The sequence below is a fragment of the Bufo gargarizans genome, chromosome 3 (assembly GCF_014858855.1).
Source record: "Bufo gargarizans isolate SCDJY-AF-19 chromosome 3, ASM1485885v1, whole genome shotgun sequence".
NCBI lineage: Eukaryota > Metazoa > Chordata > Amphibia > Anura > Bufonidae > Bufo > Bufo gargarizans.
This window is the reverse complement of record NC_058082.1, coordinates 309,195,007-309,267,095: the sequence shown is the minus strand read 5'-3', so window position 1 is coordinate 309,267,095 and position 72,089 is coordinate 309,195,007. Positions and strand designations below refer to the sequence as shown.

General features: G+C 46.0%; 2 protein-coding genes across 2 annotated transcripts; both read left to right on the top strand.

The window, feature by feature from the left end:
* The first annotated feature begins 13,089 nt into the window (after positions 1 to 13,089).
* CNR2 (cannabinoid receptor 2) lies at positions 13,090 to 26,679 on the top strand. The gene is made up of 2 exons (XM_044286023.1): positions 13,090 to 13,295; positions 24,709 to 26,679. Exon 2 carries the CDS (start codon positions 24,761 to 24,763, stop codon positions 25,826 to 25,828), a length of 1,068 nt encoding a protein of 355 aa, XP_044141958.1. The 5' UTR covers positions 13,090 to 13,295; positions 24,709 to 24,760; the 3' UTR covers positions 25,829 to 26,679.
* An 18,578-nt stretch (positions 26,680 to 45,257) lies between these two features.
* MTFR1L (mitochondrial fission regulator 1 like) lies at positions 45,258 to 66,894 on the top strand. Its single transcript, XM_044286717.1, has 6 exons — positions 45,258 to 45,465; positions 54,170 to 54,274; positions 61,337 to 61,443; positions 63,658 to 63,866; positions 65,705 to 66,008; positions 66,120 to 66,894. The coding sequence occupies exons 1-6, from the start codon at positions 45,379 to 45,381 to the stop codon at positions 66,229 to 66,231; spliced, it is 924 nt and encodes a 307-aa protein (XP_044142652.1). The 5' UTR covers positions 45,258 to 45,378; the 3' UTR covers positions 66,232 to 66,894.
* Positions 66,895 to 72,089: the final 5,195 nt, after the last annotated feature.

Genomic DNA, 72,089 nt, shown 5'->3' with positions numbered 1-72,089 from the left:
AGCCCTGATCTCTTACAGGGGGATATGATAGTACAATTAACCCCTTCAGGTGCGGCACCTGAGGAGTTCATTGTGCTGATCACGGCCCCCTGTAAGAGATCGGGTGCTGCCAGGCAGCAGAGGGCAGTCATGTACACAGTTTTTCAATATATTCTAACCTGAAGCGTCCCCATCACCATGGGAACGCCTCTGTATTAGAATATACTGTCGGATCTGAGTTTCACGATGTAGCTCATATCCGACAGTATATTCTAACATAGAGGCGTTCCCATGGTGATGGGGACGCTTCAAGTTATGTTCGGGTGTCCGCCTGGCCGTGCGGAGGCAAGCGGATCCGTCCAGACTTACAATGTAAGTCAATGGGGACGGATCCGTTTGAAGATGACACACTGTGGCTCAATTTTCAAACGGATCCGTCCCCCATTGACTTTCAATGTAAAGTCTGGACGGATCCATCTGAGGCTACTTTCACACTTAGAAATGTTTTAACAATATAATGCAGACGGATCCGCTCTGAACGGAGCCACCGTCTGCATTATATGAACGCAAGGGTGAGAGTAAAGGGACTCCTGACTTTACATTGAAAGTCAATGGGGACGGATCCGTTTGCAATTGCACCATATTGTGTCAACGTCAAACGGATCCGTCCCCATTGACTTGCATTGTAATTCAGGACGGATCCGTTTGGCTCCGCACGGCCAGGCGGACACCAAAACGACTTTTTTTTCATGTCCGTGGATCCTCCAAAAATCAAGGAAGACCCACGGACGAAAAAACGGTCACGGATCACGGACCAACGGACCCCGTTTTTGCGGACCGTGAAAATAAACTGTTGTGTGCATGAGGCCTTAGGCTAAGTTCACATGGGCGATATTTCCGCGCGGGTGCAATCCGGGAGCAGTGGCGTACACACAATCTATGGGGCCCCGGTGCGAAACTGATCCATGGGGCCCCCTCCCCGTCGACACCCCCCCCCCAACCCGCCGCCGCCCCCTGCCGCATGCAAGTGTATGTATGTGTGTGTGTGTATATACATATATATTATATACTGTATATTACTATATACAAGAGGATGATATTTGGTATAACATCTTCTTGTATATAGCGATATAGTGGACCACGCTGATGATATAGCCTAGGTATCTCCTTATATGGGTATATATGTACAGCTGGTATAAGTTATACATCTTAATATACCAGAAGATGTATAACTTATACCAGGCCAGCTCACATATAATAATATACAGAACATACCAAGGCCAGATAGTAACTCTTACCTGACCTGGCTCAGGCTGAAAGCTGCTGAATGGACCTGCTGAAAGTCTGCGGCAACTGGCAAGGCTGAATGCTGGCTGGGCTCAGTGTGGGCTCTGGCTGGCTGAATGAGCGCTGCTCTGGGGCCTGGCTCAGGCTGGCAGAGAGAGAGAGAACAAGGTGGGGTGAGTGACTGTAGTATATAGTTAGACTACTGGGCAAGTGGGCAGTGGCAAACTAGCAGTGGCTTCCACGCTCCTCTGTTCCCAACTTCCTGCGGACCTGCAGCGCTGATAACATTGTGATGTTACGTAAGTGCGCGCAACTGCGACCCCTGTATGTACGCCCCAACTACAACTCCCAGCATCAGCAGACAGCAGCATGCCTAAATTTGTATTTCCACCAGGTCTAGAGAGCCACAGGCTGAAGACTAATGCAAGAACAAGAAGGTATACCCCAATGTGCGCAGTCTGTTCATCCCTTTATAAGCAGATGTAGCAGAGCAGAGTTAACAAATTGCCTCAACCATAACTATGTACTTTTACCCAGAACTGCAGGTGTCAGCATCAGGTACCAGCAATGCATTTCCCACGTAAAACCAGCTCTGCTACATTATGTAGCAGAGCTGGTTTTGTCATGCATTTATTTTGCCTTCATATGGTAAAATACTTCATTGGCCTATCAACGGCTTTATAACTAAGGCTACTTTCACACTGGCGTTTTGAATTCTCACAAACGGTTCAAAACGGATCAGTTTAGCCCCAATGCATTCTGAATGGATAAGGATCCGTTCAGAATGCATCAGTTTGCCTCCGTTCCACCTCCATTCTGCTCTGGATGCAGACACCAAACGGATCCGTCCTGACTTACAATGTAAGTCAATGGGGACGGGTCAGTTTTCACTGACACAATATGGTGCAATTGAAAACTGATCCGTACCCCATTGATTTTCAATGTAAGTCAGGACGGATCCGTTTTGAATTAAAAAATTTTTTAAAAGAATAATGCAAACGGATCCGTCTGACTTAGGCCTCCTGCACACGAACGTTGTGTGCATCCGTGGCCGTTGTGCCGTTTTCCGTTTTTTTTCACGGACCCATTGACTTTCAATGGGTCCGTGGAAAAATCGGAAAATGCACCGTTTGGCAGCCGCATCCGTGAGCCGTGTTTCCTGGCCGTGAAAAAAATATGACCTGTCCTATTTTTTTCACGGCCGACGGTTCACGGGCCCATTCAAGTCAATGGGTCCGTGAAAGAACACGGATGCACACAAGATTGGCATCCGTGTCCGTGATCCGTGGCCGTAGGTTTTAGTTTCATACAGACGGATCCGAAGATCCGTCTGCATAAAAGCTTTTTCTGATCTAAGTTTTCACTTCGTGAAAACTCATTTCCGACAGTATATTCTAACACAGAAGCGTTCCCATGGTGATGGGGACGCTTCTAGTTAGAATACACTGCAAACTTTGTACAAGACTGCCCCCTGCTGCCTGGCAGCACCCGATCTCTTACAGGGGGATATGATAGTACAATTAACCCCATCATATACCCCTGTAAGAGATCAGGGCTGCCAGGCAGCAGGGGGCAGACCCCCCCCCCCCCCTCCCCAGTTTGAATATCATTGTGCGGCCCCCCCCCTCCCCTGTTGTTAACTCGTTGGTGGCCAGTGTGCGCACCCCCCTCCCTCCCTCCCTCTATTGTTTTAATACATTGGGGCCAGTGTGCGCGCCCCCCCCCCCAACCCCCCCTCCCTCCCTCTATTGTTTTAATACATTGGGGCCAGTGTGCGCGCGCCCCCCCAACCCCCCCCTCCCTCCCTCTATTGTTTTAATACATTGGGGCCAGTGTGCGCACCCCCCCAACCCCCCCCCCCCCCCTCCCTCTATTGTAATCATCATCGGTGGCAGCGGAGTAGAAGATTTTCATACTTACCTGCTTCTTGCTGCTGCGATGTCTGCGTCCGGCCGGGAGCTCCTCCTACTGGTAAGTGACAGGTCTGTGCGGCGCATTGCTGTCACTTACCAGTAGGAGGAGCTCCCGGCCGGACGCAGACATCGCAGCAGCAAGAAGCAGGTAAGTATGAAAATCTTCTACTCCGCTGCCACCGATGATGATTACAATAGAGGGAGGGAGGGGGGGGGGGGGGTTGGGGGGGTGCGCACACTGGCCCCAATGTATTAAAACAATAGAGAGAGGGAGGGAGGGGGGGTTGGGGGGGCGCGCGCACACTGGCCCCAATGTATTAAAACAATAGAGGGGGGGTTGGGGGGCGCGCGCACACTGGCCCCAATGTATTAAAACAATAGAGGGGGAGTTGGGGGGGCGCGCGCACACTGGCCCCAATGTATTAAAACAATAGAGGGGGGGTTGGGGGGCGCGCGCACACTGGCCCCAATGTATTAAAACAATAGAGGGGGGGTTGGGGGGCGCGCGCACACTGGCCCCAATGTATTAAAACAATAGAGGGAGGGAGGGGGGTGCGCACACTGGCCACCAACGAGTTAACAACAGGGGAGGGGGGGCCCACTGGCCACCAATGAGTTAAAAACAGGGGGGGGGGTCTGCCCCCTGCTGCCTGGCAGCACCTGCCAGGCAGCAGGGGGCAGTCATGTACACAGTTTTTTTGTATATTCTAACCTGAAGCGTCTCCATCACCATGGGAACGCCTCTGTGTTAGAATATACTGTCGGAAATGAGTTTCACGATGTAGCTCATATCCGACAGTATATTCTAACATAGAGGCGTTCCCATGGTGATGGGGACGCTACAAGTTAAAATATACCATCGGATTGGAGAAAACTCCAATCCGATGGTATAACAGAACTCCAGACTTTACATTGAAAGTCAATGGGGACGGATCCGTTTGAAATGGCACCATATTGTGTCAACATCAAACGGATCCGTCCCCATTGACTTGCATTGTAATTCAGGACGGATCCGTTTGGCTCCGCACGGCCAGGCGGACACCAAAATGACTTTTTTTTCATGTCCGTGGATCCTCCAAAAATCAAGGAAGACCCACGGACGGAAAAACGGTCACGGATCACGGACCTACGGACCCCGTTTTTGCGGACCGTGTAAAAAAACGTTCGTGTGCAGGAGGCCTTACACTTAGACTTTTTTTTGATATAGTAATGCAGACGGATCCGCACCTAACGCAGGTATGAAAGTAGCCTATTAACTCTGCTATATTCCTGTAGCCTGCAACCTCTGACTGCCCAGTTGGGCTGAAACTACTACACCCAACATGTTCTGGCAGTAATAGTAAATGGATATTGGTGCAATTCTGAGCTACTAGTCTATATAATACATATGTATTATATAGACTAGTAGCTCAGAATTGCACCCAGGGCCGGCCTTTGGGGTGTGCGGGTTGTGCGGACGCACAGGGCGCCATAGCAACAGGGGCACCGCAAACTAAGTCTATCTACTTACTACTATTTTGTTGCGGCCGCCGCCCGCACGGAGTCACAAACTTTAGAAAAAGACTGAGTGAGGAGGGGGCGGGGTCCGCTGCCGCTCTGCGCTCTGCTGCCTGGCCTGCCTGTCTCTTTAACCCTGGGTTCACACCTGAGCGTTTTACAGCGCGTTCAAACGCTCTGTAAAACGCTTAAGACATGAAAACCAATGCTTCCCTATGGGAAGGGTTCACACCTGGGCGTTTTACAGCGCGTACGAACGCGCTGTAAAACGCCCGACGCTCAAACAAGTACTTGAGCTTCTTTGGGGCGTTTTGACGCGCGTTTGTGGCCATAGGACACTGCAGTCAATGACACAAACGCGCGTCAAACGCGCGTTTACTATTACAAAAAACGCGCATAAAAACGCGCGACAAAAACGCGCGTAAAACGCGCGTTTGAGGAACGCTCAGGTGTGAACCCAGGGTAACAGAGCAGACAAGTGGCTTCTGGAGCGTGACGCAGCTGCTGCTTTTGACGTTGCCACTGAGCTCCGCCCCCAGGGCCCCAGTCACAGTCAGAGAGAAGAAGGAGGCGGAGTGAGCCCAAGCGCCAGCCACAACAAACACAGCTCAAGCAACTAAGCAAGTTCCACCATAAGTCAGAACTTACAGGTATTTGGTAGTACAATTTTGCACAAAAATAACAACTGGATGGATCCCATCTGCCACTGGCCCATGATGGAGTGGGAGAAATGTGCCATGGGGGGGGGGGGGGCTCTTAGGGGACAGGGGGACAGTGTGTGCTTTTCTGCTACTACATCAACCCCCCCAGGGATTTTGGGGGGCCATTAAGAATTGGACTTTAACTCCTTGCTGCTGATGTTGAGTGTGCCAGTGCCACCAATCATATTCCCCCTCCCCCCAGCACATCAGTTACCTTTAGGAGGGTGGGGGAATATGATTGGTGGCTATGTGCACACTCCGCATCAGCCAACCCCTAATGCCCCCCAAAATGCCCGGTGGGGGGGTGGTATGACAGGCAGGAGGGGCGATGTGTATGCGGGCCCTTGTCCTGCACTCGCTCAGCTGTGCTCGCATACATATCGTGCCCTGTGTCCACTGTCCTGTGCCCACTCTGCTAAAGCCTGGCATAGCCCAGCTATGCCGTGCTTTGCCAAAGCAGACAGGCAGGAGCCGTGTGGTGATCATATTTATTGTATGCATGTGTGTGTGTCCGTCCCTGTGTGTGTGTCCGTCCCAAGGTTAGCTCGCACAGGGCGCCTGAACACCTAAGGCCGGCCCTGATTGCACCAATATCCATTTACTATTACTGCCAGAACATGTTGGGTGTAGTAGTTTCAGCCCAACTGGGCAGTCAGAGGTTCCAGGCACCAGGCTACAGAAATATAGCAGAGATAGAGCCAGCCCCCATCAGACCCTACTCTGAGTCTACTCTGAAGTTCTGAACTTACTCACCAATTATGGTGAGCAATTATGAAGACCTTTTTTTTTTTTTTACAAATCTTATCTTACACTTCCGGCACCGGCTTCTTCGCGCAGCGCTCTTCCAAATCTTTTCCGGCGCCTTCTCCCTGCTGCGTCTCGGCGTCGTTGTGCGCCTGCGCAGCCTAGGGAAACCTCATGTTCGGTGCGGCCGCCCGGGGAGGAGACTCAGGGGGAGGAGACTCAATGGAGGGTAGGGCTGGCCTGGCACTGAAGCGCAGCGCAGAAACGCAACACTGGGCGGCGGGCCTCGGGTTATACAGGCAGGCGCAGCACCCACAGAACTTCTGCAGGGCGGGGCCAGGGGTCCATAGGCGGCCGGGCCCCCTGGAGTGCCGGGCCCGGTCGCAACTGCGACCCCTATATGTACGCCCCTGTGCGGGAGGTGAACGTATTGCACCCGCACTGAATCTGGACCCATTCATTTCTATGGGGCTGTGCACATGAGCTGTGATTTTCACGCATCACTTATGCGTTGCGTGAAAATCGCAGCATGCTCTATATTGTGCGTTTATCATGCAACGCAGGCTCCATAGAAGTGAAGCAAGCAAGTGCAGATGCGGTGCGATTTTCACGCATGGTTGCTAGGTGACAGTCTATTCACTGTATTATTTTCCCTTATAACATGGTTATAAGGGAAAATAATAGCATTCTGAATACAGAATGCTAAGTAGGTGATCAATCGAGGGTTAAAAAAAATTAAATAAGTAACTCACCTTCTCTTGATCGCGTAGTTGCCGGTCTCTTCTTTACTTCTTTAATGCTGAGCTGCCGGCTAAAGGACCTGTGGTGACGTCAGATCACATGCTCCAATCACATGGTCCATCACGTGGTATAGCACCCGCATTGAATCCTGACCCATTCATGTCAATGGGTCTGTGTACATGAGCGTTTTTTTTCATGCATCAGCAGGGGCGTAGCTAGAAATGACTGGGCCCCATACCAACATTTTTTATGGGCCCCCCATCTCCCACCCCCACATACCTCTCAGACCCCCATCCCTTCCAGAGCGCCCACCCAAACACCCTTCCAGGACCTCCCACCCCAACATCCCCACACCCCTCCTAGACCTCCCACCCTAAATCTTCCACCGCCAGTCCCCAGATATAATGGTCCAGACATCAAGTGTCCTGCTCCCCCTACTCCCCATATAATGGTCCAGACCTACAGGATCCTGCTTCCCCCTACTCCCCATATATAATGGTCTAGACCCCCAGGATCCTGCTTCCCCCTACTCCAAATATATAATGGTCCATACCTCCAGGGTCTTGCTCCTCCCTATATAATGGTCCAGACCTCCAGGGTCTTGCTTCCCCCTCCTCCCTAAATATAATGGTCCAGACCTCCAGGGTCCTGCTCCCCCCTATATAATGGTCCAGACCTCCAGGATCCTGCTCCCTCCTTCTCTTTAAATATAATGGTCTAGACCTCCAGGGTCCTGCTCCCCCCTTCTTAAATATAATGGTCCAGACCTCCAAGGTCCTGATCCCCCCCTTCTCCTTAAATATAATGGTCCAGACCTCCAGAATCCTGCTTCCCCCTACTCCCAATATATAATGGTCCAGACCGCCAGGGTCCTGCTCCCCCCTCCTCCCTATATAATGGTCCAGACCTCCAGGGTCCTGCTCCCCCCTAAATAGAATGGTCCAGATCTCCAGTGTCCTGTTCCCCCCTATATAATGGTCCAGACCTCCAGGATCCTGCTCCCCTCTTCTCCTTAAATATAATGGTCCAGACCTCCAGGGTCCTGCTCCCCCCTCCTCCCCAGATATAATGGTCCAGACTTTGGGGATCCCACTCCCCCCTCCTCCCCAGATATAATGGTCCAGACCTCCAGTGTCCTTTCCCACCTATATAATGGTCCAGACCAGACCTCCAGGGTCCTGCTTCCCCCTTCTCCTTAAATGTACTGGTCCACACCACCAGGGTGCTGCTCCCCCCTCCTCCCCAGATATAATGGTCCAGGACTCCAGAGTAAGTTTTACCAGTCCCAGAGTCAGCCAGCCCTCATCTCACAGCCACTTGAACGTCTGCGGCTGCGCGCCCACACTCCAGCAGCACTGCCAGGCCCAGCAGCACGCAGCTTCGCTGTACGCTCTGCCTCCTCCACTTCCGGCCAGTTGGACTGCCTGCCCAGACTGGGAGCGGGACCACTCCATCTCCTCATTGCAGGTATGTCTCTCTGCCTCTGGCTGCGCCCTATCGCACTGCCCACAGCCTGCAGGCCCTGCAGATAGCACTTTCTCTGTCTGTCCTGGAGGGCCCTGTAGCTACGCCACATGAATAAAAAAAATAATAATAATCCTTACCCATGGCCCGGGCCCCCAGTGGCTTTGGGCCCCATAGCCATTGCTATGGCTGCTATGGTGATCCCTATGCCCATGTACATCAGTTCTGCATTGCGTGAAAAACGCAGCATGTTCTATATTCACGCAGCCCTGGCCCCATAGAAGTCAATGGGGCTTCAGTGAAAAACGCATTGCATCTGCAAGTAAGTGCGGATGCAATGCGTTTTCCACTGATGGTGCCAATCCGTCATGCTCGTGTGAAAGGGGCCTATAGAACATGCTGCATTTTTCACGCAATGCAGAACTGATGCGTGAAAAAAAACCGCTCATGTACACAGACCCATAGGCCCCTTTCACACAGGCCTTGCGTATTGGGGCCAGATGCGTTCAGGGAAAATGGTGCGATTTTGACACTAAAACAAGTCTGTTTTCACTGCGATTGCGTTCCATGTTTGCGTTTTTTCCGCGCGGGTGCACAAAACATTGTAATGCGTTTTGCACGCGCGTAAGACAAATCGACCCTATTGTACTATGCATTCTGCATTAAGAATGCTATTATTTTCCCTTATAACCAAATTATAAGGGAAAATAATAATGATCGGGTCCCCATCCCGATCGTCTCCTAGCAACCATGAGTAAAAATCGCACTGCATCCGCACTTGCGGATATAGAACATGCTGCGATTTTCACGCAACGCACAAGTGATGCGTGAAAATCACCGCTCGTGTGCACAGCCCCATTGAAGGGAATGGGTCTGGATTCAGTGCGTGTGCAATGCGTTCACGTCACGCATTGCACCAGCGCGGAAAACTCGCTCGTGTGAAAGGGGCCATAGAGGCATACTTAGGTGCAAATGGCCCTGAGGAGATTTCAGAAGATGAGACTGATGGATCTAGATCGAGACATGTCTATTCCCAAACTGGAAGAAAGAGGCTTTATAACACCCCAATCACTTACATTGTAAATTCATGTAACTTGACCAAAAATAACATGCCAATAACCCCTAATTATCTCCATGTCCTGGGATTGAAGACATGGATCTTGGAATCTGTGGCGTTTATACCACATATCTGATGGATCACTGGGGAAACAACAAACTAAGGCCTCTTGCACACGAACGTTGTGTGCCCGTGGCCGTATTGCAGCCCATATACGCGGGTCTGCAATACACGGCACCAGCCCGTGTGCACTCCGCATAACTGATGCGGACCCATTCACTTGAATGGGTCCGCGATCACGGAGATGCAGAACAGGAGCACGGATCTGAACCCCGCGGAAGTACTACGGAGTGCTTCCGTGGTGTTTCTGTCCGTGCCTCTGAATGGGTCTCGATCCGTCCCGGCTGCCACACAGACGTTGCCCGTGCATTGAGGACCGCAAATTGCGGTCCTCAATGCACGGAACAGACCCAAAATGGTCGTGTGCAAGAGGCCTGACTGAGGATTGTGCAGTTTCAATTGGGGCACACTATTGCTTATTACATAGGGCCTGTCCATTTAGTATAAGCTAAATTGTGTGTGCCATACTTGCTAACAGTTCAAATGTCTATGACATGAACTCCAAGGCCTCTGCTACAAAACCGTATGGCTTTTTCTGTATTTTGTGGTCTGCAAAAAACGGATCTGCAAAAAATACAGATGACGTCCGTGTGCATTTTGTTTTTTGAAGAACGGAACAGCTGGCCCCTGATAGAACAGTACTATCCTTGCCGTTATGCAGACAATAATAGGACATGTTCAATCTTTGAACGGAAATGCGGAAACGGAAAGCATACTGAGTACCTTCGGTTTTTGGGCGGATCCATTGAAATGAATGGTTCCGTATACGGTCCGTATACGTCACGCAAAAAACAGAACGTGTGCAAGAGGCCCAAAAGAAATTGACTTTTTGCTGAGTGTTCCAGGCTAGAGTGTTAAGTGAAAAAACACTGCAAAAAATGCACCAAAATGATACGCAACTGACAATACTAGCTAATTCCTCAGGCCGATGTTAAAAGCTGAGAACTTTGCCAATATCTTCCAGTCAGGAACATATCAGAGCCCCTCATGCACCACGTCACAGTGTCTCAGCACGCATGGGGTCCTACCACTAACCTGCCCGTGGTGTGTGAACAGGGTCTGAACAGTGCAATTAACTCACAGCCAGGCTCTCACATGCCTCCATAGTGATATCACCAATGCACTGTGAGGTAGGATAAAGCTGTGAGCTGCACCCACAACAGACCATGTGACACAGAAGCTACCAGGTGCAAAAGAATGTTACCAACAAAATAAAGTGGCACATTACATACACATAAGTGGATCCAAAAGTGTTCACACGGTTTTTCCAAGTGTATAAAAATACAAGAAAACTCTGTAAAGGTGGCGTTTAGATGGTATAGAACCCCCGAGTACCTTTATAAAATAAAGCTGCTCCCCACAGATCTCTGTTGGAGATGTAATGCCGCCACTGGGTCCATCTCTCACATCTGGTGGCCCTGTCCGGCCATTCGCCAATTCTGGGAAGGTGTAGAGCACACTATAAACAAGATCTGTGCCACAACCCTGAGACTCACAGCCCAGTTAGTTCTACTTTGGCTGCCCACTCCAGGGAAAAACAATATAATCACACACTTACTTATGGCCGCCTCTGTGGTCTCCTCATGCTGCTGCCGCCTCACTATGTCAATAAACCACTCTCTGGTCTCCTCATGCTGCTGCCATCTCAACCCTATGTTACTGGGCCACTCTGGTCTCCTCATGCTGCTGCCACCTCACCACTCTGTGGTCTCCTCATGCTGTGTCACGGACGTTCCCGCAACAGGTGGAATAAATCAGTAAGACTGGCAACATGTGGTTTAATCTGACATGTTTTCCGTTTGGATCACATTATGTCTGTGTTGTTTCTGGTGCTTGACACACCTTCTTTCGCCAGGTGTGGCTATTATGGTCATTTAGCCATGTCTATTTATTGTTGATTCTCCCACTATGCTATGCATTTTATAGCTTCAGTTTTAGTTGTGGATAGCTGGTGTGTGGATCTCAGCTGAGTTCCTGGTGCTGCCATAGCCACTTGAAGTTAAGTGTTTTCTTTCCCTTTTGTATTTTGTTTGGGTTATTTTGTGTTTTGCATTTCCCTGTCATTTGTATTAAGGCCCGAGGGAGACTCCTGTTCCTCCTTCCTTTTGGAGGAAAAGGTTGTCTCAGTCCTGACATTAGTTACCAGGGTCCTTTAGGGTGAGTTAGGACATTAGGTATTCTTGTGTATGAACTCACCTACCGCTGGGGTCTGTTCATACTGGTAGTTAGGACTTTGATTAGGGTTTTACTAGGAGGTGTCCATCTCCTTTCCCTAGTTTCCAGGCCGTATACCCTCACCCCTTTCCCTCCTATGTTCGGTGTGGTGTTTCCCTCCCACACCCGAAAGTGACATGCTGCTGCCACATCACCACTCTGTGGTCTCCTCATGCTGCTGCCACCTCAACACTGCCACCAGGCCACTCTGTGGTCTCCTCATGCTGCTGCCACCTCCTCACTCTGTCACTAGGCCACTCTGTAGTTTCCTCATGCTGCTACCTCACCACTCTGTCATTGGGCCACTCTGTGGACTTGTCATGCTGTTCCCACCCTCCCCACTTCATGACCGGGCCACTATTTTGCCTTTTTGGCCTGGTTGATATCATCATTTATTTGACCATTTTTCTGATCTGTCAGAAGGAAAGAAAAATGAGACACACAACGGATCCTGTCTATGTAACAGCTGTAAGGCCTGTATTACCTGGTCCCTATTTTGCATCAGAATTGGCTTTAGCAATACTGATGGCTTACTGACCAAATGCTGACCGAGTGTAGGCGGATGCTCAACAGACAAATCAGTTTTTTGTGGGTTATTGTTTTGACGGATCAGAGGAAGGTCAAAATAATCAGTGACGTCAACACAAACTTACTGCTGACACCCTCTCCACTCTGTCAGGGGGCTCTACTTGTATAAGCGTTTAATAGAACAGGTTCTGTAGACATCTATGTGTAATCAGCTGATGACGATGTAAAAGGAGTGCGCTCTTTCACACTATATTAGGATCTTGGGCCTCTGCACAGTTCTTTATACCTGGCGCTAACATTGACTTGTAAGGCTGAGTTCACACTTGAGTTATTTTGGTCAGTTTTGGCCCCATAATTAACCAAATAAGTGAAGTGTGCAGTGATTCTAAGAGCGACGCCTGTCATCTGCATGTCATACTGACTCACATTATTGTTTGACTATCACAGCAGACTTCCTATGCGTGTTACTGCAAGGCACACTGTTCTACACCACTACACCCAGGCTCTCTGCAGCCCGGAAATAGCTGGTTTTTTTTTTACGTGATTCGCCACAAATAAATTCCAATCAAATCTTTTTGGAAAATTCAGCAAACCGATCAAATTTATTTTTTATTCGCTCTCTACTGAGTATGTGTCAGTCAGTATTTTCTTACAGGAACTGATTTCATGGCACAAACATCTTTTCGGTTAACTGGGGTGAACTATTAATTTCTTTTGCCCTATTCATGTGATTTGTACTGTGCCAATTATACATATGATGAGTCCATGAATGATGTTATTCATGTATTTTATAACAATGTTGATAGTTCCTTCTATGTTTGGTGGTATTATATTTTTCAGTGAAGGAAATTAGCATACTTCCTGTTGGGTCATCTACTGCTTGGCAACACGCAAGGCTCCTGTCTAGATTCAACAATTTTTGTCTCATAATGAAAAAACACAGAGACCAAATAAAGGAGGAAGAGCTCAAAACAAGAAAGTGGTAAAGAATCATGATCATCTTAAGGAGGCAAAAGACTGAGAGAGCAAGCACCAGTCCTGCACAATGAGGTAATGCTTTTATTGAAGCTAATAATTTGTCAATTAGTGTATATACTATGGGAAACTTAGAAAACTAGGTGTGTAAAGATTACCAGTAGCAGGAGTAGACTATCTAGGATATAGTGATCGTTTGTATTATGCTTAGAAATTGGTGGGTTACAGTAAATCACCAAATATTATACAAATTATGAGTAGTAAAAGTTACTGTACTCATGAATGTCTGGGTGAACCATACTCAGAATCTTATCAAAGTTTAATACGCGTAACAAATTGAGCACATTGTACCACAAGTAACTCTGACAAATAGAATTACATACCTTTTATACACAGTAACCTAGGCAAGTGCAACTGAGTAGAAACAGCTACTGTAAGTCCATTCCAGATCTTGGCAGAGAGTGAATAGAAAAATGTGAACGTACAATTACACAACAGATTTATGTTTTATGCACTTTTATAAGGCATGATTAATTTTTTCAGAGTGACAGCAAGTGGTGTTTATTCACCCACAGATCTCAATGACAAAAATACATTTCATGCCTTATGCTGCTTTTTTTTCCAAATAACTTTTCCTAATGAACTTTTAAGGATAGATTCAATACTAAATGTGTAATGTTTTTTTCTTTGCCAAAACAAGAAGTAAAAATACAAGAAACATTACTTTTATTTGATTTATGACCTTTTCCTTTTTTAGGATCGATCCACTATTTGGTTTTGCTAAATAAAAAATGCATCAAGGGCACTTTATGCACTATTTTTCTGCATTTATTTGTTCCTTTTTTGTGTGCAATTTATTAGATTTGTAAAAAAAAAAAAATCTGGCATTTTTTAAAACCCATAGAGAAGCCTATGGAAAAAAACACCCCATGAAAACCATACCTAGAGCATTTTGTAGAGAAACGGGGTTATATAGATGCTCACCTGTCTATTGTCATGTAAGGTGCTCAAGAATTGGCTGACTCACCCAGTCAGAAGAGGGGTATAGGTAAAGTATTGATGGTAGACTGGCACACTGTATCTGGTAAACATGTAGAGGATAGACTGTGGTATTTAATACTTTATTTTCCTATTTACTCTATATCTAGGAAAATATAAAAAGTAGGGATGGTAAAATAGTAAAGTAAAACTTTAGAAGTCTTCACTAGTGATGGTTGGAGGTATAAATTCAATGTGGCCGCAAGGGGATGGCCAGCAAAAGTAATAACAGTCAGCAGTTGGTAGTTAATAGTGGTAAATGCTCCTATTTGGCCAAGGAGTAGATGAGATTCACTTACATTTTCAGTAGTCACTGTGGGTCACAAAAGGGTTAACACATTCCAGAAGGTTATTAAAATCCAATGGCATGCAGTGTGTATTGCATCGCTACTGTGGCGTCCCACAGGAGAGTATTACACTGCCTGCTATTACCTTACTGGCGTCTTCATTCAAGGCAGGCCAAGATCGGCGTCCCACGTGGTGCGGTATGAATTCAGCGCGCTTAGAGCGCTCAGCGTCCAACGTGGTGTTATGTAAATTCGATGTACCACGTGGTCCTATGTGGAGTCAGCGTGTCACGTGGTAATCCTCCTTTACTCTGCCGGGGAGGTTATGATGGATTTGAGGGCTGATAATAGATGGAAGCGCTTCCTAAAGTGTTGTCCTCTCAGTTTCTAGGACAGACGGGCATTTGCAGAGGTACCAGACGCGTTTCGGGGTCCAACCTGACCCCTTCCTCAGTGGTGCCCACCATTGATTGTGGCGCCCTTTTTAACCACCCCCTCCAATTGGATTGGATTGTTCAGATAATTGACAATCAGTCTTTCAAGGCTGGTTTTAATTATGTAATCATTATGAGAGTTTCATCTGTGATTAAGACTTTTCCTTTAATTGACAATGGCTTTAAGCTGGGTCCTAAAGTTCAGTATAGGTCCGTATGAAAATTGTAGAAAAAAATAATAATTATATATATATATATCTATATACATACACACAGTCAGGTCCATAAATATTGGGAAATCGACAATAACTTTAGCTTTTTCGGGACCCGGACCCAAACCCGAACATTTACATTTCTTGGCGCTTTTTGAAAGGCTGCACAGCAGCCAATCAACAAGCGTTTAACTGTGTGCCCTTAGAAGCCATCACAGCCATCAACCTACTATTGGCATGGCTGTGATTGGCCAACTGCAGCATGTGACCCAGCCTCTATTTAAGCTGGAGTCACGTAGCGCTGCACGTCACTCTGCTCTGATTAGTGTAGGGAGAGGATGCTGCTCCTGTCAGGGAGAGATTCAGGGAGAAATATTAAGAAGAACTGCCTTTTTACTCAGCGATCTAAATCCAATGTGTTTTGTGGGTGCAGTGCACAATTCTTTTAAGCCTGCACTGAGCCAACTTCTGTTAAAAAACTAACTTTTTTTTACTTCAGTTTGTCACTATCATTACCTAATCGGCAGCCATTTTATGCAACGATAGTGCACCAGCACTATCTATCTGCATGTCTGCTAGTCCAGAAATACAGCTTTTTTGCTGACTGTGCTTAAAAAAACTTTTTGTTCATATACTGGTCATCTTTGATTACACGTGCATAGGTGACAGTCACATTTAGGCCACAAATACGGCCATTAGGTTACTGCGGTTAAAAAAAATCGTTTGTTTATATACTGGTCATCTTTGATTAAACATGCATTGATTACAGTCACATTTAGGCCACAAATATGGCCATTAGGTAACTGCGGTAAAAAAAAACAACTTTTTTTCATATACTGGTCATCTTTGATTACACGTAGCAGGAGTGGAATAAGGCGTGACACCCGCTATTTCTGTCCTGATTGCCCTGACCACCCTGCCCTATGCTTAGGGGAGTGTTTCCGGAAGTACCACACACAGGTACACTTAACATAGGGATTGCATCTCACAGGACAGGCACACAGGGCTATTAGGGCCCATTCACACAGAGCTGCTGCAAGCCTCTCCTTTCACCTGGGACAAAGTGCATAATGTACTTCGCCACATCTCTGGGCGCTTTGCGCTTTGCACATTGTCCCATGGGGAAGGAGAGGTTTGTCCTATAAAGGTAAAAAAGAAAAAAAAAAGAAAAATCACCGGTAAGCAAAAAAGTTAATGTTCTGTTTCCAAAGTTCATAAAAGTTAATGTTCTGTTCAAATGTTATTATAAAGTTCATGTTCATAAATTTATTGTGTTGCGGCCTGGTTTTTTCTTTTTTTTTTTTTTACCTTCTAGGTGGACCAACCGATCGACCAGCTGCAGCACTGATGTGCATTCTGACAGAAGCATTGCGCTGCTGTCAGATTACACAAACGTCGGTGTAAGACGAGATTTCTCCTCTGCAGTAAAAAAGATATGTTTGTCGAGGCTTATGAGCTGAGGGAGCGGTGGTGTTCATATGCTTTGGCAAACACTTTGTATATAAAAAAAACCAAAAGAAATCCCGGCAATGATTTATTCATCCACATCGATTGATGTCAATGGAGAAATCGGGTTTGCCAGGGCATACGAGCTAAGTGGGCATGGATGTTGGGCGGAGCTCCTATATCCTGGCAGACTCCTTTCCCCTCCTTTTTTTTTGGCAGAGATTTTTTCATCCACATGGATCGATGCGAATGAAGAAATCTGTGCCGTTTAGTTTTTCTTTCAGCCCAGAGGCTGAACGGAAAAAAAAATATCTCATTACCTGTATGCTCAATATAAGGAGAATAGCAGAAACTCCTAATGCTGGCCATACATGTAATGATTGCGGAGACCCTCAAATGCCAGGGCAGTACAAACACCCCACAAATGACCCCATTTTGGAAAGAAGACACCCTAAGGTCTTCGCTGATGGGCATAGTGAGTTCATAGAAGTTTTTATTTCTTGTCACAAGTTAGCGGAAAATGTTTTTTTTTTTTTGTTTTGTTTTCTTACAAAGTCTCATATTCTACTAACTTGTGACAAAAAATAAAAACTTCCATGAACTCCCTTTCCAAAATAGGGTCACATGTGGGGTATTTACGCATTAGGGCCCCTAAAATGCCAGGACAGTATAACTACCCCACAAGTGACCCCATTTTGGAAAGAAGACACCCCATGGTATTTCGTGATGGGCATAGTGAGTTCATGGAAGTTTTTATTTTATGTCACAAGTTCGTGAAATATGAGACTTTGTAAGAAAAAAATAAAAATCATCATTTTACGCTAACTTGTGACAAAAATAAAAACTTCCATGAACTCACTATGCCCATCAGCGAATACCTTAGGGTGTCTACTTTCCGAAGTGGGGTTTTCTACTGTCTGGGCATTGTAGAACCTCAGGAAACATGACAGGTGCTCAGAAAGTCAGAGCTGCTTCAAAATGCGGAAATTCACATTTTTGTACCATAGTTTGTAAACGCTATCTAACTTTTACCCAAACATTTGTTTTTATCAAAGACATGTAGAACAATACATTTAGAGAAAAATGTATATATAAATGTAATTTTTTTTTAAAATTTTACAACTGAAAGTGAAAAATGTCATTTTTTGGTAAAAATTTTGGTAAATTTCGATTAATAACAAAAAAAGTAAAAATGTCAGCAGCAATGAAATACCACCAAATGAAAGCTCTATTAGTGAGAAGAAAAGGAGGTAAAATTAATTTGGGTGGTAAGTTGTATGACCGAGCAATAAACCGTGAAAGTAGTGTAGTGCAGAATTGTAAAAAGTGGTCTGGTCATTAAGGGTGTTTAAGCTAGGGAAGCTGGGGTGGTTAAACTGGCTGACATTAGCAATGTGCTAATGTCAGCTGAACATAACTATATTAGTGCCAGCTCACTGCCTAAAGCCTTTATTGAGAAAAACTAACTTTTATAATATGCTAATTAGCCTCTAAGAGCGGGGGGGGGGGGGGGGGGGGGCATTGCACCTGCTCCTAGAGGCTCCGTTTGCCCACCTCTTTTCACGCCCTTCTTCTCTTGACAGGGCCAGGACAATAGGAAGACCACAGCACTCCAAAAAGAATGTTGCATAAATATCTTATGTATTTTCTTATATTTTTTTGTGCATATATATATACAGTACAGACCAAAAGTTTGGACACACCTTCTCATTCAAAGAGTTTTCTTTATTTTCATGACTATAAAAATTGTAGATTCGCACTGAAGGCATCAAAACTATGAATTAACACATGTGGAATTATATACGTAACAAAAAAGTGTGAAACAACAGAAAATATGTCATATTCTAGGTTCTTCAAAGTAGCCACCTTTTGCTTTGATTACTGCTTTGAACACTCTTGGCATTCTCTTGTTGAGCTTCAAGAGGTAGTCATCTGAAATGGTTTTCACTTCACAGGTGTGCCCTGTCAGGTTTAGGAAATGAAGGTCAGTCAGTCCGAAAAATTGGGAAAACTTTGAAAGTGTCCCCAAGTGCAGTCACAAAAACCATCAAGCGCTACAAAGAAACTGGCTCACGTGCGGACCGCCCCAGGAAAGGAAGACCAAGAGTCACCTCTGCTGCGGAGGATAAGTTCATCCGAGTCACCAGCCTCAGAAATCGCAGGTTAACAGCAGCTCAGATTAGAGACCAGGTCAATGCCACACAGAGTTCTAGCAGTAGACACATCTCTAGAACAACTGTTAAGAGGAGACTGTGTGAATCAGGCCTTCATGGTAGAATATCTGCTAGGAAACCACTGCTAAGGACAGGCAACAAGCAGAAGAGACTTGTTTGGGCTAAAGAACACAAGGAATGGACATTAGACCAGTGTAAATCTGTGCTTTGGTCTGATAAATCCAAATTTGAGATCTTTGGTTCCAACCACCGTGTCTTTGTGCGACGCAGGAAAGGTGAACGGATGGACTCTACATGCTTGGTTCCCACCGTGAAGCATGGAGGAGGAGGTGTGATGGTGTGGGGGTGCTTTGCTGGTGACACTGTTGGGGATTTATTCAAAATTGAAGGCATACTGAACCAGCATGGCTACCACAGCATCTTGCAGCGGCATGCTATTCCATCCGGTTTGCGTTTAGTTGAACCATCATTTATTTTTCAACAGGACAATGACCCCAAACACACCTCCAGGCTGTGTAAGGGCTATTTGACCATGAAGGAGAGTGATGGGGTGCTGCGCCAGATGACCTGGCCTCCACAGTCACCGGACCTGAACCCAATCGAGATGGTTTGGGGTGAGCTGGACCGCAGAGTGAAGGCAAAAGGACCAACAAGTGCTAAGCATCTCTGGGAACTCCTTCAAGACTGTTGGAAGACCATTTCAGGTGACTACCTCTTGAGGCTCATCAAGAGAATGCCAAGAGTGTGCAAAGCAGTAATCAAAGCAAAAGGTGGCTACTTTGAAGAACCTAGAATATGACATATTTTCAGTTGTTTCACACTTTTTTGTTATGTTTATAATTCCACATGTGTTAATTCATTGTTTTGATGCCTTCAGTGTGAATCTACAATTTTCATAGTCATGAAAATAAAGAAAACTCTTTGAATGAGAAGGTGTGTCCAAACTTTTGGTCTGTACTGTATATATATATATATATGTCTATCCCCAAAAATGTATTCATAGTTGTATACTGGCCAACGTTTCGGTCTTATTCAAGACCTTGTTCATGGCCTGAGTTCTGTCTGTAGCAGAGCTATCGGATGGCAGCCACCGAGCGTCCTTCCCTCACTGCGCCTGCGCCGAATACTGAACGGTGCGAGATTTACACTACAGACACGGCTGGCGGGGGGAGAGCAGCGCTGCCCTGGCCCAGTCAATCAAGAGAAGAAGGGCGTGAAAAGAGGTGGGCAAAAGGAGCCTCTAGAAGTAGGTGCAACGCCCCCCCCCCCTGCTCCTAGAGGCTAATTAGCATATTATAAAAGTTAGTTTTTCTCAATAAAGGCTTCAGGCAGTAAGATGGCACTAATATAGTTATGTTCAGCTGACATTAGCACATCGCTAATGTCAGCCAGCTTAACCCTTTAAGGATCTCCGCCATACATGTACGGGGGAAGTCCGATCCCCAAACATTGCGCCCCACTTGCACGTGCAGTGGACGCCATAGCCGCCGGGTTTCTGCTATTTTAAATAGCATAGACCCGCAGCACATGTATGCGATCAGCCATAAGTCTGATCGCATACATTTTCCCTTTCAGATGCCGTGGTCAAATGTGACCACGGCATCTGTGCAGTCCGGAAGCAGAAGTCGCGCACTTCTGCTCTGGTAACAGCAATCCCCGTCTAAGATCAAGGAACCTGTTACATTGATCTAATAGGCTGAAGCCTCAAGCAGGCTTCAGTGGCTATTAGATGACTATACCAATACAGGGCACTAGGTGGCAGCATTGTATTGGTATAGTGCTAATGAAGTGGTCGACCTAGTGGAGCGCTATGAGGCCACCAGAAATCTGAAGGGGGTTTCTTTTGGGAGGGGGCCAGCTAAAACCCAGAAATTTCCTATCCAAACCCGGCAGCTGGTGCCAGCCAAACCCACCCGGGACGTACCCCCTGCAGACCCAGCCCCGGTATCACGAACCTGGACATATAAGAGCTGACTGCCCCCTTCGGGGTGAACCCATTGACACCAACTATGGCTACCGCCACTCACTGTATGCCAGGAAGCTATGTGCCACAGGTACCTTCGAGACTGTAGACAATAGTCACCTGTGCCAGGTGGAAGTGGGGGACACTCTAGTGGTGGCACTGCTGGATTCAGGGAGCCTAGTGTCCCTGGTAAGAGCTACCCTGGTGCGGCCCGCTGAGTATACTGGCGTTGTCTGCATTCATGGGGACCTAAAGGAGTATCCCAGCGCCCTGGTCTCTCTGTCAACGGTGGCCGGCAGGTGGATGCCACAAAGTTACCATATGAGTTGATAATTGGGAGAGACTTCCCCAGTTTCCCGGCACTCTGGCCGGATAAAAAAGTTACCGATACCCGGGAGACAGATGTAACCCTAGCAGAGTGGCCTGGCTCAGGGGGAGGCCAGAACCTTGGGAACCTGAGTCAGAAGGGCCAGCAGTAGGAATGACCACCACTTCGTTGGAAGAGGGGGAGACAACACTGCTAAGTGTGATGGTGGGAGACGTGGAGGACTTGCCACCGGGTCCTGAGCTGGCAGACCTCAATGTCTCTGGGGATAATTTTGATACAGCACAGCACCAGGACCCGACTTTATCCCGATCCTGGGAGAATGTGGTAGTAGTTGAGGGTGAGCCGCAACAACTGGGGGCCGAGTCTATGTTCCCCTGTTTTGTGGTTCAACAGGAGATACTGTACCGGGTAAATAAACTACGGGGTGAGCATATTGAACAGCTGGTGGTGCCCAAGGCGTATCGCAAGCTCGTGTTGGAGTTAGCCCAACATGTTCTTGGGGGACACTTGGTCCAGCAGAAAACGCACTGGCCCATTGTATTCAGAGAGGTGGAAGAGTATTGGAAGTCTTCTTGCCCAACCTGCCAGATAACCAGCCCCCAGCCACATTTCCGTAGTCCTCTGGTCCCTCTCCCGATTATTGAGGTTCCATTTGAGCGGATCGCTATGGATCCCGTAGGCCCAATACCGAAGTCCACTAGAGGGCACCAACACATCTTGGTCATCCTCGACTACGCCACTCGGTACCGGGAGGTGGTGTCACTGCGTCATACATCAGCCAAACTCATAGCTAAGGAGTTAATGGAGATGTTAACCCGGGTGATCGGGTATTGGTGCTGGTACCAACTGTAGACAGTAGGTTCCTAGCTAGGTGGCAGGGACCCTACTAGGTACTTGAAAAAAATTGGAGAGGTAGATTACAAGGTACATCAGCCGGGGAGGCGAAAGCCGGAGCAGGTGTACCATGTGAATCTGCTCAAATCCTGGAAAGATCAGGAAACCTGTACGGAAGACAGCCCACAGCCAGGGTTTCTAGGGGAAGCGGATTCGGTCCCTCTGTCGGAAGCAAGGGAAGCGGCTGCTACAGTGAAAATTGCTGACAGACTCTCCTCTAAACAGGCTCAGGAGGCCAGGGAGTTCGTTAGTCAGAACACGGATGTATTCTCGGCCCTTCCTGGACGCACTTCCATAATCCAACATGAATGGGCCAGTGAATGGGCCAGTCTTAATACCCAAGCCGGACGGGACATTGCGCTTCTGTAACGACTTCTGCAAATTTAATGAGGAGTCCAAATTTGACACATATCCCATGCCCCGAGTAGATGAGCTTATTAAGAAATTAGGCCAAGCCCGGTATTTTTCTGTGTTGGACCTTACCAAAGGGTACTGGCAGGTACCCTTGACAGAGGCTGCCAAGGAAAAAACAGCTTTCATCACGCTAGAGGGGTTGTATCAGTACAAGGTATTACCCTTTGGTCTACATGGCGCTCCCGGCACGTTTCAAAGGCTAATGGACATTGTACTCCGTCCACATCGTCAGTACGCTTCGGATATCGTTATCCACAGCACCGACTGGGAAAGTCACCTACCGGCTGTAGTGGACTCCTTTAGGAAGGCTGGCTTAACCACTAACCCGAAAAAGTGAGCGATAGGGTTAGAAGAAACCATGTACCTGGGGTATGTAATTGGGCGTGGAATTATTAAACCTCAGGTAAGCAAAATTGAGGCAATTCGGAATTGGCCACGACCGGTCACTACTCGGCAAGTAAAGTCGTTCCTGGGAATGGTGGGATACTATATGATTTTTGTCCCCCACTTTTCTACAGTCGCTGCTCCATTGACAGGCCTTTTGAAGGGACACAAGTCAGTGACGGTTCAGTGGAATGAGCAGGCGGAAAAGGCTTTCTCCGCTCTGAAGTCGGCCCTGTGTGGATCCCCGGTGTTGGTTACGCCCGACTTCACGAGGGAGTTTGTGGTACAGTAGGCCTCGGAGCTGTACTCTCTCAGGACATCAATGGGGAGGAGCATCCCGTTGTTTTCCTGAGCCACAAACTTACTCCAGCCGAGACTAGGTACAGTATAGTAGAGAGAGAGTGCCAGGCCATCAAGTGGGCACTCGAGTTTCTCCGCTATTACCTGTTGGGAAGAAAGTTCCGTCTGGTAACCGACCACTCCCCTCTCAAGTGGATGAGCCAGGCCAAAGAGAGGAATGTTCGGGTCACCAGGTGGTTTTTGTCTCTACAGAACTTTAAGTTTTCCGTGGAATATAGGGCAGGCAGGTTACACGGTAATGCAGATGCCCTGTCCCGGGTACACTCTCTGGTGGATGTTTACTCCCTCAGGGTTGAACAAAATGGGGAGGTATGTAGGAAAGCGCAAGGGGCCATCATTGACTGAAGATATGTGTCACCGAGGTTCCTGGCTTCGGTGAGGTAAGAGCCGGTAATTTTAAATGTCAGCGGCAGGCAGTGCTGACTGACACTATTGATTATTTAGTGTGGCTGTAAAGCTGATTCGGGCCGGCTCTTACTGGGAGCAGCCAAAGTGCGGGGTGGGTGGCTGTTCCCCACGTTCCAGGCCGGGTTTTGGTTTGGGATAAAAACCCAGTCTTACCTGGGTTGATTATCCTGCATCTGATACTGGAGCTTTGTCAGTCTGGGTGTTGGAGCCTGAGAGTTTGGGCAAGGACTAAGGCCTGCTATATTGTTTAGGGAAAAAGCACGTGGCCTTCTGCTTCACCCAAGGACTTATGTGCTGCAGCCTGGTGTGAACAAACACCAGACTCAAGGTGACTCTTTTTCCTTGAAACTGCCTTTTTGTTTTCGCTTTACTTATGTCTGAATAAAACACTGCACTGTTTAAGTTAAAGACATTGTCGTTGCCTCTGTACTGTATCCACAAGCCTGTATACCAGAGCAAATCCCCACAACGCTCAATAGAAATAGCCGAGCCAGCGCTCAGCTATTTTTGCCGGCCCCATACAAAATGAACAGAGGGCAGCTGCTTGTACGCAGTGTGCCCTCCTTCACTTTCGGGGCTCCGTTCTCAATACAGGTGAGGGTCCCAGCATATCCTGGTTATATGCACCCATTGTCTGTCATGAGACAACTCCTTTAATATTAAGACAGGCATGCCTCTAGCAGGGCCTAATAGGCTTCCATAGATGACTGTCCTGAAGGCCATTTTTAGGCCTCCAGCAGCCATAGGAACTCAGCAGCAGAACGCAATAGCATTTTAGGGAGCCTATGTAGATTTTAAACCCCTTTGATGCTGCAGTTGCTATTGATTGTGGTATTTAAGGGATTATTGGAGTCGCTGCATGTCTCCATCAGTTGCAGCAAGGCTTCCATAGTGATCCTGGAGCCATGGCTCCTGTGCCTAGGTGATCACCATACATACAAATACATGGGGAACAGACCTTATTCCCTGACAGGGGCTAAAAGCAATATATCCAAGGTTGAATCATGACATTTTGTTACCAAAATTGTTTCTATCATGAAAATGCCGTAAATATACTGTAGATGATGACTGCATAATCATCAATTATTGTGTGTTCAATGGCATGTGCAACTAAATAGCTAACAATGTTTTTTTTTTCTTCCATAGTGTTTATAGCAAATTCCTCCAATAACAATTTGGAAAAGTCAGAAACTTTACAATGAACCAATGTGCCACTGACTCCAATAGTTCTACAAGATGTTCCACGCAAGGCATAGACATCCAGTGCTACTTGATCCTGGACAGCAGCACACAGAAAATCCTTATTTCATGTATCTGCATTGTAATGGGAGTACTATGTATCCTGGAGAACACATTGGTCCTTTCCATGATTCTTACCTCTTCCCATCTGAGAAAAAAAACATCCTACCTATTTATCAGCAGCCTGGCTACAGCAGACCTACTAGCAAGTCTTATTTTCTCATACAGCTTCATTGACTTCCACGTTTTTCATAGTGCTGGTACTCCCGCAGTTTTTTTATTCAAACTTGGTGGCGTCACCTTGTCCTTCACAGCCTCACTTGGAAGTTTACTTCTGACAGCTTTTGACCGTTACATTTGTATCCATAAGCCATGGGCATATAAAGCAATGGTGACCAGAAAAAGAGCTCTTCTGGCATTGACAGTAATGTGGATCAGTACAACCATTATCTCATATCTACCTCTCATGGGTGTTAATTGCTGTAGTCTTGAAGTTGTCTGCTCAGAACTATTCCCACTGATTGGCAACAAATATTTGTTCTTTTGGATTGTGTTAGTTGTAATACTTCTCAGCTCTATAATATTCTCCTACAGCCATATTCTATGGAAGGCACACAAGCATACAAGCTATATGAAGAAGCATAATATACAAGCAGAAAAAGGACAAGCCCGAGTGAGATTGGACATCATGTTGGCCAAAACTCTAGCACTTGTATTAATTGTGTTGATAGTTTGCTGGAGCCCAGTTCTCATTCTTATGATTTTCAGCCTCATAAACTCATTAAATGCAAGAATCAAGGCTGTGTTTGCATTTTGTAGCACTCTTTGTTTAGTCAACTCCATGATCAACCCAATAGTCTACGCTCTCCGGAGCAGAGAGTTACGACGCAGGCTAATCAGAGTCTTACAAAAGCTGAAATGTCTGAAGAATCTGTCTGGTCAGCGAAAAGTGGATGGAACTGAAAAGAACATGGCTTTTGAGGCCACCTGTGATGACACAGTTTGTGATACTGAAGTCAGCATGTAAGGACCATTTGCTAGATCACTGCTGTAAACGACTGTCTCTTCACTGCTCCTCGTGCTGAATTTCCATGTTTTTATTGCACAGTGAACATATCAGAACTTTACTGTGTACTAAACGAATCCTATTGCACTGCTTTCCTCACATTAATGGGTACAGGAGACATTTGTATCATACAGAAGCTCTAAAGAATCTTAATATATTTTACATTTTGTTTGCAAAGCTATGCTGCCCATGTCAAATGACTAGAGGCGGAAACAGCTAATTGCCTTTTCACATGGTCCAAGGATCGGGACAATTATCAAGGATGAGCTTTTGTAGACCCATGTAGAAAGCCCTTTGTGACACAAACTTACTATATATAGTTCATGCTGGATGATATATCCGCAAGCCTTTAGACTCTTAAGAGCCCTTTAAACTGCCTGATGTTCAGGGAGATTATCGCCAACAAGTGTTCATAATCGTTAGCAATTATCTGCCTGTGTAAAGATAACGCCTGGTTGTTATGTACCCAGCTGTTGGAAGTGAGGAGGCCTCAGGTAGCCCCCCTGGATATCGGCCCCCCCAGGAATTTTCCTGTATGGTATATGACCAGTCCATCCCTGATTCACATATATAAACCACATTATTTCACACTGAAAAATCTGATATATACAGTTCTGTTGCTGGATCTTACAGTTCTCAAGTAAGCAATGCACTTGCACATTTGCCAAACCTTGTTTTCATAGGAGACATCCTATCAGTGTATATGAACCAGTAGGCACTGGCTATGATGCTGTGGTAACAACCAAGGTATTTGGTTAGTGTGCGGTCAGTTAGCTCTGTTTTCTAGTATGAGTTGTATATGATGACATAAAACTGTACTATAAAAAATAAATGTAATTACATAGTGTTATATATTGATGATTTATTGTGTAAATTGCTTTATAAGGCCTCATACACACAACCGTGTGCCGGCCATGCCCATGTGTGGACAAATTTCAATCCGCAATGCAAGGGCACCAACAGTATGCCCGCCATCTGCGGATGCGACCCATTCACTTGAATGGGGTTCGCAATCCGCATATATATACAGTACAAACCAAAAGTTTGGACACACCTTCTCATTCAAAGAGTTTTCTTTATTTTCATGACTATGAAAATTGTAAATTCACACTGAAGGCATCAAAACTATGAATTAACACATGTGGAATTTTATACATAACAAAAAAGTGTGAAACAACTGAAAATATGTCATATTCAAGGTTCTTCAAAGTAGCCACCTTTTGCTTTGATTACTGCTTTGCACACTCTTGGCATTCTCTTCATAAGCTTCAAGAGGTAGTCACCTGAAATGGTCTTCCAACAGTCTTGAAGGAGTTCCCAGAGATGCTTAGCACTTGTTGGTCCTTTTGCCTTCACTCTGCGGTCCAGCTCACCTCAAATCATCTTGATTGGGTTCAGGTCCGGTGACTGTGGAGGCCAGGTCATCTGGCGCAGCACCCCATCACTCTCCTTCATGGTCAAATAGCCCTTACACAGCCTGGAGGTGTGTTTGGGGTCATTGTCCTGTTGAAAAATAAATGATGGTCCAACTAAACGCAAACTGGATGGAATAGCATGCCGTTGCAAGATGCTGTGGTAGCCATGCTAGTTCAGTATGCCTTCAATTTTGAATAAATCCCCAACAGTGTCACCAGCAAAGCACCATCACACCTCCTCCTCCATGCTTCACGGTGGGAACCTGTCACAACCAGACATCTGAGAAGCTCTGACAGATGCCTTTCAGAACCTCCTCCTTGAGCTTTCTTTGTTTTGGTTTTCAGTTCCTCATCTCGTTAGCCTCTCTCAGCTGTCTTGTAGTTGGACTGATTGCATCCCTTTAAATTCCTCCCCATAATGCATTAGTGTGCGGTTTATACAACTTTCTGGAGAGTGTGTGCATGCTGATCCTATTTCCCAGTCTTCTACAAGATAAGTGCTGTACATTCATTTGTGATTTTCTGTTTGCTGGATCCCAGGTGACCCTGATTCCCTCCGTGTCTAGTGTAGGGAGCCGGTGGTCGTGTCCCCTCACTATTGTAGGGTGTTCAGGTGTCATACAGTCGAGGTACGAGGATATGCGATCATCCACCATTGGGGTGTTCGCATAGGCTGAGCAGTCAGGGAGAGTGCCAGGTCTTATGCAGGGGTCTCCCTTTTGTTCCTTAGCTTTGGATCCAGTGAGTCATATATTCATTTTGCATTGTCTTGTTTCCTGTACACCTTTCCGTGACATTATAAACCGCCAAAACCGTCTCAAGCATGGATCCGGTATCACTTTTGACTGAACGCTTCCAGGGTCTTTCATTGGAGGTAGATGATCTCCGTAAGACTCTTTCTCAGTTTCTAGTGACCGGTTCAGCTTGCGTTCATGGAGTTTGTTCTGAGCCTAAGATCTCGCTCCCGGATACGTTCTCCGGGGGTAGTGAGAATTTTGTGTGTTTCAGAGAGGCTTGCAAACTCCATTTTCGCCTTCTTCCCCATTCCTCTGGTGATGAGGAACAGAGGGTGGGGATCATTACATCGCTGCTCAGGGGTAACGCTCAGTCGTGGGCCTTTTCGCTGCCGGTGGGGGCACGGCCCCTCTGTTCAGTGGATGAATTCTTTTTAGCCCTGGGTCAGATATATGATCCGGATAGTGTTGCTTTGGCTGAGTCTAGACTATGTCTGTTATGCCAGGGTAAACAATCCGCAGAGATATACTGCTCAGAATTTCGGAGATGGGCAGCTGATACTGGTTGGAATGATGCTGCACTCCGAAGTCAATTTTGCCATGGTCTTCCAGAGGGATTGAAAGATGCATTTGCTTTTCATGAGAGGCCTATCTCCTTGGACTCTGCTATGTCTCAGGCTGTTCGTATTGACAGGCGTCTTAGAGAGAGGGGAGAGATCTCTCCTTCCTGTCATACTCAGTCCCAGGACAGTGCAGCGGTCTCATTCTGTGCGCAGGGGCCTCAGTCGCTGTCAGCCCCTTCTGAGCAGGAGCCCATGCAGCTGGGGTTGATTGCCTCTGACAATAGAAGATTCAGCCTGCATGGGAAGGTTTGTTTTTGTTGTGGAGGTATAAATCATTTGGCAAATGTTTGTCCCTCTAGGAGATTCAGGCAGTTTTCTGGGAGTAATAAAGAAACAAAAAGGAAAAAATCTTTTAAAAATGTTCCATCTGTTACTATTGCAGGGTTGAGGCGGAAATTGAAGGTTTTCCGTTTGCTTGTAGTTCCTGTTTTGTCCTTCCTGCCAGGGTGGCGCTAGAGAGCAAGAACATTTTTTGTGAGATTTTTGTAGATAGTGGAGCAGCTGTCAATCTCATTGATAATCATTTTGCGATAACTCATGGTTTCCAGGTATGCACTTTGGGAAAGGATATTCCAGTTTTTGCTATTGATTCCGCTCCACTTTCTCAGAAATCATTAAAGGGCATAGTTCACAATATTTGTTTAATTGTGAGTGATGCTCATGTTGAGGATGTGTCATGTTTCGTCCTTAGTGGATTACCTACTCCTCTTGTGTTGGGGCTACCCTGGCTCACTAAACATAACCCCACCATTGATTGGCAAGCAAGGCAAATAAATGGTTGGAGTGACTTTTGCAGAGAGAATTGCCTCACGACATCTGTTTCTGAGGTTTCTACTAAGTCCGTACCACCTTTTCTCTCTGAATTTTCGGATGTCTTCTCTGAGAGTGGAGTTCAGGATTTGCCCCCGCACAGGGAGTACGATTGCCCTATTAATCTCATCCCAGGCGCCAAGCTGCCTAAATCTCGTTTATACAATCTTTCCCAACCTGAAAGGGTCGCTATGCGTGCTTATATCTCTGAGAGTCTGAGAAAAGGACACATACGACCTTCGAAGTCACCTGTTGCCGCTGTTTTTTTCTTTGTTAAGAAAAAAGATGGTTCTTTAAGACCTTGTCTGGATTTCAGGGAGCTGAACAGTATCACTATTCGTGACCCTTATCCGCTTCCTCTGATCCCGGACCTGTTTAACCAGATTGTTGGGGCTAAAGTCTTTTCCAAATTAGATCTAAGAGGGGCATACAACCTGGTCAGGGTCAGAGAAGGAGATGAATGGAAGACGGCCTTCAATACCCCTGAGGGCCATTTTGAGAATTTGCTTATGCCTTTTGATTTGATGAATGCCCCAGCCGTTTTTCAGCATTTCGTGAACAGCATTTTTTATCATTTAATGGGAAAATTTGTATTAGTGTATTTGGATGACATTTTGATTTTTTCTCCTGATTTCAAAACTCATAAGGAACACTTACGTCAGGTCTTGCCCATCCTGCGGGAGAATAAATTATACGCGAAACTGGAAAAATGTGTGTTTGCGGTTCCAGAAATTCAATTTCTGGGGTTTCTTCTCTCCGCTTCTGGTTTTCGCATGGACCCCGAGAAGGTCCGTGCTGTGCTTGAGTGGGAGCTTCCTGAGAATCAGAAGGCGCTGATGCGTTTTTTGGGCTTTGCCAATTATTACAGGAAGTTTATTTTGAATTATTCCTCTATTGTTAAACCACTCACTGATATGACCAGAAAGGGGGTAGATTTTTCTTCCTAGTCGGTAGAGGCGCGTAAGGCCTTTTCTAATATCAAGGAGAGTTTTGCTTCCGCTCCCATCTTGGTACAACCTGATATTTCTCTACCCTTCATAGTTGAGGTTGATGCTTCTGAGGTGGGTGTGGGTGCGGTCTTGTCTCAGGGTTCCTCTCCTGCCAAATGGCGACCGCGTGCCGTTTTCTCGAAGAAACTCTCCTCCGCAGAGAGAAATTACGATGTGGGAGATAGGGAATTGTTGGCCATCAAGTTGGATTTTGAGGAATGGCGCCATCGGCTAGAGGGAGCCAGACACCCTATTACCGTGTTTACTGACCATAAAAATCTGGCCTACTTGGAGTCAGCCAAGCGTCTGAACCCAAGACAGGCCAGATGGTCTTTGTTCTTTTCAAGGTTTAATTTTGTTGTCACGTTCCGCCCTGGGGTTAAGAATGTGAAGGCAGATGCCCTGTCATGTTGTTTTCCGAGAGGTGGGAATTTTGAAGACCCGGGTCCCATCTTGGCTGAAGGTGTGGTGGTCTCTGCTCTTTTTCCTGAATTGGAGGCAGAGGTGCAGGCAGCCCAGTCAGAGGCTCCTGATCTTTGTCCTCCTGGGAGGTTGTTTGTGCCTCTCGCTTTAAGACACAAGATTTTTAAGGAACACCATGATACGGTCCTTGCTGGGCACCCGGGGGCAAGAGCCACAGTGGATCTCATCGCTCGGAGATTCTGGTGGCCTGCGCTTCGTAAGTCGGTTGAGGGTTTTGTGGCAGCCTGCGAGACTTGCGCTCGTGCCAAAGTCCCTCATTCACGGCCATCAGGTCCTCTCCTTCCCTTACCCATTCCTTCCCGTCCTTGGACACATCTGTCCATGGACTTCATAACGGACCTGCCTCGTTCCTCGGGGAAGACTGTGATTCTGGTGGTGGTGGACCGTTTTAGCAAGATGGTGCACTTCTTCCCTTTTCCTGGTTTGCCCAATGCTAAGACGCTGGTGCAGGCATTTATTGATCACATTGTCAAATTGCATGGTATTCCTTCAGACATAGTCTCTGATAGGGGCACGCAGTTTGTTTCCAGATTCTGAAAGGCTTTCTGTTCTCGCTTGGGGGTTCGGTTGTCATTCTCTTCTGCTTTCCACCCGCAGTCGAATGGCCAGACAGAGCGCGTCAATCAGAATCTGGAGACATATCTGCGCTGTTTTGTGGCAGAGAATCAGGAGGATTGGTGTTCTTTTTTGTCCCTTGCTGAGTTTGCTTTAAATAATCGTCGTCAGGAGTCCTCTGATAAGTCACCATTTTTTGTTGCATATGGGTTTCATCCGCAGTTTGGGACTTTCTCGGGAGAGGGGTCTTCTGGTTTACCTGATGAGGACAGATTCTCCTTGTCTTTGTCATCTATTTGGCAAAAGATTCAGGATAATCTAAAAAGCATGAGTGAGAGATATAAGCGTGTGGCAGATAAGAGACGTGTGCCTGGTCCGGACCTGAATGTTGGTGATCTGGTGTGGTTGTCTACCAAGAATATCAAATTGAAGGTTCCCTCCTGGAAGTTGGGTCCTAAGTTTATTGGGCCTTACAAAATCCTGTCTGTCATCAATCCTGTTGCCTACCGTCTTGATCTTCCTCAGACTTGGAAGATCCATAATGTTTTTCATAAGTCCTTATTAAAACCTTATGTTCAACCCATTGTACCCTCGCCTTTGCCTCCTCCTCCGATTATGGTTGATGGGAATCTTGAATTTCAGGTCTCTAGGATTGTGGATTCTCGTGTTGTCCGCGGTTCTCTCCAGTACCTCGTTCATTGGGAGGGTTATGGTCCTGAGGAGAGGATGTGGGTCCCAGTGACGGACATTAAGGCCACTCGTCTCATCAGAGCTTTCCATAGGTCCCATCCTGAGAAGGTGGGCTCTGAGTGTCCGGAGTCCACTCGTAGAGGGAGGGGTACTGTCACAACCAGACATCTGAGAAGCTCTGACAGATGCCTTTCAGAACCTCCTCCTTGAGCTTTCTTTGTTTTGGTTTTCAGTTCCTCATCACGTTAGCCTCTCTCAGCTGTCTTGTAGTTGGACTGATTGCATCCCTTTAAATTCCTCCCCATAATGCATTAGTGTGCGGTTTATACAACTTCCTGGAGTGTGTGTGCATGCTGATCCTATTTCCTAGTCTTCTACAAGATAAGTGCTGTACATTCATTTGTGATTTTCTGTTTGCTGGATCCCAGGTGACCCTGACTCCCTCCGTGTCTAGTGTAGGGAGCCGGTGGTCGTGTCCCCTCACTATTGTAGGGTGTTCAGGTGTCATACAGTCGAGGTACGAGGATATGCGATCATCCACCATTGGGGTGTTCGCATAGGCTGCGCAGTCAGGGAGAGTGCCAGGTCTTATGCAGGGGTCTCCCTTTTGTTCCTTAGCTTTGGATCCAGTGAGTCATATATTCATTTTGCATTGTCTTGTTTCCTGTACACCTTTCCGTGACAGAACCAGGCATGTAGAGTCCATCCGTTCACCTTTTCTGCGTCGCACAAAGACACAGTGGTTAAAACCAAAGATCTCAAATTTGGACTCATCAGACCAAAGCACAGATTTCCACTGGTCTAATGTCCATTCCTTGTGTTCTTTAGCCCAAACAAGTCTCTTCTGCTTGTTGCCTGTCCTTAGCAGTGGTTTCCTAGAAGATATTCTACCATGAAGGCCTGATTCACACAGTCTCCTCCTAACCGTTGTTCTAGAGATGTGTCTGCTGCTAGAACTCTGTGTGGCATTGACCTGGTCTCTAATCTGAGCTGCTGTTAACCTGCGATTTCTGAGGCTGGTGACTCGGATGAACTTATCCTCCGCAGCAGAGGTGACTCTTGGTCTTCCCTTCCTGGGACGGTCCGCATGTGAGCCAGTTTCTTTGTAGCGCTTGATGGTTTTTGTGACTGCACTTGGGGACACTTTCAAAGTTTTCCCAATTTTTCGGACTGACTGACCTTCATTTCTTAAAGTAATGATGGCCACTCGTTTTTCTTTACTTAGCTGCTTTTTTCTTGCCATAATACAAATTCTAACAGTCTATTCAGTAGGACTATCAGCTGTGTATCCACCTGACTTCTCCACAACGCAACTGATGGTCCCAACCCCATTTATAAGGCTGTAAGCTGATCTCCTACAAACTCCTCCTTTCTGACCAGAAAGACATCCCTATGCTTTCTGCATCTGTATGTCCATTCTACAAAAGACAGAACATGTCCTATGCTTGGCCGCACATGTGGACCATGGACCCATTGAAGTCAGTGAGTCTGCAAAAAAGTGCAAGCAAGTTCGGATGCAGTGCGTTTTTCACTGATGGTTACAAGAGATGTTTGCAAACCTTCAGTGTTTTATCACGCGTCTAAAAAACGCATCAAAGCGCATTGCACCCACGTGGAAAAAACTTTACAACTGAATGCAATCGCAGACAAAACTGACTTAGGCCGAATGCACACGGCCGTGTTCCGTGGCCGAGAGCGGTCCATGGTAACACGGCTTGGCATCCTGTTGAGAGCAGGAGCGCACTGCGTCATTGGTTGCTATGACGCCGTGCGCTTCATGCCGCCGCTGGACTACAGTAATACGCTCTCAACAGGATGCCAGGCCGTGTTACCACGGACTTCTCTCGGCCGCGGAACACGGCCGTGTGCATCCGGCCTTAATGGTGTGAGTTTCCCTGAACGCATCCAGACCTAATCCATCACACTCGTGTGAAAAAGGCCTAAGGGTCACAACGTTTTAAAATTTCCGTTCAAATGGCTATATAAGGGCTTAACTTGTACTGGGTCACAGGACAAAAACTGTTTGTGAGGTGAAATTGAACACCCCCCCCACCCCAATATGCACACACATTTCCGCCTTTTTTTGTTTTGTTTTTATAATGTTTAATATGTGCTAAAAAAGACACAGCAATCTTATTCTGCGGGTCAGTATGATTATGGCGATACCAAATCTATGTAGTTTTTATTATATTTTACTACTAAAATACTTTGCATCACCATATTCTGATATCTATAACTCTTTTATGGTATATTGCCATCTAATATTTTTTTTGTGGGACAAGGTAATATTTTATTAGCTTAGAGATTTTTTTTATATGTAAAATTGGGAAAGAGGGTGATTTGTGAGGGTTTTATTTTCTAAAAAACTTTTCAAATTTCTTTCACTGTCTTTTTTTTTTAGTCCTCTTGACTTGAATATGCAATCCTCAGATCACTTGTACTATAGACTGCAACAGAGCAGCAGTAGAGTATGGCTTAGCAGGCAGCTTACTTTGAAAAGCCTGGGGACCTCACAAGGCTCCACGCTGTCATAGTAACAGAACGGATGCCCCCCTCCAATCGGAGGACAGAGGGAGCCTTTTCCTCTGTCTAACCACTCAGATGCCGGTGTCATTACTGACCATGGCATCTGAGGGGTTAAATTACTCCGATCCCAGTTATTATGACTCGTGTCTGCTGTATTATACAGCCAGCACCCACTGTGTATGGCGGAGGCTCTGCTTGTAAGCCCACTCCATACATTCCCTGCACGCAAATGCCATACATATACATTTCTTTTTATCCTACTATGTTTTCTTAACTCCATTTTTCATCCTTAAGTAGGATTGGACATCTACAAACTCTGATCTCCTGGTACCTCACTATGATGTTTCCTTGCTGATGATCATGCATGCTATTCATTTGGCACTCCGCTGCCATCTAGATCTTCTTTCTGGTGTCCCCTGTTTTGTACACGCACCTTTTAAGAGCAAATGAGTCCTTTCTTGTCACATTTGTTTTGTTACTTTTGCATGTGGAGTTAAAGGGCTTCTGTCACCCCATTAAACCGTTTTTTTTTTTTTCTTTACTAATAATCCCTACACTGCGATCTCATCATACATAAGCTAATTAATGATTTTCGTTCAGTAGAATTTGTTAAAAATCGATTTTTGAAATATGTAAATTACCTTGCTACCAGCAAGTAGGGCGGCTACTTGCTGGTAGCAGCCGCATCCTCCGATGGTAATGACGCCCCCTCTACTTGTTGATTGACAGATCCCGTCCGTTGGCCCTTTCTCTGCTGGCCCTGCCTGTTTTGATTCAATATCTGGCGCCTGCGCCGTGGCCGTACCTCTCTTCAATCTGCGCAGGCGCACTGAGAGGCGGCCACTCGCTTGGCCGCTCGCTCCTCAATGCGCCTGCGCCGATGACGTCACATCTACACCCGGCGCAGGCGCATTGAGGAGCGAGCGGCCAAGCGAGTGGCCGCCTCTCAGTGCGCCTGCGCAGATTGAAGAGAGGTACGGCCGCGGCGCAGGCGCCAGATATTGAATCAAAACAGGCAGGGCCAGCAGAGAAAGGGCCAGCGGACGGGATCTGTCAATCAACAAGCAGAGGGGGCATCATTACCATCGGAGGATGCGGCTGCTACCAGCAAGTAGCCGCCCTACTTGCTGGTAGCAAGGTAATTTACATATTTCAAAAATCGATTTTTAACAAATTCTACTGAACGAAAATCATTAATTAGCTTATGTATGATGAGATCGCAGTGTAGGGATTATTAGTAAAGAAAAAAAAAACGGTTTAATGGGGTGACAGAAGCCCTTTAATTCTATATAAACCCTGATCATTGCTTCTGTAAGGATTATTTTCCTTATTATGGTTATATTCAGATGAGCTATATAAAACCTGTCTGTTTTCTGGCCTCTAAATACAGAGGATTTTTTTATGACCCACACGAGTATGGTGTTCATGTGCTATGCATTTCTTGTAAACCCATTCAACTGAAAGAATGGACGGGAAAATCACAGCAAAACTGTGCATGTTGTTGGACATGTGAATTGGCCCACTGACTATAAAGTGGCACAGTTCAGTACATTTGCTGTACATTTGACACTCTTAGGGCTCATCCGCAATACACTTGAATGGGTCTGCAAATCCGGAGATGCGGTGCGGAACGAAACCCTACGGAAGCACACGCAAAAAGATAGAACTTGCTCTATCTTTTTGCGGAACGGACGAATCGCGTACCTCATTCCAATGAATGGGGTCGCGATCTGCATGCGGCAGCACCACGGCCGATGCCCGTGCATTGCGGACCGCAATTTGCGGTCCACAGCACGGGCACGGAGGGGCAACGGTCGTGTGAACAGCATCCAGTCTTGAAAATCACTCATCTGAATGAGTCCATCCTAGAAAGTGCTTTATAGAATATCTGTGATCTTGCTGCCCTCTTGTGGTTGCCTGTGTTTACTGCACAGTATCCTGTGTTGTCTATTGTCCTGGGCGTTGTTTAATTCAAATTACTTTTTCTAGTTCCAGTTTTGATTCTGCACTTAAAAAGAGAACTGTGAAAATATGTCACTTAGCATGTTAAGAATATAACATGCCACTTCCTTCAGTCAATTCAAAAATGGTCCAATGCATATATGCCTAGACTCACTGTGTATATCCCCAGTTGTAGTTAATAAAAGAAGCAATGTTGCTGTCACAATAGACTCCACATGTCCAGATCCGTGCAGGTTAATGGTTAATTGCTGGTGTACAAGCGATATAGTATCCAATTGTAGTGCTGTCACAGACAATAGTGTCTATTTTGAATTAACACTCTATGGTTGGAGCAAATGGGGCACGTTGTCATCTGTGTGCTGATATAAATGTAGGGAAGTGGGCTGTAGCGTCCGCACCGTATTCCCCAAAACATAAGCCAATCCCCAATGCCTCACCACTAGAGCAACAACCACCACGTGCTGTTTCTGTATCTTAGCATATTATTATCTCTCCCTGACCCCCAGGCTACATAGAGTAGTTCAGAGCTGAACCCGGACATCCCTCCATTTTCACCCCGGTAGCCCCCCTGACATGAGCATCGGAGCAGTTCATGCTCCGATGCTCTCCTTTGCCCTGCTCTAGATTGCGCAGGGCAAAGGCATTTTTTGGTGATCCAGTGACGTACTGGGGCTCTCCATGGGGCTGCCAGAAAGCCCGGTGATGTCACCGGCACTGATGGGCGGGATTTAGCTCTGCCCTAGTCAGTAAAACGGCTAGGGCAGAGCTACAACCCGCCCCTCAGAGCACACTGCCGGGCGGAAGTTTACACCCGGCAGTGTGTTATTCAAACTAAAAAAGGGCCCATGCCCTGCGCTATTTAGCGCAGGGCAAGGGAGCGCATCGGAGCATAAGATACTCCGATGCTATCCTCAGGGGGGCTGCCTGGGTGAAAATAAGGGTATGTCCGGGTTCAGCTCTGAACCCGGACAACCCCTTTAATACAGTTAAAAAAGAAAGTCCATCAAGTTCAATGAGTCGATAGGTGGGGATGTAAATTATGGAAATTGGGGAGTCAGCCACAGATTTCTACACGTTTTCATAAGCATTGATGTGATTTACGTTTAATAATTCATCTAAGCTTTTTTTTTTTAAACTGTCCACTGTTTCTTCTGTGACCACGTCCTGAGGAAGTCTATTCCACAGCTTTACAGTTCTTACAGTAAAGAAGCTTTGACACTTCCGAGACTGAACTTTTTCCTCTCCAATCGGAGGCAGTGCCCCCTTGTCTTTTGAGCGCATTTTACATGGAACAACTTTTTGCTGTATTTTTTGTATGGCTCATTTATATATTTGTATAGGTTAATCATGTCCCCCCTTAGAAGTCTCTTCTCAAGACTAAATAAATGTAATTCTTTTAATCTTTCCTCATAACTAAGACCCTCCATTCCCCTTATCAGTTTAGTCGCTCTCCTCTGTACTTTTTCCAGCTGCAGAGCATCCTTTCTTTGTACTGGTGCCCAGAACTGGACTGCGTATTCCAGATGAGGCCGCACCAGCGCTTAGTAAAGTGGTAATATTACAGCCCGGCTCCGGGAGTCCATGCCTCGTTTAATGCATGACAATATCCTGGTGGCCTTAGAAGCAGCTGATTGACATTGTATGCTGTAATTTAATCTACCATCCACAAGGACACCCAAATCCTTCTCTATAAGTGACTCTCCCAGTGTTACTCCCCCTAGGACATATCATGCACAGAGATTATTACTACCCAGATGCATAACTTTACAGTTATCCACATTGAACCTCAATGGATGCTCAAGCACTCAGAGTGTCCAAGACAGCTTGTAGTTTATGAACATCTTCCATAGACTGTACAGTTCTACGCAGCTTAGTGAAATCAGCAAAAATCAAAACGGTGCCATTAATCCAATCCTCAATATCATTAAAGGGGTTGTCTCACCTCAGACATTGAGGGTATATTGCATACCACATGCGGGCCACCCTCCATTTATTCCTATGCGAGCAAGGAAAATAGCAGAGCGCTGGCTCGGCTATTCCCATCAGCCCCACAGAAGTAAATGGAGCGTGGGATGTGCTTGCACAGTGCGCTTATCATTCATTTCAATGGGACTGCCAAAAGTAGCCGAGCACGCCAATCGACTGTTTTCAGCGCTCCCAAGGAATAAATGGAGGTAGGCCGCACATGTACGGTGCGCCCTCCTTCACTTTGTGGGCTCCATTCTAAAGATAGGTGTGGGTGCCAGAGGTGGGACCTGCACCTATCAGACATTGGGGGTTATATCCTAGCGATATCCCTCCAATGTCAGAGGTGAGACAACCCCTTTAATAAATAAATTAAATAATAGGGGACCCAGCATTGAACCTTGGGGGTATACCACTTATAACACGGGACCATTTAGAATAGTAATCAACTCTCTGGACACGGTCCTTCATCCAGTTTTCAATCCAATTACAAACTATACTTTCCAAGCCTATAGACCTTACTTTACTTATTAAACGTCTATGAGGGACAGTATCAAAAGCTTTTGCAGAATTCAAGATCATTACATTCCCTGCCACCCCTCTGTCCAGGCTACTACTCACCTTCTCATAAAAACAAATCAGGTTAGTCTGACAACTTCTGTCCTTGGTAAACCCATGCTGGTTATCACTTATAATATTATTAATAGTCACATACTCCTGTATGTAGTCCCTTAAGAGTCCTTCAAACATTTTTCAGATGTTAAACTAACTGGTCTATAATTACCTGTGGAGGACCTTGATCCTTTTTCAACATGGGCACCACATTTACCTTGCACCAGTCACTTGGCACTGTACCAGTCCCTAGAGAATCTCTACAAATTATGAACAGGGGCACAGCAAAGACTGAACTGAGTTCTTTAGGAACTCTTGGGTGTAATCCATCTGAACCCGGAGCCTTGTTCACATTTACCTTATTTAACTTAGCTTGGATCATAAGGTACAGTTAACCAGCTGAGTATATTACTGGATGTACTAACAGCCCTGGCACCACCAATGTCTGCCCCTTTCTCTTCCTTTGTATATACAGAGCTAAAATACCTATTCAGTAACTCTGCCTTTGCCTTATGTTCAGTGACCCCCCCCCCCTTTACTGTTATCTAGGAGACCTACCTGCTCTGTTACCTACAGAAATACATTTTACAGTGTAATTACCCCAAGTGGATTTAAAGCAGCTCTGTCATCCAGATCAACCCTACCCTACCAGGCATATAGCCTGGTAGGGTTGATGACGCTGATTAAAACAATACCTGTCTTATGTCTGTCGGTGGAATTGATGCAGAGAAACATGAACTTGTAAAAATATGCAAATTAACTATTCAAGCACCAGAAGGCAGGCTTATGTGGTTTTAAATTATGCAAACTAACTATTCGAGCACCAGAACGTTGCTTGCACACATTTTCGGCTTCATCCCGAAGAGGAAAGTTGTGCGTACGCGCCATTCTGGACACAAGTATGGTCTAGTGCTGTCAATCTAAAAGCAGAGGGGTGTCATTATGGAGCACCAGGGGCGTCGCTGGAGTGGTGCTTGAACTGCATAAGCCTGCCTCCTGGTGCTCGAATAGTTCATTTGCATAATTTTAAAAGTTCATATTCTTCTAACGATACCGACAGACATAAGACAGGTATCATTTTAATCAGCATCATCAACCCTACAAGGCTATATGCTTGGTAGGGTAGGGTTGATCTGGGTGACAGAGCCGCTTTAAAGGTCTACCATTTATCCTTAGTGCTGCTATGTGACAATAAATATTCACAGTCTATGCCCTGAAATGCTGTCCTCAATCCTGTGTTTTTGCGCTCACTGACAGAGTTTGCTTCTTATAGTTCAGGGGGAATATAATTATATTGTGGTCACTATTACCTAGTGTTTCTCGAACAGTAACATTTCCAGCAAGCTCTGTATCATTAGAAATAACCAGATCAAACAGAGCATCGCTCCTAGTGGGAGCTTCTACAAACTGGCCCATACAGTTGTCCTGCATCAAGTTGAGGAATCTTCTCGACCTTTGCAGTTGAGTTAGAACCATGACCCCAGTCAATGTCCGGGAAGTTGATATGACCACTGTACCAGCCTGTGCAGCCTGCTCTATTTGGTTATACAGTTTGATGAGATGCAAAATAGCCACTATGAAATAGAGAGCACTGTGATTGGTAAGCTGCAAGGAGGCTATGGCACTCACTGGAGCACTGTTGCCACTTCAAACCGCTGATCAGCAGTGGTGCCGGCCGTCAGAACCTACCGATCAGATATTGATGACCTATCCTGAGGATAGCTCATCAATATTAAACACCTAGAAAACCCCTTTAACCCTTTCGCTACATATATAACTGGAGTGATGGGTAAACATGAAGCCTGCTGGCACATGCAGGGGGCGCCCTGGCTGGCGGGTGTTCGCTGTTTCAAACAGCAGAGTCCCGCAACTAATGACCGTGACCAGCAATAGAGCCAGTGGCTGTCATTTAACCTCTTCAGGACATAGGGCGCACAGGTACGCCCTTATGTCCTGGTACTTAAGGACACAGGGCGTACCTGTACGCCCTGTGTATTTCCGGTCACTGCCGCGCAGCAGGCGGTGATCAGAAGCCGGTGCCTGCTCAAATCATTGAGCAGGCACTTCGGCTAAATGCCCGGGGGGTCCCGTCAATTCAGACCTGCGGTTTGCAGCAATTCAATGTTGCGGTGGTGGCGTGTGGCGGTGCCATCGGGTCTCCATGCGGCTGTGGGGGGGACCCGATGACAGGGAAGGCAGCACAATGTCTAAGGAAGGCATCACGCTACCTTCCGGTGACGAGCCTGTGAGATCCAGCCCCCTGGATCTCACAGGCCCCGGAATCTGTATGATTAATACACAGTATTACTCATACAGCCAATGCATTCCAATACAGAAGTATTGGAATGCATTGTAAAGGATTAGACCCCCAAAAGTTCAAGTCCCAAAGTGGGACAAAAGATAAAGTGAAAAAAAAAGTTGAAAAAATAAAGTTTTCCCCCCAAAAAATTAAGTTTCAAGTAAAAATAAACAAAAACATCATTTTCCCCAAATAAAGTTAAAAAAATTGGTAAAAAATTGGTAAAAAATAGGGGGGGGGGGGGAGTATACATATTAGGTATCGCCGCGTCCATATCGACCGGCTCTATAAATATATCACATGATCTAACCCCTCAGATGAACACCGTAAAAAAATGTTAAATAAAAACTGTGCTAAATAAACCATTTTTTGTCACCTTACATCACAAAAAGTGTAATAGCAAGCGATCAAAAAGTCACACGCACCCCAAAATAGTGCAAATAAAACCGTCATCTCATCCCGCAAAAATCATACCTTACCCAAGGTAATAGCCCAAAAACTGAAAAAATTATGGCTCTCAGACTGTGGAAACACTAAAACATGATTTTTTTTTGCTTCAAAAAATAAATCATTGTGTAAAACTTACATAAATAAAAAAAAGTATACATATTAGGTATCGCCGCGTCCGTGACAACCTGGTCTATAAAAATACCACATGATCTAACCTGTCAGATGAATGTTGTAAATAACAAAAAATAAAAATGGTGCCAAAACAGCTATTTCTTGTTATCTTGCCTCACAAAAAGTGTAATATAGAGCAACCAAAAATCATTGTACCCTAAACTAGTACCAGCAAAACCTGCCTTCTAGAAACCGTATGGCATTGCTTTCCTTCTGCGCCCTGCCGTGTGCCCGTACAGCGGTTTACCACCACATATGGGGTGTTTTTGTAAACTACAGAATCAGGGCCATAAATATTGAGCCTGGTTTGGCTGTTAACCCTTGCTTTGTAACTGAAAAAAAATTATTAAAATGGAAAATCTGCCCAAAAAGTGAAATTTTGAAATTATATCTCTATTTTCCATTAATTCTTGTGGAACACCTAAAGGATTAACAAAGTTTGTAAAATCAGTTTTGAATACCTTGAGGGGTGTAGTTTCTAGAATGGGGTCATTTTTGGGTGGTTTCTATTATATAAGCCTCACAAAGTGACTTCATACCTGAACTGGTCCCTAAAAATTGTGTTTTTGAAAATTTCTGAAAAATTTCAGGATTTGCTTCCAAATTTCTAAGCCTTGTAACATCCCCAAAATATAAAATATCATTCCCAAAATGATGCAAACATGAAGTAGACATATGGGGAATGTAAAGTAATAACTATGTTTGGAGGTATTACTATGTATTATAGAAGTAGAGAAATTGAAACTTGGAAATTAGCAATTTATTTCAAATTTTTGGTAAAATTGGTATTTTTTTATAAATAAAAAAGATATTTTTTTTTTACTTCATTTTACCAGTGTCATGAAGTACAATATGTGACGAAAAAACAGTATCAGAACGGCCTGGATAAGTCAAAGCATTTTAAAGTTATCAGCACTTAAAGTGACACTGGTCAGATTTGCAGAAAATGGCCTGGTCCTTAAGGTGAAATAAGGCTGTGTCCCTAAGGGGTTAAAGGAGTTATTCCATGACCATATGAAAATCAGACATCATACAGTACATGACAACCTCTTTCTAACAAAGCTAGAACCAGCCCTGTACCTGACATGGGTCCAGAGATCTCTGCATTCATTGCTCTGCTAGATTTATATCCGGCTGGCAGCTCAAGGGGAGTGTCTTTTCTGCTGCAGCTAAGGGGGCGTGTCTCAGCTCTCCCTATCACAGCTCAGGAGGCAGTCAAAGGATGAAACTGAGCATGTGCGGCCTTCTTAGTGAGCAGGTCAAAGAAATACGAAAAAAAACAGCAGGTGGCGCTCTACAGATACATTTTATTGAATAACTCTGTAGCAAAATTTTTGATTACATGCAATTACAAAAGTATTCAGATCCTGATGCTGGTTTGAAAACTGTAGAATATTTTTCGTGGGACAGCCCCTTTAAGCATTTAAATGCAGTGATCAAGTGTCATCATGGCATCTAAAAGCTTAAAAACACGGAAGTGTTTTCATCCGGGCTTCGTACCAGCATCCTCTGTGGCCAGTGAGGATGCCAGTAATTGAATTCAATACGCTGGGTCTCTCTGAATAAAAACCATAAACATCATGGGTATGACCGCATCTGAACACGCCCGTACTATTAAAATATAAAAATATTTTTCCAATACAGTGAATGGTGTAACAGAAAAAAGGGTCAAAATGGCCAATTCACCATTTTTTCATTGCTTCTCTTACCCAAAAAAGTAATAAAATGTGATCAAAAAGTTATACACACTCCCAAATGGTATCAATAAAAACTACAGATTGCCCTGCAAAAAAAAAAAAATGAGCCTCCACACAGCTCAGTAGATATAACTATAAAAAAAAACTGTTATGGGGCTCAGAATATGGTGATGTAACAAAAAATATTTTTTATTGTTTTAATTTATTTTGACACTATTTAGACATAAAAAAACTTTACATATGTGGTATCGCTGTAATCTTACTGACCCATTTCCCACTACATTGTATGCCATATTAAATGGTGGCATTAGAAAGTACAACTTGTCCCGCAAAAAAACAAGCCCTCATATGGATATGTGAACGGAAAAATAAAAAGGTTATGGCTGAAGGAAGATAGGGAAGAAAAATGAAAATGCAAAAACCTCCGGTATCCAAGGGCTTAAAGGTGTTGTCCTGTCTTGGAGCCAACAACCCCTGTTTCCACTAAACATGAAATCTCACCTGTCCAGTCTCACCGCTGCTCTGTTTCTGTCAGCTTTTGGTCCTCACAGGACCAGGAAGTGGCTTCTGTGACTACTGTGGACGATCACAGCGGCTTGAATGGTATATCAATGCCGTTGTGACCTACGATTGGCGTGTGGAAACACCGGAAGCTCCCAGGAACAGAGTGTTTTTTTTTTTATGTTCACACTGGGGTTGTCAGCTCCAAGCTCGGAAAACTCATTTAGGGATCATTCACACGGCCGTAGCCATTTTTGCAGACCGCAAACGACGGATACTGGCTGTGTGCGTTCCGCATTTTGCAGAACGGAACAACCAGCCCATAACAGAACAGTCCTATCCTTGTCTGTAATACCGACAAGACTAGGACATGTTCTATTTTTTGTGTGGCCGAGGAGCGGAAGTACGGATGTGTCTGCATTAGTGATGAGCGAACTTCTGTTTTAAGTTCGGCGTCTAAAGTTCGGCTTCCGGTTAGCGGAGAATCCCGATATCGATTCAGAATTCCGTTGTGGTCCGTGGTAGCGGAATCAATAATCGGCCATTATTGATTCCGCTACCACGGACCACAACGGTATTCGGAATCCATATCGGGATTCTCCGCTAACCGGAAGCCGAACTTTAGACGCCGAACTTAAAACAGAAGTTCGCTCATCACTAGTCCGCATCTATCTAGAAAACATGCGGCTCGGATACGGACAAAAACTAGTAAAAACTGGTTCATTTTGAGGTTCTTGTACTTATCTCAGGTATTTACGCACCAGTGACATGTACAGAGCTGCCATATATTTGTTCCCTTCCATTATCGCCCCAGAAGTCAGGGGAGCCCGCTCTACACAATGCGTCGAGCACAGTCACCGGGGGCGCGCGGGAAGCTCCTGCACATGCGCAGATACGGCAAGGTAGCGCAGGAGCGCGCACGCAGAGGGAGCACCGTTGTGTTTTGGAGGCTGTATAACAGTTGGGGAGCGGTGCTCTATCATACAGCTCGGGACCAGAAGGACGCAGCGTCCTTTGTACTGTCTCAGCATGGCCTCCCTGGACGTATTAGGAGATGGAGACGAAGCCTGCGACACCGCCGAGGGGCGGAGAAGTGGTCGCAGGAAGCGATCCAAGGTGAGGGGGGTGGACAGGGCCCGGGTTGTGTCACTGCCTGGAGTTATGGCAGGAGATGCCCTTGTGGGGGCATCATGGGCTTCATCAGGACCCTTCCAATGAGTGAAGTCCTGGATGAGGATGATGGAGTAATGCTACACAACAGGAGTGCCATACAGCATGGTGTTACAGCTGGGCACAGTGGGTACAATAAGGTGAACCATATGCCTATGGAGGACTGTCAGTGCCCCCATTGTGCCCTGCTCCATGGGTACTTACCAGAAAAAGGCACCTAATGTCAGACGTTGTTACCAGCCGCCACTACACCAGTCATACCATCTGCCGTACCTTCTTAAGGCTATGTACACACATCACTTTGGATCTGCTTGTGTTTTTATTTTTTTTTGTGTGTGCAAAAAACACCAGCAAAAACCTATGTGTGTAAACCTCTTAAAGGGAATGTGTCAGTACACACCTTGACATAAATCCGGCTGAATGCAACCCAGTTAGTTTCATGTAGATCCGTGGTGCCAGACCAGAGATGAGAGCTGTTTCATATTATGCTAATTACATCAGCCCTCTGGTGCAACAAGGCCGTTGCTATTGCACACGAAGCTCCAGTCAGTGTATACGCCGGCCAGGTCCCCTCCGCTGTGAGTGACAGGATCAAGCACTGTAAGGGTAATCTCGCCTGGCCCAGAAATCACGCCGCAGTGCATGTGCCTCTTTGGTTTTGTGCATGCCCTGTACAACAATGAAGCTCACCAAGTGGATGGAACCTGTACTGCGCATGCAGCCCTCTACCCGGCAAGCGGCATTATTGTACAGCGCGTGCGCCACAAGATTACCATTAAACTGTCTGGCCCTGTCACTCACAGCAGAGGGGGAGTGGCTGGCACATACACTGACTGGAGCTTCAGGTGCAAGAGCAACGCCCTTGTTGCACCAAGGGGCTAATTAGCATAATATATCTCTGAATTGGCACCATGGGATGAATGGGGTTACATTCAGCTTCTCAGCGCACATCTCCCAAAGTATGTGCTGACAGATTCCCAGTAACTATTTTTCACTCTGATACTGGATGGCACGCAGAGGTCTGTGCTGGGTCTAGTTTTCCTATGGATGGAAGCAACCCCAAAAATTCTGAGACTGGTGGCAGTTTTCTCAGGGATTAGGGGTCCTTCAGTGTATGTCAAAGCTTCATCAGAATCGTGACGGTCATTTGTTGCAGTGCTTTAGGCCTCATGCACATGACCGTTGTGTGTTTTGCGGTCCTCAAATTGTGGATCAGCAAAATGCGGATTTGCGGAACGGCACGGACAACCATTGCTATAACTGCTTATTCTTGTCCGCAAAACGGACAAGAATAGGACAGGTTATATATTTTTTTTTTGCGGGGCCACAGAACGGAGCAACGGATGCGGACAGAACACGGAGTGCTGTCTGCATCTTTTGCGACCCTATTTAAAGGGAACCTGTCACCGGGATTTTGCGCATAGAGCTGAGGACATGGGTTGTTAGATGGCCACTAGCACATCCGCAATACCCAGTCCCCATAGCTCTGTGTGCTTTTATTGTGTAAAAAAAAGATTTTATACATATGCTAATTAACCTGAGAAGAGTCCTGTCCCTGACTTATCTCACATACAGGACTCATCTCAGGTTAATTTGCATATGTATAAAATAGGTTTTTTTACACAATAAAAGCTCACAGAGCTATGGGTACTGAATATTGTGGATGTGCTAGCGGCCATCTAGCAACCCATGTCCTCAGCTCTGTACACAAAATCCTGGTGACAGGTTCCCTTTAAGTGAATGGATCCGCATCCGAGCTGCAAGAACTGCGGCTCGGATGCGGACCATAACTACGGTAGTGTGTATGAGCCCTTAGGGTATATTCATACAACAGGATTTGATGCAGTTATTGAAGCCAATATTAGGAGTGCATCATAAAAGGAGAGAAAGTATAAAGAACAGATACAACGTCTCTTTTTTGTTTTTTATTTTTTTATCTACTGATTTATTTTGGCTTTAAAAACTGCTGTAGGCCTCTTTCACACTTGCGTTGTCCGGATCCAGCGTGTACTCCACTTGCCGGAATTACACGCCGGATCCGGAAAAACGCAAGTGAACTGAAAGCATTTGAAGACGGACGTCTTCAAAATGCGTTCAGTGTTACTATGGCAGCCAGGACGCTATTAAAGTCCTGGTTGCCATAGTAGTAGTGGGGAGCGGGGGGGGCGGTATACTTACAGTCCGTGCGGCTCCCGGGGCGCTCCAGAATGACGTCAGAGCGCCCCATGCGCATGGATGACGTGCCATGCGATCACGTCATCCATGCGCGTGGGGCGCCCTGACGTCACTCTGGAGCGCCCCGGGAGCCGCACGGACGGTAAGTATACTGCTCCCCCGCTCCCCACTACACTTTACCATGGCTGCCAGGACTTTAGCGTCCCGGTAGCCATGGTAACCATTCAGAAAAAGCTAAACGTCAGATCCGGCAATGCGCCGAAACGACGTTTAGCTTAAGGCCGGATCCAGATTAATGCCTTTCAATGGGCATTTATTCCGGATCCGGCCTTGCGGCAAGTCTTCAGGATTTTTGGCCGGAGCAAAAAGCGCAGCATGCTGCAGTATTTTCTCCGGCCAAAAAACGCTCCGTTCCGGAACTGAAGACATCCTGATGCATCCTGAACGGATTTCTCTCCATTCAGAATGCATTAGGATAAAACTGATCAGGGTTCTTCCGGCATAGAGCCCCGACGACGGAACTCTATGCCGGAAGAAAAGAACGCAAGTGTGAAAGAGCCCTTAGAAATGTGATCAAAACCTGCATGTGTGAATGCAATCACTTGTGACCGGCTCATCGCAAAAATGAAGCTGGATATATAGAATATACATGTAAATGTTTGACCGCTCTTACCTAGTACACACAGAGACAGGAAGTTAGAATTTATGTAAAGTGGGATGGTAAGGCTGCGTTCACATCTCCATTTTGGAGATCCAGCGCATATGCTGGCTGTCTGCCGGACAAAAAAAACCCTGTTGCATTCAGTGTTTTTTGTCCTGCCGACATCTAGTATTTATGCTGGGAACCGACCAGATCCCATTGCATTGAGTGGAGATCCGGCGGTGAAATAGAGGATCGAGCAGGCTGCTCCCTACCGGAACAGCCTTCCAGATTCTCCAGATGAAGATGTGAACGAGGCCTTAAAGGAGTTATCCAACCCTATAATGTCCCCCCTACGGCCCGCGATGCTAGGGAGACTCGTCACTGTCGCGGCCTATCCGCAGGATAGGTGATGACGATTAGATTGGTGGGGGTCCTACAGCTGGGACCCAACCAATCACAAAAGCGGGGCCCGTACCCTGTGGAGCTCCCCAAAATGAATGGAGCAGGCGGCCGGGCATGCATGCGGCTCTGTGAGAGTTCTGCAGATGGCTTAGAGTTGTATTTAGCTATCTTTCCCAGTCCCATAGGTTTCCAATTGAGCAGCATGGAACGAGGGACTCAGAATACCCATTCTCATAACCAAACACTTGTTACCTACCTAGTAGATAGGAGGTAAGTGTTTATCGTAGGACAGCGGCTTTAAAGTGGTTCTCTGCTAATAATGGCGTTTTACCAAAGCCAGCAGCCTGCCCCTCTGAGCTAAGGATTCAAACATGCTTGCTCCCCACCGCTACGGAATGTCCTTCCCTTCTGGATAATATCAGAAACATTATCAAAGTGGAAGTGAGCAGCGCTGTGGACTGTAAAATGTCATCCATATCTCAAAAACCTCCCACCTCCATGTCAGCAATGTCTGCCCCTTCTGAAATAGATCTGCAGGAGGAAGATTTTGATGAAGGGGAGTTACTTTCCGGTTCCGACTCTGATTCCTCTGAAGACGAGTCCGGTCGTTCCCTTTGCTCCATTAAAGAGATCGATTCTCTCTTAAAAACAATAAAGGTGACCTTAAATCTGGAAGACTAAACAACAAAAATCCATCCAGGATGTTATGTTTAGAGGCTGGGGGGGGGGGAGGGAGAGGAAGAGGGTTTTCCCCCTGCATTCTAATATTACCAGACTTAATAAAGAATTGACTGACCCAGAGAAAAAGCCTGGGGTCTCCAGAATGTTTTAAAAGAAGTATCCATTTACTGAGGAGGATACTATCCTTTGGGATAAATGTCCAAAAGTTGATGCTGCGGTAGCAAAAAATAAAATAAAATCTGCTCTCCCATTTGAGGATGTAGGTCTTCTAAAAGACCCCATGGACAAAAAAAAGCCCTTATTTAAAAAGATCCTGGGAAGCCTCTGGCCATTTTAAGACCAAGTGTAGCAGCTACTTATACTGCCAGGTCCATAGCCATTTGGATTTACCGGATGGAGGAGAATTTAGTGGCAGGAACCCCAAAGGAGGATATTATTGCTTCCTTGCCTGTGTTAAAACGGGCATCAAACTTTCTGGCGGCTGTCTCTGTAGATACTGTAAAATTGGCAGCCAGATCTGCAGCCCTCTCTAATGCCACTAGATGAACGGTATGACTGAGGTCATGGTCAGGGGATTCAGCCTCAAAAAATAAATGATGCGGAATCCCCTGCGAGGGAGACAGAGTGTTCAGGTCCGTACTCGATGATATCCTTGAAAAAGCCACAGATAGGAAAACCTTTTTTCCATCAGAACCCAAAGATTTTCATCAGACGAAATTTCGACTCTTTCAGGACAGGCAGGACCAGAAAAAAGTTTTTTTTTCAGGAAGATGGCAGACAGGTAGGGGTAGAGGATTTCTCTTTAACCCAGCTAATTCCTCTCAAAAACATAACAATCAATGATGCCAGAAGTACTGTTAGAGGATGGCTAAAAAAAAATCTTCCTGCCTGGGAAAAAATCTCCAGGTCCCCCTGGGTATTAGATGTAATATCGTCACGTCTAAAAATATAATTTTCCTCCCTCCTCAAGATGTGTTTTGCATTACTAAGGAGCTAAAAAATCAGTCAGTACTCTTCTGCTTCAGAAAAAAGCCATCGTTCCTGTTCCACCAGGTTTTTAGTCCCCAATTTGAAAACCAAACTGCTCTCACAGAGCAATGATCAACTTAAAAGGCCTAAATCGTCAGTTCCAGTACAAGCGTTTTTAAAATGTAAACAATAAAGTCTACAATAAATCTTCTCCAGGACGTTTATACGGCAACCTTGGATCTGACCGATGCATATTATCATATCCCTATATGCAGCTGTCATCACAAATATCTAAAGTTTGCGGTTCAGTGGGGGAAAAAAGGTGTCCCATTTTCAATTCCAGGTCCTTCGACCTAGCGTCAGCCCCCAGAGTCTTCTCAAAAGTTATGTCAGAGGTAGTAGCAAGATTACATCAGAAAGGGATACTTGTTATCCCTTATCTGGACGATTTCCTCATTGGTGCAGATTCAAATGAAAAAATTGAGAATCACTTCAACATAGTACAGCAGGATCTGATAAATCTAAAAAACTCTTATCTTCATCACGAAAAGAAGATTTTTCTTGGCATGTTGTTGGACTCACATCTTATGAAGACTTTTCTCCCAGTAGAAAAGCTGTCAGAAATCAACCAGGAAATTTCTGTTTTTCAGACCAAAAGAAAAGTAGCTATTCGGGTAGTGATCAAGGTACTGGGCCTTATGTCATCTTCAATTCCTGCAGTAAAATGGGCACAAACGCACTCTCGGGTCCTACAAGCGTTCGTGTTAAAAAAAACTGGAACAAAAGCATATTCTCGTTAGAAAAGAAAGTGAGCGTCCCTCAACAGGTGAAAGATTCTTTAATATGGTGGCTAGACAAAAGAAACCTGTTGCGGAGCTTCAAGGTATACCCTCAATATCTTCACTTTAAATCCCCTTGTAGCTGAAGAAACAGGTCAATATTCAAGAGACAATTTCCCCAGTGACTGGACGACACACAGTTTGGGAGTCAACTGACTTTACTAGGCATGCGCACCTGGTTTCAAACCTCCAACAGCCTCATTTACATACAATATATAGATTACTATGGTACAAGGAAAAGTGGGGTCAGACAATAGCAAGGGCTAATGGGAGGTTGAGGAGGGAGGGGAAGAGGTACAGACAAGAAAGACATTCGATAAGTGGCGATGGTTGCCACAAAACCTATGCGACAGAGTGTCATGGCGACAAATTAGTCCCTATACCAATATCAACAGACGCCAGCAGATCCGGTTGGGGGAATTCATTCAGACCTGTCTGTAGTACAAAGGACGTGGTGCAAAAATCCAAGCCTATCTTCCTCAAATCTAAGGGAGTTAGCAGTGTGGGAAGCCCTAAAAGCTCTTCATTTGGAAGTAAAAGGAAGGGATGTAAAAATCCTATCAGACAACATCACTGCGGTCACCTATCTGAACAAACGAGGAGGTACAAAAAGTGCATCCTTGGCAAAGGTATCATCATGAAAAATCTTTCAATGGGCAGAAAATAATATACAGTCAATTACGGCAGTCAATATAAGGGGAAAAAACAGCAGGATCGCAGAGACACTTTGAAAGAAGGGGAGTTTAAATCGACAGGTTTTCCTTCAGATAACAAAGAGGTGGTCGATGCCACACCTAGACCTGTTTGCAACGCGGCAGAACAAACAAACAGAGAAATTTTGTTCCCTACAGAGACCGCCCTTTGTTCATGGATGCACTCTCCCAGCCTTGGCCGAACGAGATCCTGTACGCATTTCCCCTGTTTGCTCCAATTCTAAAAATTCTGTCAAGTGTTACAAGAGAAGTCAAAACTAATCCTAGTTGCTCCATACTGGCCAAGAAGATCTTGGTTCCCCCTACTATTGAACATGTCAGCAGGGGATTACTGGATCCTGCCACCTCTCCCAGACCTTCTTCATCAGAGTCCAGTCTTGCACCTGAGGTTGGCACAATTACGTCTGGCAGCTTGGAAACTTAGCGGGAATTGTTAAGGAAAAAAGGTATTTCGGAGGCTATTTTATGTAGTATAAAATCTATCGCATCAAAGATTTACAATAGTCTGGAATTTTTATTTTTTTTATTTTCCAAAAATAGATTAAAAACTGCCAATGCCCTAGATGTATCTGTCATTCTAGATTTCCTGCAGGAGGGCTTAAATAAGGGTTTAAAAGTCAGTACAATTAAAGTCCATATCTCGGCCCTAAGTGCCTTTCTAGATACAAAATTGGCAGACTTAATCTTGTTAAAAGATTTGTAAAAGGGGCACGGAGGAATGAACCTATAGTCAGATCCACAGTCCTTCCCCTGGGATCTAAATTTAGTATGGTCCGTTTTAATCGATTTCCCCGTTTGAGCCATTATCTGAAATTCCTTCAAGATTGTTGTCCTTTAAATCAATGTTCCTTGTTGCAATTACTACAGCTAGAAGAGTGGTCGAAATACAAGCGTTTTCATGTAGACCTCCCTATCTAACTGTAAGCGATGACAGGATAGTGCTGAAACACTCTCCCTCTCTTTTTTTTTTTTTACTCAAGGTTGTCTCAAAATTTCACTGTCTGCAAGAAGTTTTATTGCCATCATTTAGTTCTCCATCAGGTTGTCTGGAAGAAAGGCGTGTTCATAATCTGGATGTTCGCAGATGTGTTAGCTTACCTTAAGGAAACAGAAATTTTCAGAAAGACTCTTCATTCAGTTTTCTGGGCCAAATAGAGGACAGGCGGCAAGCAAGACAACCATCGGAAGGCGGATCAGATTGGCAATCATTTTTTGCTACAACTTCAAAGATATCTTTCTTCTGAAGGAACTAAAAGCTCATTCAACTCGATGAGTCGCAGCTTCCTGGTCAGAGTCAGTCGATGTCTCTCTGGAACAAATATGCCAGGCAGCCATCTGGTCTTTGCCTTCTACTTTTTTTTGTCATTATCAATTAGATGTGTTTAAAAAATAGGGACTTATCTTTTGCTTGCAGAGTGTTATCTGCAGTTGTCCCACCCAAGTTATTAATTTCTCTTATTCCTCCTGTGAATCCATTCCACTGTGGAGGCATTTGGAAAGATTATAATTACTTACCGGTAACTGGTTTTTCCTCTAGCCTCCACAGCGGTACGGGAAATTTCCCCCCCCCCCCCCACATACACACATTTATGTATTAATTTGATGCCGTACGCTGGTATTTTGTTTTGTTATTTGAAAAATGGATAAATAACATTATGATGCATCCATATCAGAGTTTCTTGGTTATTTACTGGAGCAGGTAAAGGGAGGGGGCTATTTAAAGATCTCCACATTGTTTCCTGTCCCTAGGGGAGGTGGGGGTAACCTCCTGTTAAACTGTGCCATTGTGGAGGCTAGAGGAAAAACCAAATTACCGGTAAGTATAATCTTTAGTAGGTCCAGCCATTTCATCATGTACATTTCTCTGATGTTGTGATGTGAAGGTATGAGGAACTACACTTTAGCTGTAGGCTATATTACCTTACAAAACAGGCTGGACTAGTACTAAAGTATACAGGATGTAAGAGGAATGATCTGTCTGAAGGTGTGATAGTCACTAAGCCCCGAACTGCCCCTGGGAGTAACTCAAACAAAGGAATGTTCACTGGGAGCATCATGTTGCGTGGGTCACCTGGGGTCTGTCCATGAAGTAGTCCCAGGTATGCTCATTAAGAGCATATGGCCCATGAGGGAAGTTGGGGATGACCTAATTGGCAATGTGTATTAGTATCTGGGAGGAATAAATACATTTTTGTTCTGGTATTAAGAGGTTTTGCTCTTCATTTCAGATGATTCCTGTGTGGGAGAACAAGCCATGTGGTTCTTCTCGTAGCCTTGTCAGGAAAATCGCATCTCACCTCCCTCTGAAGCCATGTACAAGAGCTCACTTTGAGGTACTGCTCTAATCTCTATGCTTTTTAACACTAAGATTTGGTCTTGGTTTATTTTCTAGTAAATTGGACAATTCTATGTCATATAGGTTTTTACTTCAAAAAGCTGATAGTTCTAGCAAACATCGTCCCTCCCCGTTCTATTAGCCCAAACTTCATTTTAAAGGGAATTTGTCACAGGTTTATGTTGCCCTATGTGAGGCCCTGATTACAGCGCTGGGTCTTGTAGTAGTTTTCTTAATCTGTAACCAGGAAATTCACTGTTAAACCAGGGAGTCAGCTGAATGTAATGATGCCTTTCACTTAGTGATACCTAACTTCATTCTCCAGAAAAAGTACTTTTAACCCATATGCAAATTAGTAGTTAAGTGCACCAAGGGTGGGCCTAAACCGTGTGCACCTGTCCTCCCCTGCCAGCCCCTCCCTCTCCTTGATTGGGCCAGGTGAGATGGCTGCAGGAAGCTGGCCCTGTCAATCATTGAGAGGGAGGGGCTGGCAGAGGAAGGAGAAGCTAGGGTGCACAGAATGGCTTGAGTCTACCCTCAGTGCACCAAACTGCTTATTTTCATATTGTTTTAAAATAACTTTTTCTCCAGAATAAAGCAATGGATGACTATTAAAGGTTAACTTTCTATTCAGCTGTGCTAACCCTGGTTTATCAGTGAAGTTCCTGGTGACACACTCCCTCTAAATCAATGTTTGGCAGCTGCAGTGGGATCCGAGAGCAGGATCGGTGTAAGGGTCCATTCACACGTCCGAGTGTGTTTTGTGGATCCGCAAAACACAGAAATTGGCGTTGTGCGTTCTGCATTTTGCGGAGCGCACATCGCCGGCACTTAATTGAAAATGCCTATTCTTGTCCGCAATTGCGGACAAGAATAGGACATGTTCTATTTTCTCGCCCATTTTCCTTGGGGGACACAGACCTTGGGTATAGCTCAGCTCCCTAGGAGGCGTGACACTAAGTAAAACTGTTAAGCCCCTCCTCCATCAGCTATACCCTCAGCCTGGAGATAGAGGCTACCAGTTTTAGCTTAGTGTCCAAGGAGGCAAGACACTCCCTGCTACTGCAGGGCTGTTTTCTCCTTGTTATTTTTACTTTTTCTTCTAATTTTGTTATTTTATTTTTTCCTAGGGATACCAGAGACGCATTTGACCTCTCTGCTCTCCCGGGGTTGAGCTGCGCCAGTGCCAACTTATCTGCACTGCTGCCTCCCCCACAGAAGCAATAGGAGGATCTGGGCAGCAATGGCTCCCCTACATCCCGCCAGCTAGGGGGTCGCCCGCACGCCAAGCCCCTCTTCCAGCTTCCTGCCACTGCGGTGCCAGTGGCTGAAGGGGCGACCCTGCTGGAAAGGACTGAGGGTGAAGACGTCGCACGGTGAGATGGCTATTCCAGCCCATACCCCGTCCCTATCTGCAGCATCTACCCCTCTGGGTAAGGGGGGCACCCGTGGTCGCTCATTCTGAGCGCTCATCTGCAGGACAATGCAGCACAGCAGCATCCTCAGCACCCCCACGCTTTTCCCCCCCACGCTGCTATCTTTCTTCCTTCCCCCCCTCCCCCTCATCGGGGCTGACTCCATTTTTCTCTTCTCTCTCTCCCCCTTCCCGCCGAGAACGGGGGGCGGGGCTTAGCGGTCCCGGCAGGGGGCGGGGCTTCCGCGCGTCATTTTGGGGGCGGAGCTACGTTCTCCTTCACAGGAGACATTTCAAGCGCTGGAGGGGGCGGAGCTTGTTCCCCGCGCTTTCTGCTGAGGTTTCCCGCGCTTCCTCACTCCTGACAGGAAGCTGGGACACGGTGGGGGACTCTAACCTCCTGTGTACATCGCTCGGCTTCTGTGGGCGCTCTCTGCTGCTCTCTGCTGCTCACTGCTGTTCACTGCTTCTCTGCTGCTGCTGATCTGGGCCATCTCCTGACGTTCTTCTGAGGCACTGGTAGGACAGTTAACCCTCTCCTAACCCTCCTGGTCATAGCTGCTATAACCCTTTGTGGTCTCTATATTAGAGTACAACCACACTTCAGCATGTCAGATCCCACAGGTGCCCCCAAACCCTGGTACCATGCCTGTACCGCCTGTAAGGAACTTTTTCCGCGTGGGCAATCTGAGCCGCATTGCCTTGCATGTCAGGCCCCGGTGCAGGGCCCGCTTCCCGCTGCGCCCCCCGGTGCCTCTGAACCCCCTGACTGGGCTAGGTCTCTGTCTCAGGCGGTGGAAAGCCTTACACACGTAGTGGGCCGTCTCGTGGATAGACCGCCTCTCCCGCAGGCTGCCACAATCCCTGTCGCACCCGCTGGGACTACCGTTTCTGCCGCCCCCACTGGTTCCCTGCCTCCCAGCGAATCTTCCAGGGCCCGGCATACTCAGAAACGTTCAAGGGTTGAGCGCACATCTTCTCCAGATGCTTCGCTCTCTCCGCCATGCGTGCAAGCTCAGTCAAGTCTATCCTCTCAAAGGGATACGCTTTCTGAGGGAGAACTGGCGGATTCGGACGTGGACATGGACTCAGAGCTTCCGTCCAAATTGGCGTCCGCGGTGGGGCATCTTGTCACTAGCATCCGTGATACCTTTCAGCTACACGATGACCCCCCCAGCTCTGAACAGGCCGGCGTGTCCTTTCTCCGCCCCAAACAGGCCTCCAAGGTTTTTCCCATACACGCTGATTTTTCTTCTGTGGTATCCAAGGCTTGGACTCGGCCTAACGTCCGCTTTATTACACCCAAAAAGCTGGACATTTGTTATCCCTTTCCAGCGGATTCTGTGACCACGTGGACATCCCCGCCTAAGGTTGATCCTCCCGTGGCTCGCCTGTCCAAAAGCACTACTATTCCTGTACAGGACGGATCTTCCCTCCAGTCTGTTGTGGACCGTCGTACGGAATCCCTCTCCAAGGCCATATTTACTGCCTCTGGTTCGGCCCTTAGACCGGTCTTTGCCTCCGCCTGGGTTGGCAAAGCGGTCTCTGAATGGGGTTTGCAACTGGAACGGGAGTTAGGGTCGGACGTCCCTGTTCAGGACCTCCGTTCCTTAGCCCAACTAATTGTTCAGGCCGGAAAATTCGTCTGTGAGGCCTCCCTTGATGCGGGTGCCCTCATTGCCCGTTCCTCTGCCCTGGCAGTTTCTGTCAGGAGGGAACTCTGGCTGAAGGTTTGGGCGGCGGACGCCGCTTCCAAACGCTCTTTGGCCGGCCTACCATTCACGGGTTCCCGCCTGTTCGGAACCCGTCTGGACGAACTTATATCAGAGGCCACGGGTGGGAAGAGTACTCGCCTCCCCCAGTCCAGGCCAATGGGCGCCCCCCGTGGTCGCGCTGGTTCGTCCCGTTTTCGGTCCTTTCGCAAGCCCACCGGGTCTAGACCCGCGGCCAGTTCTTCTTCCTCTGGCCCAGCCCAGGATAGACGCAAGAAGCCGTTTTTTCGGACGCAACCTACCTGGCGCAAGTCCCAGCCTGCACGGGCTCCCACAGGCCAGCAGCCCTCTGCCTGAAGGTGCGCCCCCACCCACCCGGGTGGGGGGGCCTCCTTCTCCTATTCAGGAACGTATGGCGGGCCCACATCTCAGACGCATGGGCGCTCGAGATTGTATCTTGCGGATACAAAATCGAATTTGCGTCCATTCCGCCAGACCGTTTCTTCCGATCCCGTCCTCCGCGAGATCCCGTACGAGTGGCCGCCTTCTTCGCGGCCATTCACTCTCTAATGGACAAGGGTGTCGTCGCCCCCGTGCCTCCGACGGAAAGGTTCAGGGGGTTCTACTCGAACCTCTTTGTGGTTCCCAAGAAGGAAGGCTCAGTGCGTCCGATCTTGGACCTAAAACGCCTGAACCGTTTTCTCCGACTGCAGAGATTCCGGATGGAGTCTCTCAGGTCCGCAGTGGCCTCCCTGGAAAGAGGGGATTTCATGGCCTCAATCGACATTCAGGATGCATACCTCCACGTTCCGGTTGCTCCATGTCATCACCGCTTCCTGCGCTTTGCGGTGGGGGACGATCACTTCCAATTCGTCGCCCTTCCCTTTGGTCTGGCGACTGCTCCTCGAGTGTTCACCAAGGTCCTGGCCCCTGTCTTGGCCCTTCTACTTTCAAGAAGTGTTTTTCTTCTCCCATACTTGGACGACATCCTGGTCAAGGCACCCTCCTTCTCTCAGACATCCCGCAGTGTGGAACTCACTCTGGAGACCCTGACGCGGTTCGGTTGGATTATCAACCACCCCAAATCTTCCCTTACCCCCTCCAGACGGCTGATCTTCCTGGGGATGCTCCTGGACAGAGTTGGCGGAGGTCCGCCTTCCGTCGGACAAGCGTCTGGCCCTTCGCGGGTCGGTTCGCAGTCTCCTCCGTCATCACCGCCCTTCCCTCAGATCCAGCATGCGGTTGTTGGGAAAGATGGTTGCCTGTTTCGAAGCGGTGCCGTTCGCACAATTCCGATCCCGCACCTTTCAGAGGGCCTGTCTCTGTCGGCCTGGGACAAATCACTGAGGAGTCTGGACAGGACCTTTCTTCTGCCTCCCCTGGCTCGAGCTTCCCTCGGCTGGTGGTTGCATATCCCTCTAAGGGGGAAGTCCTTCCTTCCACTGAACTGGCTGGTGATTACCACAGATGCCAGCTTACGGGGGTGGGGGGGGGGGTTTCCCTCCCCGGTCCGTCCAGGGCGTTTGGTCTCTATCGGAGTCCAGACTTCCAATCAATATTCTGGAACTGAGGGCGATTCTTCTGTCCCTCAGACACTGGACCCATCTGCTGAGGGCCACCCTGTTCGGATCCAATCGGACAATGCCACGGCTGTGGCATACATAAACCATCAGGGAGGCACTCGCAGCGCTGCAGCGATGCAAGAGGTGACCCTCATTCTCCTCTGGGCGGAGACGCACGTGCCGGCCTTATCTGCGATTTACATCCCGGGGGTGGACAACTGGGCGGCGGATTTCCTCAGCCGGTCCACCATCGACCCGGGAGAATGGTCCCTGCACCCAGAGGTGTTCGAAGCCCTTTGTCTTCGCTGGGGTCGCCCCGACGTGGACCTCATGGCCTCCAAATTCAACCACAAGGTCCCCCTATACCTGGCCAGGGCACGGGACCCGAAGGCATACGGCGCTGACGCGCTCGTCCTTCCGTGGCGCGAATTCTCCCTTCTGTACGTCTTTCCTCCTTTTCCCCTCCTGCCACGGGTTCTTCGGAGGATCGCGGCAGAGGGCGTCCCCGCGATTCTAATCGCCCCGGATTGGCCCCGCCGGTCTTGGTACGCCGACCTAATGTTGCTGTTGGCAGACGCACCGTGGCCACTGCCCTCCAGGGAAGACCTTCTCTCTCAGGGACCGATCTTCCACGAGCATTTAGGCTCGCTACGTTTGACGGCGTGGCTATTGAGACCGCCGTCTTAACGCGACGGGGTTTCTCCGCGGACGTAGTCCGCACCATGATCCGGGCTCGTAAGCCCGTATCCTCTAGGATCTACTATCGGGTTTGGAGGTCCTATCTGGGGTTCTGTGAGTCCCGGAGCATCCCACCTCTCCGGTTTTCTCTTCCCACAATCCTGTCCTTCCTCCAGTCGGGTCTGGACCTGGGGCTGTGCCTCAGTTCTCTGAAGGGTCAGATTTCGGCGCTGTCTATTCTTCTCCAGCGTCCCCTGGCCCCTCTAGGGCCAATTAAGACCTTTTTACAAGGGGTGGCTCACTCTGTTCCGCCGTACCGCCCTCCAGTTCCTTCCTGGGACCTGAATGTGGTGCTCTCGGCGCTCCAATCAGCCCCCTTCGAGCCTTTACGGGAGGTCTCCCTTCGCCTTCTGTCCTGCAAGGTCATCTTTCTTGTGGCCGTCACGTCTCTCCGACGGGTGTCGGAGTTAGCGGCTCTTTCTTGCTCCGAACCTTTCCTGATCTTCCACCAGGATAAGGTTGTGCTTCGGCCTGTCCCGACTTTCCTGCCAAAGGTGGTCTCCGCCTTTCACATCAATGAGGACATCGTCCTTCCGTCGCTCTGTCCCTCTCCTTCCCACCCCAGAGAACGGGAACTGCACCGTCTGGATGTGGTCAGGGCGTTGAGGATTTACTTGGAGGTCACCGGGTCCTTTCGGCGCACGGACTCCCTGTTTGTGGTTCCGGAGGGTTCGCGCAAAGGGTTGGCGGTCTCCAAGGTGGCTATTGCCCGTTTCATTAAACTGGCGGTGTCTGAGGCTTATCGAGCCAAGGGCAGACCTCCGCCTTTTGGCGTCACTGCTCATTCCACCAGAGCAGTCGGAGCTTCCTGGGCGCAGAGGCATCGGGCCTTCGGCTGAACAGTTGTGCAAAGCAGCCACTTGGTCCTCTCTGCACACTTTCACAAAGTTCTATAGGGTGCATACGCATGCATCAGCGGATGCTGCGTTGGGCCGCCTGGTTTTGCAGGCAGCGGTTTCCTGATGCTCTGGTGGTGTTCCGCCTTGGGTTTGTGGTCCCTCCCTTCTTGGACTGCTCTTGAACGTCCCAAGGTCTGTGTCCCCCAAGGAAAATGGGCGAGAAAAGGAGATTTTTGTATAACTTACCAGTTAAATCTCTTTCTCGCTCTTCCTTGGGGGACACAGCACCCACCCTTCTGTGTTTGGTTACAGGGTTATGGTCTGGCGCCCCGTTGGGTTGCTGGCTGGTTGTTTCCGTTATTGGTTGTTATCCTTTCACTACTTGGACACGCAACTGGTAGCCTCTATCTCCAGGCTGAGGGTATAGCTGATGGAGGAGGGGCTTAACAGTTTTACTTAGTGTCACGCCTCCTAGGGAGCTGAGCTATACCCAAGGTCTGTGTCCCCCAAGGAAGAGCGAGAAAGAGATTTAACTGGTAAGTTATACAAAAATCTCCTTTTTTTGGGGAACGGAATTGCGGACCCGGAAGTGCGGCTCCGCAATTCCGTATCCGGGCAGCACATCATGCTTCCCCATATAAATCAATGGGTCCGCAAAATGTGGAACCCTAATGAACCCAATGTGGAACCCAATTGGACCCTAATGACTACGCTCTGGAGTCCTCAGTATTCATGAGCTGCTATGGAAAACCAAAATGTCTAATACATGCAAATACAAATGTTTTTCCCTTGCAGGCTCTCCCTGCTTCTGATCTGTACTTCACTGATGCACCAATGGTTCCAACTCTAGCTGACATTAAGTGGATTGCTGCAGATGATGATGAAACATATGCAAGAGTTAGGTATTTATTAGCTTTTAACAGCATTTTTGTTCAGCATGATCACTTTTATTTTATTTATTTTTTTTTTTTTTTTGTAGCGATACAAGTAGGAAAGATAGATTACGGTGACCTCATGCATGATCTACAGTGGACATGGACTGTCCATTGATATTAGTAGGGACTGTGTAATGCTTAATTGTCCTGTAGTGGCGCTGAAGGAAAACACATACAGGTTTCTTCTCGGATTACAAGGGGGTAAATTGTCCAAAGTAGACCACACTTTTAAGAGTTCACTCACACGTTAAGGTCGCATCACAGCTTTTGTCACAGTATTTTTAGAAATTGCAGCATAATGCACTAGGTTTTGCTACGTTTATGGAAAAATCATGCCATAAAACAACGATGTAGTGCCATAGCCATGAGAGCACATGGGGGATATTTATCAAAACTGAAGTTCATTTTCAGGGCTTTTTGGAAAATGAACCGACTCTAAAGAAGGCGACAGTGGCTGGCTGTCAATGCCAGGACATGTAATGGGTCACATAACGCCAAATTTCCTGGAAATGCTCTGGGCAGAGACAGGAGTGTATAATGAAGGTGCCAACTGAGTCTGGATGGTGGATAATGAAACTGTGAGAGCTGCTCGTGCTTGTTGTCTGTCTGGAGCCTGTTTACTGTGTGCGCAGGCCCTCATGTAACCATTGCTCCTAACACCAGTCTCCAAATGCTTTATTCACATCTACACTACTCACAAAAAAGTTAGGGATATTTGGCTTTCAGGTGAAATTTATAGAAAACGTATAAAGGTCACGCTACAGTGATATATCATGACAGTAGGTCATTTAAGTAGAAGCATGCAATGGTGATTTCCTCATTTCAAACTATTTATTGAAACAAAAGCAACCAGTTAATGTCTCAATAACTTGTCATGTGGCCTTGAGCATCAATTACAGCTTGACAATGAGTCTCATGCTGTTCTCAAATCGATTTGTTGTTTGCTGAGGCATGGCACCCCACTCTTCTTGAAAGGCGACCCTCAGGTCATTGAGGTTCTGGGGTACAGAGTTACAAACCTCTACACAGCGACTCAGCTGATCCCATAGATTTTCAATGGAATTGAGGTCTGGAGAAAGTGCAGGCCACTCCATTTGAGGTTCCCTAATGATGCGACCTTGATGAGCTGAGGCATTTCCGTCCATTAAGCTGGAATTAGGCCTGTGTTGTTCATGCAGAGGCACAATGACTGGATTAATGATGTTATTCAAGTAGTATGGGCTTGTCACTGTACCATTCACAAAGTGCAGGGCAGTTCTGTATTGACTAGACACATCTGCCCACATTGTAACACCACCACCATGACCAAAGGCTGATGCATATCGCTCTCCTTGATGTCTTTAACGTTGTTGGCAGCCATCATTTCTGCTCAGAGTGGATAAACGTTCATCAATGAACAGCACTGAGGACCACTGGTCTATCATCCAGCGTAGATACTCCCTGTCCTATGCAAGACGATGATGCCTGTGGTTAGGTACTCTTGCAGGTTGTACGTGTTGTGCACACACATTGCCGCACTCCTCCTCTGCTGACGCTGTAGTGTTGAGCTTAGGCCCCATGCACACGGCCGTGTTTCACAGCCGTGTGCGGGCCGTGGAACCGCGGCCTGGATCCCTCCTGAGAGCAGGAGCGCACGGCGTCACTGGTTGCTATGACGCCGTGCGCTCCCTGCTGCCGGCACAGTACAGTAATACACTGGTATAGATCATACCAGTGTATTACTGTATTGCGGTGGCAGCAGGGAGCGCACGGCGTCATAGCAACCAGTGACGCCGTGCGCTCCTGCTCTCAGGAGGGATCCAGGCCGCGGTTCCACGGCCCGCACACGGCTGTGAAACACGGCCGTGTGCATGGGGCCTTACTCTGAGACAGAATATATTGCATCATTCTTTTTCAGCAGCATTTCAGCATTGGGCCATTTTAATGCATTAGTTGTCCTACAGCTTCAGCTTTATTGTATAGTGAGATGTCAGGCTCGCTTTTAGCTTCCATCCTTCCACATTTAATGTTTATTGCTAAATCTGTTACTTACATTTAGAGGCAGGTTGCCTTGTCATAAATTATGTATAATACAATAAGTATCGGAAATGCATCTTTCCAGCTCTGGCAGCGAGACTGCTTTGGGTGCTTTCTTGTATTGTTCAGTTATATGTTGCATACTTTGTTGTTTCTTTCTATTAGGAGTGACTCCAGACCCCTGAAGCACAAGTGGAGGCCAAGTCCTCTCTTAGTGATGCAGAGAAATTCATCTGTCCCCAATCTGAAGATAAAAGAAGAAAAAATGTTTTGTTTAAAAAAGCCAGGCATGTCCTTAAACAAGTCCACGGACTTACAAGATGAACTAAGCCTCCTCAGAAGCCAGATTGCTAGAATAGTCGCCACAGACACAGGTACTGTAAAAAGTATTGTCTATTTATTCCCATTTTAAAAAAAAGTATACCGAGCAGAATACATTTTCCATTACTGTGTCCCTCTGTGTAATAAAGCATAGTAGACTTCACTTTCCTATACAGTATTACAAAACAAAGTATGCAGATGTCTACTGGCACAGTGTATGCCAAAATAACACGCTTTGGGCATACACTGGGTATGTGGGAGCTTATGAATGTTTGTGCTGCAGAAGTTTTTACTGGCACATACGCAGAATATAAAGTAAGAATGAGCTGTGAACAGATCCTTACAGTAGTATTCGGTCATATACTTCATTACCCTCTCTGAACCCCTGTTTATATGTATGTGTACATGCATAGATCTACATTTTCTCCTGTAGTGTACTCTAGATTACACAGATGATATATTACATGATTGTAATGCTCTATCGTTCTCATACCATATCCAGCATTATAGTTGTAATTTAGCCTACACTGGATTAGTGACAGCTTGTAAATATGTTATAGGTAGTGTTGAGCTAACTTGTGGTTTCAAGTTCAGAATACAAGGTTCAAGTAATCTAAGAATTCCATTATGGATTCCGCTACCACCAACCATAAGTTATGGTCCTTCGTAGAGGAATCCATAACCGAATTCCTAGATAACCTGAACCTTGTATCCCGAACTTGAAACCACAAGTTCGCTCAACGCTAGTTATGGTAGATGCCCTGTCTAATTTGATCACGGTTTGGGCTCTATATCTGTCACCACCAGACATCTGAGAAGCTCTGACAGACGTTCTTCAGAACCTCCTCCTTGAGGTTCCTTTTTGTTTTGCTTTCGTTTTCTCATCTCGTTAGCCTCTCTCAGCTGTCATGTAGTTGCACTGATTGCATCCCTTTAAATCCCTTCCCATACTGCATCACTTTGCGGTTTATACAACTTCCTGGAGTGTGTGCATGCTGGATGCTACTACTGAGTCTTCTACAGATAAGTTTTGTTCATTCATTTGCGTTTTCCTGTTTGCTGGATCCCAGGTGACCCTGACTCCCTTCGTATTAAGTGTAGGGAGCCGGTGGTCGTGTCCCCTCACTATTATAGGGTGTTCACATGTTATACAGTCGAGGAACGAGGATATGCGATCATCTAGCATTGAGACTTTTGCATAGGCTGAGCAGTTAGGGAGAGAGCCAGGTCTGTTGCAGGGCTCTCCCTTTGGTTCCTTAGTTTTGGATCCAGTCAGTCGCATCTTCATTTTGTGTCTTCTAGTTTTGGACGTAAATTCTTACAGGCTATAGTCCCTCCCTAATATAGTTATCTGGTATTGCTCCATGTGTGCTGTCATGGAGGACGTCCTGGAAAACATACTTTTGTCTTACCGGTAAATACTTTTCCAGGAGGCCGACATGACAGCACACATGGATGATGTCCTTTATACCTCTGAGGGGACAGGAAGCCAAAAAACAAAACATATAATTTTTATATATGAAAATTATGTTTTGTTTTTTGGCTTCCTGTCCCCTCAGAGGTATAAAGGACATCATCCATGTGTGCTGTCATGTCGGCCTCCTGGAAAAGTATTTACCGGTAAGACTAAACCTTTTTTTTTTTTTTTTTTTATTTTAACCACACAAATAGTGCCAACAAAATAAATGCCAAGTTTATGATGTGGAAATATTTATATTCTGTAGAATTGCACAATGTCTTATATGTAGAAGTCTGGTTTCTAAGGCCGGACAATTGCACAATGCAGGTAGAACTGCTCCAATAATATATAGTGTGAGTCATAATTTCCAGACTTGTATAATGCTATTTGCCATTAGGAACTAGCATTTTATGTATAACCTTGTTCTTTCAGCTTCTCCGTGTTCAACAGATTCTATAACTGAAAACGTGGACACTAACTCCTCGTATCCTGACTTTGCTCCTGCTTTCCAGTCAACAACGTCCTTTGTAATAAGTGACATTACCGAGGAGGATGAGTTGGATGTGTCCGAATACTCGTCAGCATCTTTAATGGAATCTTCCTTCAGCCACCAGAAGCAACTGGAAGCCAGCATGTCCGATGATGAAGATTCAGTCTGCCTCTCAAAGTCCAACAGTTTTGCAGATATGATGGGCATATTGAAGGACATCCACAAGATGAAAGTGAATAGAGATTGGTAAAATAGAGTTCCATTTCTCCCCCCTCCCCCCTCTGTTATCTCTGATAGTTATGACATTTTAGAGGGTCTTCTTGCTTTTCATTTTTATTTTTATTTTTTTTCCTCTAGGTCCAATAGAAACCAAGTTTTACACAAAGAAGAGGATCCCATAAATCTTATTTCAGAGGTCTTGAGACAAAAGTTTGCACTAGGTGATCAAGATGATAAAAAGAACATTTAGCCAAGTCCATTATGATATTTTTCATGTAGTAAAGGTCACCTATTTTGTTATAAAAAGGTTTACTTATTCTACAACACCTGAAGGAAGATCACTTTTCTTAGAACTCGCTGTTCAACTAGAACCTGACTAATAAGTAATAAATTACAGGTATGAGGATAAGGTTAAACTACTGCATATTTACTTGTGTTACCTGCCACTTCTTGCATCTGATTTAGTGCATTGTTTTACAACATTTAAGAGCTCTGTCACTAGTCTCTTCCTGCAAGATTTGCCCTTGTGCTGCTCCACAAAAAGGGCCTGATGCCCTGTCACGTGCTTTGGATCTGAACTCTGTACACTTGTCAAGCTGCAAATGAGGAAAATTACTTCATATGACAGAAAAAAGGCATGGTATTGGCCAGGGATGGCCAACCTGCGGCTCTCCAGCTGTTGTAAAACTACAACTCCCACCATGCCCTGCAGCAGCCTCAGGTTGGCCATGCCTTGTATAGACAATACATTGTGATGATAATTAAAGGGGGTATTCCAATCCTATAAAAAGCCCCCCACACTGAATATACTTACTTGGATACCCGCTCCCTGTGCCGCTCCTGGTCCCCGCACCGCCGCTGCTGCTTCTCCCCGTGCGTGGATGAAGCGGCGCAGGGGGACCCAGGTAAGTATATTCAGTGTGGGGGGGCAGCATATTGGGGGGGCTATTTATAGGTTTGGATAACCCTTTTAAAGTCTATGGTAACCTTTTGTGTGTGTGTGTGTGTGTTTGTTTTTTTTATTCTAAAAATCACTTTTTCCAATTGGTCTTCATAAAAAAAAAAAAAAAAAAAGTCAACAACAGTGATACTGTGTTCACTTGAGCAAAATCTGCTACTAATTCAGCAGCGGTAAACTTTTCCAATGTGTAAAGCACATTCACAAGCAATTAAGATCTTGCCATTTGAAAATCACTTGAGAAGTGACATGTTACTTCTCTGGAGTAGAATTGATGGCTTTCCATAGAAGCTAAAGGTGAAGCAGAAAAATATCACTAAAAACTCATCTAAAATACTGTCAAATTACAAAACCACAACAAAAAACAACCTGTTTTCAGCTATCAGTCTGCCACTAATTTTATTTAATTTTTTTCTACTGTGTGAATGTAAGCCTTTAGGATTTACTGACTTTGTAGGGGTTTTTTTTCAGCTTTTCCCTGAAATCAATTTGAGAGCTAGTCTGTCAGCTCCATATGACGCACACCGGTAATGTGCGTTCCGCATTTTGCACATCGCCGGCACTCTCATAGAAAATGCCTCTTGTCTGCAATTGCGGACAAGAATAGGACATGTTCTATTTTTTTGCAGATCCGCGTATGTGGACAGCACATTCCAGCCCCATTGAACATAAATGGGTCCGCACCTGTTCCGAAAAATTGCGGAACGGGTGCAGACCCAATTTGCGGACAGTGTGAATGGACCCTTATCCTAATTTAGTTTGTGTTTATTAGCTTTCAGCAGATCAGAAGGAGCAGTCTGCAGTCATTGAAACCTGAAGGCTGTTGAAGATAATTTGTAATAAAGAACCATTGGAAAAATGATTTTTAGACCAAGACAAGTAAAATGCAGTTCCCTGACAGTGTCCACAGCTTTTAACTGTGTTTGGAGATTTGTGTATCCGGTAGTGTGGGGTTTCACAGGTCACCACTCCTTATACTGCAGTTGTGACCAGGTTCTACTTTCTAATCTGCTGAGTGAATTATTTGGCCTGATTTAATAGATGTACCATACACGTAAAATATAGTGAGTGCATCAACCTGCCTATTATTTGCTCCTCTTACTAATATTACACACTGATACAATTCTGTCTTTGGATAGAGTTGACAGTACTTGTGAGGGATAGAGGATGGTTACTTGTGTATTAACGCGGGAGGGGGAGGGGGGTTGTCCCAGATTTATTTATTTTTATTTAAATCCCACCCTCAGCCAGAGCAGGAACTGTGACGTGAGACGTACTTGCCGCCTCCCTGGTTCTGGCTCCCTAGATGTTTGCACTGTACTTATGGTTCCCATTCACATAGATGGAGTCACATGCGCTGCTACAGCTATGGATTGGCCTGGTGGGTTACGTGATGCTTGGGAATTCATCACTTCTAAGGCTGGTCATTGGCTGCAGCTGCACATATGGCACCGTCCTTGAAGATGATGACCGCGAGTGCAGGCAGCCCAGGAGCTGGATCGGAGTAGGTAATTATGTTTATCTTCACAGGTCCCATTGCCTGTGGGTAGAACAAAAAAAAAATCCTAGACAACCCCTCCAAGGTATTACCGAGAATTTAGACAATATTTCTTATTTCACTGGTGAACATTGTGAGGTCGTGTTCACTTGTCATTTTTAATATGCTATAGAACTAGGTCTGGAATCAACAAAGAGAAGTCTACAGATTAGCTTCTCCCGAATTCTGGTTTTAGCTTGAGCCTAAGAGCTCATGCACACAGCTGAACCTTCAGCAAGAAGGCCATACAGATTCTGTCAGGTGCTCTATGTGCACAGATATCTTTCTCTAGGGAAGAATACCTCAAAATATACCGTATCCAAAGGACCATGAAGTGGGCGGAATGATTCAGAAGTATAGTATAGGACCTATGTACATCTATGGCAACCCTCATACAGATTCAAGCCATAATAAAGCTGTGTGCATGAGCCCTAAGGATATTGGAGCACCTGTTACAATAATGCAAATGGACAAATTATTTTCAGTATATTACACTGTCAACTGACTATAATAATTTACCAAATGTTGCTGTTTGTTACATATTATTCATAGAGATAAAAAAGTACAGTATTTTTCTTTTTTTTATGATTCTGGCAATTTGGTTTACCTAAAACAATAACGGTGTATCATCTGAACAGTAGATAATATATATATATATATATATATATATATATATATATATATATATATATATGGTTTCTTCTCATTGTACCAACTTTTAGCACATTTTGACCAAAGGCTTTATCATCTCAAATCAACAATGTTGTCCCTGCCGTGAATAATTTGGCCTTTTTGAATTTTTCAAGACTTTAACTTGGTGTATTTTATAATATGAATGACCTATATGCTTTCATCACTTGTCCTGCAGGGTGATATAAAAACAAGCCTGAGAGTCCATCAGTACATTGTCAGAAATCATATCTTTAGGTTATCGGGCTGAATTGCATATGAATGACTAAACGGTTGAATATTGCACAAATTTGAATCTAATGTCAATGGCTGTCTTAACAAAAATGCAGTGAGAAAGAATTTACCCCAGAACAGTTTGCTTTGGTATTTCATCAGTATACGATGGATGGGGGTCCAACACCTGCATCCCCAACGATCAGCTCTTTTGGGCAGACACTGGAAGCAGAAGGTTCCATTCATTGTGTAGTTTCCCACTCACTTGAATGGGAGATAAGCTGCAGGGGGGGGGGGGGGGGAATAGAGGTCCAGAGGGAGGATAGATGGGACAGGGAAAAGAGGGAGGGGGAGGGGTTTAGGGTGAATAACGGGTGAAGATGAGAAGAAATAAGGCGCCAAGGTATACCAAATGCAAAAACCGAGAGCAGGAAGAAATCTAAGAGGCTGCTCACACCAAGTAGAACTAAAAGTTCAGACAGGCTGCAACAAATAGTAGATACACGAAAAAAAAGGAACCAGTAGAGCGCCAAGTGTTGAGGAGAAAATAGGGAATAAGTAACCAGTACATGTGGCTAATAAAGGCCTGCAAAGCCACCCTAACAATGTTAAGAAAAAAGGCCGTATGGTGTGAGTCCAAATGAAATGGTGGAAATAAAAAATTTTGAAGTCTAGTTCAAAACAATAAAAATGAATACAATTACTAAAATATATGCACACAATCATGTGTGTTACTTACTTCACCAGGGAGGGTGGCGAAAGATAAACTCCAGACACCCCCCCCCCTCGCCTGTAGAGTGTTGGTTCCCTTGTCGTCCTATTGATCGATGACCTGATGGACTTCGAAAGTAACACAAGGTAACTTTTATTGTAATTTGCTTGACGCGTTTCGCGGCAATGGAAAAAACCCTTCCTCAGGAGCATATTGTAGTACAGCTTGTACTATATGCTCCGGAGGAAGTGTCAAGCGTCTTGAGTTTACCTTGCGCCACCCTCCCTGGTGAAGTGAATAACACACAAGATTGTGTTCATATTTTACTGAGAATTACAGTAATTGATTTGTATTCATTTTTATTGTTTTTACCACATTTTTATTTTTATTTTTTATTTCCACCATTTCATTTAGCCTCACACCATACAGCCTCCTTTCATAACATTGTTAGGGTGGCTTTGGCTCCTCAACACTTGGCGCGCCACTGGTTTCTTTTTTTTTTTTTTTTTTTTTTTTTTTTCGTGTAACGGACATTACACAGTAGAATCGCACTTCTGCTTCTGTCTCCATCTATACAGCTACCAACCAACTCCAGTAGCTGCTCGAAACAGCTGATTGGGGTGTTGGGTTTCGGACCCCCATCAATATGAGATTATGATATTGATGATGTATCCAAAGAGAGGTCGTTATTATCTAAGTCCTGGGAAAACCTGTTTAAAGTAGAGAGCACAAAAAAGTGCATTACATGTAGCAAATTGCAATAATTTAAGAGCTTTTTTTTTTTTTTACATAAAGTTCAAATTACTTCCATTGAATTAATATGCATAATTAAAAGGGTTTTCCAAGACTTGGCTAGGTCACCAGTATTTGATCTGTGGGGGTCTGACACAGGACACCCCCCTCCCTTCAGCTGTTTGAGAAGACAGTAGCGCCGTGGACTTGTCTCAACTTTTCCTAAGCCAGTGTTGACATATTCGTTGGTCACGTGGCCTAGGCATGGCGCAGCTCATCCCCCGTTGAAGTGAATGGGGATAGGTCATCAGTTCTAAAGTCTAAATTTGTATAAATGTTTTAATAAGGTGTTGATGTATGTAGATTAAATGCAGAATACTGGGCCAGACAACTATGCCATACCCAGAGTCAATACATCCAGTTTGGTCTCGATAAGTAATATATTTTTACCACATTTGTCTCAACTGAATGGTTACAAAGAAAATTTAGTTTGGAGTCCCAGTTACATCAGCACGTGATTTAAAATCACTGTACATTGATTTGGTGAGGCCATTAGGGAGGGTCTTGTCTTAACTTTCTCTAATACTAATTGTAGCACACTTCAAAGAAATCTGGCTAGGATAGACTTATTAAGTAATACTAAGTAGGCTCTTGTGTATACCTGTTTTTAGTTGATGTGACATTTATGGGTTGTCTGCCATCTTGGTTCTTTCTTCCCATCAAATATGGTTCCCCCAAATGCAGCCTACATTTCCCATCATTCCTCTGGTTTAGCAGAGGCCGTGGAGTCTGATCACATTAGGGTCAGCAAGTGAGATCAGTGACAAAGAACCTCTGTCCCCTAACTTACAGTGCAGTCCGGTGTATTTTATGTGATGCTGCTTCAGCCTGTCTCTTCTGCCTCCTGATTGAGGTGGTTTCTTCAGGTGAGCTCTAACCAGGAGAAAATAGGGGAGAGTATAGTGTAACATCAGCCCATAGATACACTGGAGACTCTGCACACAGCATACCCAATAGTATAGACAGTAAGTGGGAGCCAGGGGTGTTATAGAACTTTGCAGCTAATCATTGTATGGATTCTCCTACTTGTATTGCTGTACTACTGGTCCCTTAGTGCATAAATTATGAGAGACTGGGGGTCACATGACACAGCTGCCATAGTGAAATGGTTTAAAATATAGGAATTCAACTGAGCTGGTGTGAAACAAATTACACTGCTAGCATATTTCTGGAGAGTTAGCATTATATGTCCCAAAAAATTTATAG

Excerpts from the sequence above, each read along its gene's own strand:
- CNR2 (XM_044286023.1), top strand. The coding sequence starts at position 24,761 with ATGAACCAATGTGCCACTGACTCCAATAGTTCTACAAGATGTTCCACG.
- MTFR1L (XM_044286717.1), top strand. The coding sequence starts at position 45,379 with ATGGCCTCCCTGGACGTATTAGGAGATGGAGACGAAGCCTGCGACACC. Across the intron at positions 45,466-54,169 it reads GTCGCAGGAAGCGATCCAAG|ATGATTCCTGTGTGGGAGAA; the intron begins GTGAGGGGGGTG and ends TCTTCATTTCAG. Across the intron at positions 66,009-66,119 it reads ATGAAAGTGAATAGAGATTG|GTCCAATAGAAACCAAGTTT; the intron begins GTAAAATAGAGT and ends TTTTTCCTCTAG.